The sequence below is a fragment of the Vitis vinifera genome, chromosome 9, assembly GCF_030704535.1.
Source record: "Vitis vinifera cultivar Pinot Noir 40024 chromosome 9, ASM3070453v1".
In the NCBI taxonomy this organism is placed as follows: Eukaryota; Viridiplantae; Streptophyta; class Magnoliopsida; order Vitales; family Vitaceae; genus Vitis; species Vitis vinifera.
Genome location: NC_081813.1, coordinates 7,877,579 through 7,949,667, shown reverse-complemented (window position 1 = coordinate 7,949,667; position 72,089 = coordinate 7,877,579). Strand labels below are relative to the sequence as shown.

General features: G+C 32.6%; 1 protein-coding gene and 1 pseudogene across 1 annotated transcript; both read right to left on the bottom strand.

The window, feature by feature from the left end:
- Positions 1-35,101: 35,101 nt before the first annotated feature.
- On the bottom strand, positions 35,102-38,044 carry LOC100242509 (uncharacterized; annotated as a pseudogene).
- A 1,599-nt stretch (positions 38,045-39,643) lies between these two features.
- Positions 39,644-48,550, bottom strand: LOC132254307 (cuscuta receptor 1-like). Its single transcript, XM_059739625.1, has 5 exons — positions 48,316-48,550; positions 46,206-46,352; positions 45,137-45,283; positions 43,126-43,272; positions 39,644-41,910 (listed from the first exon to the last, which is right to left on the bottom strand). The coding sequence occupies exons 1-5, from the start codon at positions 48,377-48,379 to the stop codon at positions 39,701-39,703; spliced, it is 2,715 nt and encodes a 904-aa protein (XP_059595608.1). The 5' UTR covers positions 48,380-48,550; the 3' UTR covers positions 39,644-39,700.
- Positions 48,551-72,089: the final 23,539 nt, after the last annotated feature.

Below are 72,089 nucleotides of genomic sequence, written 5' to 3'. Positions count from 1 at the left end.
GAGAAATATCTCATTTTGTTTAAGAGGTTTTCATTGAGGAGATCATTTTAGAGATCTTAGAGAGAAAGCCTAAAGTGGCACACCATTCCTAATCTCTCATTCAAGGAATTGATTTTTGAATCTTGGTTTGAAGGCCTTCATCCTTTTAGTAAGCTTGAAGTGATACATTGGAGTAATCGAGGGTTGCTACGTCATGGACGTGAATCAAGTTGTCAGTACCGGAGAGTAAGTCTTTAAGGTAAAGCTACCAAATAAATTTGTGTAACTTGATTTCGTATAGTGAATTTAGATTAATAGGTCTTAGACTCCATGGCTTTTTATCTCCATGGTTAGTGTGGGGGGTTTTCCATGTAAAAATCTTTATGTCTCATTATTTATATCTTTTTATTATTTGATATATTGTTTGAATTGCCAAAAGGAAAGAATTGATAGTCCCTAACAACTCGCAGGGTAAAAGAATTGGGTATAACTTATAAATCATTATTGAAAAAATTTAAAATCACCTATTCACTCCCCTTCTAGGTGTTCTATTTGGTTTTGCAAGAAGAAATTAGGATAAAAATTACTTTATATTTTGTAATTTAGTTTATATTGTGTTTTTAATTCAAAAATTTGTTTTTGTTAAATTTTAATATTGTGTTTATCTCTAAAATTGTTATTTGATTCTAAAAATGATTTTTGAAATGTTTTTAAAACTAAGAAACTTTCTATAATTAAATAAATAAATACTAGGTTTTAGACGTATAAATAAATAAGTTTTATTTATCAAAAGGTGTGAAATTTCATGAACCCTAAGAGAACATGGTCGTTCATAAAAGACTTGAACCTCCATCTCTCAAATCTTTCAAGATTTGTCTTGAAAGCACATTTGGGTTAAACAAAAGTCAATGGTTTCATCATGAAACTTTGATAAGGGCTCCAAAGGATCCACTAAGGAACACATGAGACCGATGATTTTTCCACATTATACCCTGTGATATGGAATCAATTTTATTTATCCATTAATGAAATGTTTACTCTCACCAAGGAATTCATGTAAAGGAATAAACCAAAAGTACGCAATAAAGAATTTAATTTGGGGATTGAGGGACTACCTATTCAACCCCTTTCTTTCAATAATAACAATAATAATAAAGGATTTATATGTATAATTGGTAATCCAAAAAAATAAAAGCTTAAATCTAATTAAAATTTTAAAATATACCAATAAGTTAATAATATTTTTATTTTTTTATGTTTATAAGAAAAGAAAAATGCTAAAAATTATTTATTAGTTAAGCATATAGAAGAATCTAGCATTAATGAAATTTTGAAGGATAAAAATGTAAATCTAATATTATAAAATTTTAAAAACTACTTAACCTATTTTGCTATAAGTGATAAGCCAAGGTTAGTTTATTTAATAGAGTAAATGATTTTTTAAGAAAAAAAATAATAAGTGGTAGGAAATTTGTGCTACCAAATACACTTATTATACTTAAGGGAGTAGTTGTCTTTTAATTTTTTTAATTTTTATTTTTTATCAAATACCCTTTTAGGATTCATCCTTTGATTCTTCAAAACCATCAAAATTATGATGGTTGATTACAGTCAGTTTGATTTTGCAAGTTTTGCAATTTTGTACATGTTTTTTTCAAAAAAAAATTGGTTGATTAGAAGACATTTATGTTCACACATTCTCACATTACCTAAAAATGAACGATGAGAAGAGTAGCGCTAGAGATTCCAATTTCCATATTGAAAAAGATTGAATAGTAGTTATCAATGACTTGACTTTTAATAGCAAATTGATATAGTAGCTATCAATGACTGCACTTCATCACAAAAAATTAATGGTGGGAATTATTAGAGAGACCACTAGACCCACAAGGACTAGGAAGTTTCAACAATTCAAATGGAAATGGACTATGTTGAGGCCTCGCGTCCCTGGTGATCCACGTAGTTGCCAAATAGATGGACGCACAATCTCAACCAATATAGATTCCTAGTTTAGTCATTCCTGCAAAAGGCGTCCGGACACACCCTCCGATGGTTTTGTCAACCATGGTTAGAGAGATAAATCAGTTGGCCTTTTACTAGGTATAGCAAGCTTACCTTCCTCTTTGTGTGAAGGTCCATATATATAGTACCAGAAGCTCTATCTCCCTCTTTAATGATAGGGAGATATTTTGGCTTGTCATGATGACTCTAGGTGGTGACAGGGCCATCATCACCATACGAGCGGCTGACAGAGATCGTGGGAGGCGTCGCAACTGTCAGAGATCGTAGGAAGTGACTTGCCATCATTCCTGTCTTTTCACTCTGCAGGTGGCGGAACGTGAGCCGTGGCAGGCTGTCGGAATGACGTAGTAAGACTTGCTTACTTTAGTCAACGATCTGGACAAACATATTCGGATAGGATATGTCGGTCGTCCGGATGCGATATGGCGGTCGTCCGGATGTGAGGTTTGCAAGTGTCGTGTGCTTCTCCCTGAGGGAGTCCGGATAGGGGAAGCGCGCCACGTGTCTCCTTGGGGGAAATCCGGATGGAGCTAATTCGGATAGAAATGTGTGTCACATGTCATCAGGGGGAGAGGTCCCTACAATGCCCCCCTTTTAACCTGCCCATTTTGCCAGGGCAAAATGGGTGGGTTAAAAAATGATTGTTTTTTGAAACTGAGGTTGACTTTTTTCGCTTTATTGGGCCACGTGGCGAGCGGGGGCGAAAAAGGAAGAAGATCATTTATGATGAGCCGCCGATTCTGGGATTTCCCAGGCAGCGTGTCCTTTCAATGATGGTGCGGCTAAGCATTTGGGATACCGAGGAGCTGTCTCTCTATAAATAGCAAACTGTGCCTTTCTCTTGCATTTTTCCTTCTGCGCTTTTTCTGGTAGTGCTTTCTCTTCTACCTTCCGCGTATTTTCACTTTCTAGTGAAGCTCTAGGGTTTTCTGCCGGTAATACTCGTATCGTGACGGTGACTGCACTGCGGATTTCATCCCATTTTTCCAGTTTTACACTCGGTACGTTTTCTATTTTTTTTTTCTCCTTGTTGTGTTTGTTTTGTTGGTTGTTTCTGGCTTGCTGGGCAAGTTGCTTTGCGACTAGGAATCGGTATTGGTTTCTAGGGCTTTTTTCGGGGGGTTTTGATCGTGTTTTGGGTGTGTTTAGGGTTTCTGTTGCACCCTTGTGCCTTTTGTGGGTCACCGATTCTTCTTTGGGGTAGAGTTAAGGTTGTGGGGTCGGATTGCTGTGTTTGACTGTTGGCATTCCTCCATGCAGATTCCATTTCAGCCCCAGCCTACAAAATGTCTGCGAACAAGGAAGCTACTTCATCCAGCTCACCCGGAGATGCTCATGCTGAGAAATCCGTGGATAAGTTGAATGTGAGGGAGTTTCGCGAACGCTTCTGCATCCCAAATGGCGTGTCCGTTGAACTTATGGACGGAGAGGCCATGTCGACTGAGAAAACTGAGGAGAACACTATCTGCTTTACCAAGAAGCAACTCAATGTTGGGCTCCGGTTCCCTCTCCCATCACTTTTCAAAGAATTTCTCCACTTCACCCAGATCCCCCCGGCCTACATCCATCCCAACATGGTCCGGGTGCTGATGGGATGCAGCATTCTGAGCATGTTGTTCAACCTGGACCTCTCGCTGCTGGAGGTTCTTTTCATCTACTCCCTTAAGAAGGAGAAAAATGACATTTTTAGCATGGTTTCCCACCTGCCTTCTCTCCAACTAGTGACTAAGCTTTCGGATTCGACGAAGGGAGGAGCCAAGGGACATGTGTTGGTCCGGGGTATCTGGGCTGGGCTACTGGAGCATCCGGAGAGGCCATTCTCCCCAAACCTTTCGTTGGTGCTTCCGGGTAAGACAGCTTGCGGGGTTTGTTCGGCATTCGTCTTGTTGCTTTTCTTGCTTTGGGGTTATCAGATGGCTTAATATCTTTGGTTGCTGATAATGCAGGTCCGGACAAGAGGGGTCGCGTAGTCGAGTGGGTAGAAAAAACGTCTTTCGTTCGACTGAACAAGTTATTTGAGATTACTGCCGCTGAGAGGCATCATGAGACGCTGCTTACTACGCGAAACTTGCTAGCCGTTGTCCAAGAGCCCCAGGCGTATGTCATCAATATTCTCCCCAGGAAGTTGCCAAAGAAGGTAATGCCTGGGGAGCATTTTGTTCTAAAAGACCTTCCTTTCTACAAGGAGGTGCGCAAGGCAGATGCCCAGGCACGCCGAGCACGTCTCGACGAACGGGAGGGAATGAGGCAAGAGGGAACTTTGCGGAGGGCCCCCGATATAAAACGCTTCGCGCCCTCTCTTCCTGCTGGCGCCCCGGCGAAGAAAAAGAAGAAGAAGGCTCTCAATAAGGGGAAATAAATAAAACTTCCAACTCCACCAAAGGAAGTGGTAATACCACCTCCAACTTTCGTAAAGGAAATAATAATAAGAGAGCCAGACCACCCCCCCCCCCCCCCCCTCTCCCCCCTTCCCCCGTCTTGCCTTCTGTTTCAAGAGGCTCCGGACGTCTCGCGGGTCTAAACCATTCGGGGCCTTCAGTGCCAGCGGCTGGACGGCTGGCTCTTCTGGCTGAGGAAGCGACTTCAGTAAATCAGCTCGGCTCTCCCCATTCGGACGCGGATGCAGCCGAGGCCTCTTGTACTGAAGCATTGCCTCCTACGGCACCCCCAACGGAAGAAACGAGGGCAGAAAGTCAGGGTGTGCCTCCTTGCGAGCCAAGCTCCCTTGCCTTTATACCGGTGAAGGGGCCAACTGCAAGGAGGTCTCGTCCGGCCCGTGACTTAAAGTCTAGCCTCATCAGGCGGCTTCAAGATCGTTTTTTGGAAACCATCGAAGTCAGCTGCTCGTCCGTCCAGGAGGATCATCCGGAGGGGAGTGAGACAGAGATGGCAGAAGAGAATCCAACCGCCCCGGTGCTGGTCCCAGATGGGGGTTCACTCGGAGAGACCCAGCCGGTCGAGAATGATGAGGCCCCGGACTCGGGAAAGGAGTCACTCCCTAATGCCTCGTCAGGAGGAAGTCCCGTTGATGATGCAGCTTGCATCTCCGCTAGTCCTTTCAGCTATGCGCAGTTGGGAGAGATGCTGAAACGGATTCCATCCAGCTCAGATGTTGCTGTGCCTTCAGCAAAAATGTTTGAAGCAGCGGAAATGGTATAGTTTACTTCTTGATTTTTCTTGCCATTCTGATGTGTTTGTCACATGGGTTGTAATTTTTGCACTTCTTGTTTGTGGGTTTTTCTGCAGCTGGTGAGCGGTATCCGCGGCATGGCTCAACAACGTGATCTTTTTTCTGACCTACTACGAACTGCTGATTATATGAAGGCCTTCGTCTCTCAACGCATAAACAGTGAAGAGGAACTGCGCTTGAGATTAGAGCAGGCCGAAGCCAGTTTATCCGCTGCTCGAGATGACAACGAGGCTCTCCGGGTAGAGCTAGCTGAGGCAAAGAGTCGGGAGGAATCTACAGACGCCCGTCTACATGAGGCGGAGGACGAAATGGCCCAACTGCGGGAGAAGTGAGGCAACTCCAAACAGAGGTGTCAATTGAGAAAAAGCAGAGAGAGGATTTGCAGTTGCGTTTATTAGCGCAAAAAGAAGAGTTGGAGGCTGAGTTTGCTGCGGAAAGGGAGGAACTTGAAGCAGACTACCAGAAGTAGGTAGACGAAATGTACTTCTTCGGCTACCGTTGCTGTATGAAGAAACTTGGTATCAAACGGGACGTCCCTTCGATTCCCCCGGGTGAGGAGGAGAAGCTGCGTGGCAAGCCTTCCCAATGAGAGCTTTTCTTTTTGTAATTTTTACTGCTATCTTCTCTCTGTATTTTGTAGTCCGGAGAACTTTTGTATACAATTTTTCACAAGTATTAATAAAACATACTTATTCATATTTGTACCTCTATTTTTCTTTCATTGGTAATACTACTTTAGATTAGATACATTCCATGGTCGGAGCAATGGGGTTCCATCTAGCTTCTGCAGATGATAGGCTCCACTTTCACTTGTCTTAGATACTATATAGGGGTTTTCCCAATTGGCTTGAAATTTTCCCGCTCCTATCTCAGCAGTATTTTCGAAAACCTTTCTAAGGACCAGCGTATCATTTTTAAAGCTTCTGGGCCTTGCTTTGCGATTGTAGTGAGCGGATGCCCTTTGTTGATAATCTGCCATCCGAATGGATGCAGTTTCCCTTACTTCGTTTGCCCAGTCCAAGTTTCTTCTTAACTCCACATTTGCATCATCCTGCTTTCCTGCCTCGGTCCGGGATAGTGGGTAGCCCTATTTCAATAGAAATGATTGCGTCCATACCGTATGCGAGGGCGAAGGGAGTGTTTCCTGTCGGACATCTGGGTATGGTTCGATAAGCCCACAAGACGCCGGGTAGCTCTTCCACCCACTTTCCTTTGGCTTGCTCGAGCCTTTTCTTTAAGGTAGTGATTAGAGTCTTGTTTGTGGCCTCTGCTTGCCCATTACTTTGAGGATAACGCGGTGTGGAGTATGAATTCCGGATGTTTAGTTTCGAACAGAAATTCTGGAAAGCGATGCTATCAAACTATGGACCGTTGTCGGCTATAATGGTTTGGGGGATTCCGAAGCGGCAGATGATGTTCTTCCACATGAACTTGGTGACATCTTTGTCTTTGATGCTAGCGTATGCCTCAGCTTCCACCCATTTACTGAAGTAATTCGTGGCGACGAGCAGGAATTTCTTTTGAGCGGGTGGGGGTGGTAGGGGTCCTACTATGTCCATGCCCCACTGCGTGAAGGGCCAGGGGCCTGATATTGGCTTCAATGTCTCCGACGGCACATGTGGTATGGGGGCATGCCTTTGGCATTTGTCACATTTTTTGACATAGGCTGCCGCATCCTTCTTCATCGTGGGCCAGTAATATCCTTGCGAATGGGCCCTGTGTGCCAGAAATCGACCTCCAGAATAATTCCACATACTCCCTCGTGCAATTCAGCTAATACATACAGGGCCTCTGAGTGGTTTAGGCACCGAAGATAGGAACCTGTGAAGGATCGCTTGTACAAGTACCCCCCAATTAGGGTGAAACGGGCGGCTTGCACCCGGAGCTTGTGTACCTGCTTGGGCTCTTCAGGCAGAGTGCCTGTCTAGAGGTACCTTATAATGTCTTCCGTCCACTCTTGGTCGTCTGCTTGATTTGCCTCAATGGTATTGCAAGTGGAGGTTTCCGCGACGGAATGGTTGACTTACACATGTATAGGCAACAATATGGCTTCTTTGATGGGGAGGGAGGCAACTATGCCTGCTAAGGCGTCGGCACGTCCATTTTTAGATCGTTTGATTTTTTCGATCGTCCATTCGGTGAACCGTTGTAAGGTGTCCCTTACTTTAGTCAGATATCACGTCATGCGCGCATCCTTAGCTTCGTATTCCTTCTTAACGTGTCTTACCATGAGTTGGGAGTCACTATAGACCCGGAGCTTGGAGACGGATGAGCCAGGGCGAGGTCCAATCCGGATAGGATGGCCTCATATTCCGCTTCATTGTTAGAGGCGGGGAACCCCATCCAGATGGCTTGCTCCAGATGTTCTCCTGTTGGTGATTGCAGCAGGAGCCCTACTCCGGATCCTGATGATCGTGAGGCTCCATCGACCCGCAAAGTCCACCACTCTTTTTCACTTGGTTCCTTGCGCTGGATAGGCCTTCGGGAGTATTCCAACACGAAGTCAGCCATAACTTGGCCTTTCATGGACAGCCTGGGTTGGAACTCGATTCCATATTCGCTTAACTCTATGGCCCATTGAAGCATTCTTCCGGTTAAGTCTGGCTTGTGCAGAATGTTGCGAAGGGGCTGGTCAGTTAGCATGACCACCGGGTGGGCTTGGAAGTAGGGGCAGAGCTTCTGGGCAGCACTTCGAAGAGCTAAGGCCATTAGCTCCATCTTTGAATACCTGGTTTCTACGTCTGCCAATGCTCTGCTGACGTAGTAGATAGGTTTCTGCTCCTTGGGTAAGGGGCAGCGGAATAGAACATCACTAATTGCCCACTCCGATACAGCCAGATACATATACAGTTTTTCTTCAAGGAGGGGACTGCTCAGGATGGGCGATTGCATGAGGCAATGTTTAATTTTTTCAAAAGCGCTTTGACAGTTGTTCGTCCATCCGTTTGCTCCTTCTTTTCGTATTGCCAAGAAGAAGGGTCGCAGTTCATTAGTGAAGCGGGCTATAAAACGCCCTAGCGCGACGAGCTTGCCTGTGAGGCGTTGTAATTCCTTTTTGCTCCTAGGGGGTGGTGTTTCCATGACTGCCTTGACTTGGTCCGGGCTGACCTCTATCCCCATTTGGCTAACCATAAATCCCAAGAATTTGTCACCACTTATGCCAAAGGCACATTTAGAGGGATTCAACTTCATGCCATACTTCCTCAAGAGGTGGAAGACTTCTTGCAAGTGGAGGACATGTTCCTCTCGGGTTTTACTTTTAACCACGATATCGTCAATATATACCTCTATTGTGCGGCCGACCAGAGGTTTGAAGATCTTCGTCATCAGTCTCTAGTAAGTGGCACCAGCGTTTTTGAGTCTGAATGGCATGACTTTGTAGCAATAGAGACCATGTGGTGTTATGAAGGCTGTCTTTTCTTCATCAGCCGGGGACATGGGGATTTGGTGGTATCCAGAGAAGGCGTCCAAGAAGGAGAGCATCCCTTACCCAGCAGTGGAGTCCACAATTTGATCCATCCGTGGCAAAGGGAAACTGTCTTTTGGGCATGCATTATTGAGGTTGGTATAGTCGACTCACACCCGCCATTTGCCTTCTTTTTTGGGTACCACCACTACATTTGCCAACCAGTCCGGGTAATGCACTTCTCTGATGAATCCGACTTCTAGCAACTTGTCAATCTCATTCCGGATAATTTTTTGTCTGTCCGGGTGAAAACGTCTAACCCTCTGCCGGATGGGTCTGGCTGTTGGCAAGACGTTAAGCCTATGAGAGGTAATGGAGGGATGAATTCCCTTCATATCAGAATGTGTCCATGCGAAGACGTCATGGTTTTGTCTGAGGGCGTTCTGCATGTTCCGGGTCTCTTCTAACTGATATTCGTAAGGTGAGTACCTTCTTCCGAAATTTGGATTGCTTGCAAGGGATCCGCTGCCGGGGGATCTTTGTCCCCCGGACTCAATAATTGCTATTGGTCACGTGCATGGCTGGACTCAGGGAGGGATGCATCCTCCTGGTTGGTCCCTGCTTCTCGTGCTATCTGGTAGCATTGGCGAGCGGCTAACTGGCTGCCGTATAGGTCAATTTGCCCATCCTTGGTAAGGAAGCTTACCATTTGATGATATGTAGAGGGGATGACTTTCATGTAGTGCAGCCATGTGCGCCCCAAGATGACATTGAAGGGTGATAAATCTTGTACCACCGAAAATTGTACGTTGAGAGTGACTGGGCCAGCTTGGACCGACAGTACAATGTCTCCCAATGAAGTAGTTGACGCCCCGTTGAATCCGGACAAGATTCGCCCAGGGTTTTCGAGGCCTGTGAGATTGTGCCCCATGTGGCTAATGACCGATGCTTGCACAAGATCGGCCGAGCTACCTGGGTCAACCAGGATGCGTCTCACGTCGAAGTCTCCTATCTTTAAGGACAGGATGAGGGCGTCGCGGTGCGGCTTCAATATCCGGGTGGGGTCTACTGGTGGGAAAATGATTATCCCATCTATGGGGCGAGGGCCCCCCCAGTTATCCCAGGCCGGATGGAGTTGACACGTTCGCGCACCGATGCTGCCCGCAACAACTTTTGTTTCTTTCGTTTGGAGTCGTACTCCTCGTCAGATGGGCCTCTGTTAATATAGTTTATAACGGCTTTGGGGACGGCTAGGGCCCTAGGGGCTCCAGAGTTGTGATTTCGGGAAGCATCTCTACCTCCGGTATCTGAGTGGAGGTATTGCTTTAAATGTCCCGCCCTTATGAGCCTTTCGACCAAATAATGAAGGCACCTGCATGTCTCCGTTGTGTGACCATGCTCTTTATGGAAGGCACATTTTTTACTATGATCCCTTTTGGATGGGTCCGTTCCGATGGGTCTAGGCCACCTGAAGTCGGACATGTCTTAGATCATAGGGAGAAGCTTCTCATAGGATATGGAAAGGGGTGTGAGGGGCGGCCTTTCCGGGCGACTTGGCCCTTCCTGCCTTTGATGGGACTGTCTTGGCCTGTCCGGAAGTTTGGCACTTCTTTCCGTGCCACTTCTAGATGCCTGTCCGGCAACCAAGACTTGCTGGGTGGCTGCTCGCACGTCATCTTCGAGCATTGAGTATTTGCTCGCACGCTGGAACAAGTCGTCCATCGTCGTAGGAGGCTTTTTAGCGAGTGATTCAAAAAATGGGGTGCCTGGACAAATACTTCGCTTGAAGATCTGCAGGACAGCATCCATGCTGTAAGCCTTTACCTGTAGTACGGCATGACCAAACCACTTCACGAACTCCCTTAAGGATTCGTTATCCTGCATTTTTATGTTTTGCAGAGTGCTGATGTTCTGCTTATGTCGAGCAGAGCATAAGTATTGTCCCACGAAGGCCTCTGATAGGTCTCTGAAATTATCAACATAGTTGGGAGGTAGGCGGTGAAACCATGAGAGGGCCTGCCCTTGTAGGTTGGCGGGGAATACTTTGCATAGCTGCGCGTCATTGCCTATATCGAGAGTCATGAGCTGTCGATAATGCATGATATGGTCGAAGGGGTCGCTGGACCCATCGTATGTGGAGAATTTGGGCACGAGGAATCCCCTTGGGGGCTCGTAATGAATGATATGAGAGCAAAAAGGCGTGGAGAGCATGTCGTCCAGCCTTTTGCTAATGGAGCCAATGGGTGGCTCATTTGGGAGGTTTCTCCCAGCTTGTCGTACCGCTAGGTGCGGGTGAACGTTCTGCACCATAGGGGTGACCATAGGGTCACGGTGCGGGAGAACGCTCTGCACCATGGGGGTGACCATAGGGTCAAGGTGCACTGCCCAGGTTATGGCTACTGGCGGCTTTGGCCTCCCAGGCTCCTGTGGGCCTAGTCTCGCACGCATTGAGTTTGACAATTGGGATTTTTTGTCGCGTTGTCTTTTTGCTGAAAAATGAGTAGAGTCTGAGCTTTCCTCATGGGGAGCTCGGTGCATGGGCGTGTGTGGCTCATGTGGCCTAACGTTGCATGTTTCAAGTATTGCTCCTGCTGCCCCAGGGTATATTGACTCTGGGTCAGGCCTTGAGTTTGCTACCTGGCCTTTTGAATGCTGACGACGGGGAGGCCCCGTCGATGAAGCTTGGATGCGTAGTACCGCGTTTTCTTCTCTTAGTCATTCTGTCTCCTGGAGGAGAGCTTGCAGTTGTCACGAGCTTGCCAACTGTCTTCTTTCAATGGCTCGGCGCCATTCAGAATTATCTTCCTTTTCCCTAGCGGACGAGCGGCTTTGGGAAGGTGTGGCTATCTTTGTCGGTGACTGAATCAGTGATTTTCCCACAGACGGCGCCAATGTTGAGGCCTCGCGTCCCTGGTGATCCACGTAGTTGCCAAATGGATGGACGCACGATCTCAACCAATATAGATTCCTGGTTCAATCGTTCCTGCAAAAGGCGTCCGGACAGGGTGTCCGGACACACCCTCCGATGGTTTTGTCAGCCATGGTTAAAGAGATAAATCAGTTGGCCTTTTACTAGGTATAGCAAGCTTACCTTCCTCTTTGTGTGAAGGTCCATATATATAGTACCAGAAGCTCTGTCTCCCTCTTTAATGATAGAGAGATATTTTGGCTTGTCATGATGACTCTAGGTGGTGACAGGGCCATCATCACCCTACGGGCGGCTGACAGAGATCGTGAGAGGCGCCACAGCTGTCAGAGATCGTAGGAAGTGACTTGCCATCATTCCTGTCTTTTCACTTTGCAGGTGGTGGAACGTGGGCCATGGCAGGCTGTCGGAATGACGTAGTAAGACTTGCTTACTTTAGTCAACGATCCGGACAAACATATCCGGATAGGATATGTCGATCGTCCGGATGCGATATGGCGGTCGTCCGGATGTGATGTTTGCGAGTGTCGTGTGCTTCTCCCTGAGGGAGTCCGGATAGGGGAAGCGCGCCACGTGTCTCCTTGGAGGAAATCCGGATGGAGCTAATCCGGATAGAAATGCGTGCCACGTGTCATCAGGGGGAGGGGTCCCTACAGACTCCACCTACAAAAATCAACTAACAAGTCAAAGAAGGCATGTAGCTTTATAAGACATCAATGAATCACTATTCTAGTTTATTATATTTAATTATGTGGTGAAAAGTATTAGCATTAGTAGGTTTTTCACAATTTTCATTTACCAATAAAAATATTCAAAGTTGAAACCAATATTTGAAAAATGCGAGCTTTTTTATCATTTTTGCTTAAATCTGTTAATGTTATATGACTATTCTAATTCATCATATAACCATCAAAGAAAATAAAATTAAAAAAAAAATGGTCAAATCAATCTAAATGTTGAGGAATATCAATAGGTACAAAAACTAGATTAGTTGTTATCCCTCAACGATAAAAATATCGATAATCACGGATATATTGGTGTTTCGATTTTACAGATATATATAATATATCGAAGATATATTAGTGGATATGTCTAATTTTAAAATATTTTGATATTATTGTTTGAATGAAAATAATTAATCATAGAAAATATATTGGAGTAAAGCTAAAATGGTGCATAGAGATGGTAGGAAAATTAACTTTTGGGTTTATATGTTGCCTCTTATTTCATTTGTAAACAAAAAAAAGTTAAATTACATTAATTAGGATGCCAAAGTTCATGATTTTATAAATGAGAATACTAGTGAGTGGAATCTCTCGAAATGGTAATTTAACTATCATCAAATTAGCAACATGGGCACTAGGGCCTTCTACGCACCTTACAGTCAAATTTCCATTGGATTTAGATTTTAAAAATTTTTTAAATTAATTGTTAAATTTTTTTTTTACCATTTAACAAAAGAATTGTCATTATCATGTGGAACATTTGGAGTGATAGAGGAATAGGAGAGGATAGAAGAAGGCTTTAAATTAATTAGTTAGTTCTTCACCTACAACAACCTATCATGCGTGTTAGGCTGAGGCAGCCCATAAATCCAAACTCGAACCGGTTCACCGGCCGGTCCATCTTTCCATTTTCATGAGACTGGAGCTTTCTAGAGAATGCACTCCATGAATATCCATTTATGTAGTAAGTAGTACATGCTTCTCCAAATGCAAGAATACTTAATGCAACAACAAATTATTATTTTTTATTTTTATTTTTAAAAATAATTATATTTGATTTCCATTGAAAAAAATAATTTATCATTTAATAAAGGTTTTTTCTCTGTCGCCCATTTTTTCTATGGTATCATGGCCATATACAAAACCTTCTTTCAATACTCAGTATCCTTCCATACTCCAAGTCTAAAGGCTAAATCTAAAGGTTATATTTGGTTATTGGAAAGTAATAAGAAAAGAAAAAAAGATGCTAAAAAAAAGGATTTTTACATGTGTTGGATCCCGTCTAAAAAATATAAAAGAAAAATTAAATATAATTAAAATTAGTTATGCATTTTAAAATTATTTAATCTTTATATAATGAAAAAAAATAAGTAAAATAAGTTTGAAATAGCATATAAAAATAATTTATTAACTTTAAAACTATTTTTTATTTTCCTTCATTTTTTCTTTTTTACTACCTTTTTTTTATTTTCTTTCCCTCAAATTTTTGGGAACCAAACATAGTCAAAGGAGAAACATCAATCCTTTTTGTATATAAATCTTCTAAAGTGGCAACACATATTCTCTTAAACACGAAAATTTTGGAGCTCTTCTATAATAGCAAGATATATATTTTATATTTTTATACTTTAATTTTTTGAATAAACAATAAATTTTAGCATAAAAACCAAAAATATTTTTTGTAATGAATTGAAAAAGAAAAAATTTATTCCCTTCTCACTTTTAAATCTGAATTCATAAAAATTGATGATGGAAATTAATAGAGAGCTATGGGACCCTTAGACCCATGATGACTTGGAAGTTTCAACAATTCAAGCTTACTCCACCTACAAACCTAATATACTATTCTAGTATAATTATATTTATATACGTTTTCCCAATTTGCATTCACTAGTAAAAAAAATCAAAGTTGAACTTGGAAAATGGGTTCAATTTATTTTAGACTTGGGTTGTGATTCATGAACGTAACTATCAATGACTTGACTTTTAAGGCCAAATTAATATATGGTTTAGGAATGGCTTGACTTTATTGCAGAAAATTGATGGTGAAAATTAATAGAGAGCTATGGGACCACTAGACCCACGACGACTTGGAAGTTTCACAAATTCAAGCAGACTCCACCTATAAACCTAATCTACTATTCTAGTTTAATTGTATTTATATACATTTTTCCAATTAAAAAAAATTCAAAGTTGAACTTGGAAAATGGGTTCAATTTATTTTTGACTTAGGTTGGGATTCATGAACGTAGCTATCAATGACTGGACTTTTAAGGCCAAATTAATATAGGGGTTAGGAATGACTTGACTTTATTGCAGAAAATTGATGGTGGAAATTAATAGAGAGCTATAAGACCACCAGACCCACGACGACTTGGAAGTTTCACAAATTCAACCAGACTCCACCTACAAACCTAATCTACTATTCTAGTTTAATTGTATTTATATACATTTTTCCAATTAAAAAAAATTCAAAGTTGAACTTAGAAAATGGATTCAATTTATTTTTGACTTGGGTTGGGATTCATGAACGTAGCTATCAATGACTGGACTTTGAAGGCCAAATTAATATAGGGGTTAGGAATGACTTGACTTTATTGCAGAAAATTGATGGTGGAAATTAATAGAGAGCTATAGGACCACTAGACCCACGACGACTTGGAAGTTTCACAAATTCAAGTAGACTCCACCTACAAACCTAATCTACTATTCTAGTTTAATTGTATTTATATACATTTTTCCAATTAAAAAAAATTCAAAGTTGAACTTAGAAAATGAGTTCAATTTATTTCTGACTTGGGTTGGGATTCATGAATGTAGCTATCAATGACTGGACTTTGAAGGCCAAATTAATATAGGGGTTAGGAATGACTTGACTTTATTGCAGAAAATTGATGGTGGGAATTAATAGAGAGCTATGGGACCACTAGACCCACGACGACTTGGAAGTTTCACAAATTCAAGCAGACTCCACCTACAAACCTAATCTACTATTCTAGTTTAATTGTATTTATATACATTTTTCCAATTAAAAAAAATTTCAAAGTTGAACTTAGAAAATGGGTTCAATTTATTTTTGACTTGGGTTGGGATTTAGCTATCAATTACTGGACTTTTAAGGCCAAATTAATATAGGGGTTAGGAATGACTTAACTAAGTTGGCCTTAAAAGTCAAGTCATTGATCATTGTTTCATTCATGAATCACAACCCAAATCGAAAATAAATTGAACCCATTTTTCAAGTTCAACTTTGAATTTTTTACTAGTGAATGCAAATTGGGAAAACATATATAAATATAATTAAACTAAAATAGTATATTAGGTTTATAGGTGGAGTCTGCTTGAATTGTTGAAACTTCCAAGTCATCGTGGGACCACACAAACCTAACCTACTATTCTAGTTTAATTATATTTATATACATTTTCCCAATTTGCATTCACTAGTAAAAAATTCAAAATTTAACTTAGAAAATGGGTTCAATTTATTTTCGACTTGGGTTGTGATTCATGAATAAAATTCTTTTCTTAGAGCCTTCTAAATATTAAAGTGGAAGCAATATTTGGAAGATCGGTACTTCTTTCTTTCTTCTTAGTTTTTTTTTCTTAAAATTTTTAATCATGTTATATAAGCATTCTAATTCATCAAAGAAAATAAAATTAAAGAGATTTTGATCAAGTTACTCTAGATATTCAAGATTACTTACTAGTGTAAAAAACCTAGACAACACCAGTTGAAGTCCCTCAACGTGTGCGCCAAATAATATTTGCACCTCAAGCAATATTATTTAAAACTTTGTATATGCTTTCAAATGTTTATGAAATTCATCGTTGTTCTTTCTTTATAAATCTTTGATATGGATTGCAATCTAAACATTAGAACTTGTAGAGATGATGATAAAAAAAAGTGTTTTCATGTACTTACTTTGCCTTATTCCTTATAAGACAAGTTTAGGATTAAAAATAAATGGATTAGGGATGAGTTTAAGATTTTTATTTTATATTTTAAAATTTCGGATTGGAATCGAAGGGGATTATTTCTTTGTCCCACTCTACCTTACCCGATTATATATATAAAAAATAAAAGATTATATTTATTTTTAACATATATAAAATAAGAAATTTATTTTTCTTAAAAAAAATTGTGAGAATTTCTCATACATGTTCCACAATGTTAATTTTTTTTATTTTGTTGGGTAGGGATGAAAATAGATATAAATAAATATAATTTAATTTCTTTTTAAGAAATTGAAAAAAAATGGGATTGTCCTAGTTTTTAAATTTTTTATTTATTTTAATTTTGAGTTTATGGAGTATAACATTCAATTAATACAAGATAAAAATAATTATATTTGATTTCCATTGAAGAGAATAATTTATCATCTAGTAAAGGTTTCACCCTCTCTCCATTTTTTTCAATGGTATCATGGGCATGGGCATGGGCATATATAGAACCCTTATTCAATACTCTTATTTTTCCATGCCCCAAATCTAAAAGCTATGTTTGAGTCCCGAAGAGTAATAAGGAAAGAAAAAAATAACCAAAAAAAATGTTTTTTTTTTCATATTTGGTTTTGCTTTGAAAAATAATAAAAATCAAACCAAATATAATTAAAATTAGTTAATCTTTATTTAATAGAATAAAATAAGTAAAATAAATTTGAAAAAACCAATGAAAATAATTTATTAATTTTAAATCTATTTTTCATTTTCCTTCACTTTTTATTTTGTTATACTTTTCTTCTCTATTTTTCTTCCTTCACATTTTCCTTCAAATTTACCGGGAACTAAACATATCCAAAGGTATGCATATAAATCTTTTAAAGTGGCAACACATTCTCTTAAACAATAAAATTTTGGAGCTCTTCTATGATAGCTAGATATACTAGAATTTTTTAATAAACAATAAATTTTAGCATAAAAACCAAAAATATTTTTTGTAATGTATTGAATAGGAATTAAAAGAGAAAAAATTTATTACCTTCTCACTTTTAAATCTTATTTCATAAACATTTATTCATTTTTTTTATATATATTGGGTTTTACTTTTACTAATATTGATCTTTTTTTTTCATATCTCATTTTTAAAAAAATAAACATAAAAAAGAAATTTATGTAAAGAAAAATGTTATGATAAACTCAATTTCAGAAAAATAATTAAAAATTTTCTTTTGCAATTACTTTTTTAATTTTAGAAAATTGACATATTTTATATTGTTGCATTCAGAATATTAATAAAAGTAAATAAATTCATATAATTGAAAATAAATAATATGGATCCCTAATTGGCTGTCTAACTTCCCATCACAAATTTAAAAATATTCCAACCACATTTAAAATAGATCAATCTTCTTTTAATTCCAAATTCTTTATCATATCATATATATTGCAATTATTTATGCATTATTGAAATTATATATGCAACAATTTAAAGATTATTTTTCAAGGACCTTGACCTTCATTTTAGTCAATGCTTTTATTTATTTTTCTATTTAGTATAGTTTTTTTCTCTGTATCAGCAATTTATTTCTTCAAAATGATGATACCAAGAGAAGGCCTTGGCTCAGGCCCACGGGCAACTCAAAGCCCAGCCTTTAAAATCTGGCCCAGGCCTCCAACTCGGGCCAATATGGTGTCTAGTCTACTTATTATAATAGATTCCATTAGTTTGACGGAGTTTAAATTTTTTATATTATATACAATTTATATTACTTGCATAATTATTCCATTAATGATCTTATATTATATTTAATATAAGCATGTATAATTTAATGACATATAAGTTGTAATAAATTATATTGACTATGTAAAAATATAAAATCGGTGTCATAGATAAGAAAAAAGATTTAATTGATCATGTCTTCCTAATAATATTAATTTTTTATTCTGTTAGCTATATTTAAATGTGATCTACCCAAATACTTTTTTGCAAATTTGTTAAGATTCTATTGATGCTACCAACCCTTGAAATTCTTTATTTTAAAATAAATATGAATCCGAATTCTACCATATCAAACTCAAGAAATGGCTTCTATAGTATTACACAAAACCAATTTAAGAGGATAAATTTTATTTTTTTTGAATTGCTTTTCTAATTATTTATTCTTTTTTTTCCCTATTAAGCTCCAAATTATTTTAACATTAAAAAATTCTAAAAAAATTTGAATCTGTCGTTATGTAAAGTAAACACCATTCATAAAAATTTAAGAGGGTAATGTGTTTAATATTTTGAATATATTATACGACTATAAATATACATATATGATTTAATAATGTGTAGTATATTATTATTATTATTAAACAAAGAGGGTTTGTGTCTCACACAATTAAGAAAATTATTCAATTCATCATATCATGTTCATGCATGTTACAAGAACTTCCCGGCTGAGGTATGCTTGATTTTAAAATATATGTGACATGCAATTGAAGCTAATAAAAAATCAAAACGTGACTTCCTATTTGATATATCAATTAATACTATAAGGAATAGACTAACAAATTGAAATATTATTTTGGAATTCCCATTTGTTATACCGAAGATGACAAATTATACTTACTAAAATTGTTTTTTTAATCATCTATTCTTTTCTTTCCTTTTTTCCTCTAATGTGAACTCCAAATTATAATAATTCTAAAAATTCCTAAAAAACTTGAATTTGTCTTTATGAAAAATAAATATCATGCTTAATAAATAAGTAACCTTCAAAGCAATGTGTTTAGGATATTGTATTAAACAACACATAAAAGAAATGATAATTAAGAATTGAAACAAAAGCTGAGAAAATTTAAGCAAAGATAAGGGTGCAAGTTTTAACTCATATCAATCATGCACTAGTAGAGGAGAAAAAAAAGTGGTTGTTGCCTTCACCGCATTTCTTTCCATGTCATGGAAGCCAATAGTAGTTAATTATGTAAATATTATTGAAAACAAAAATCTCTAATTATTCAAAATATGTTAATAACTTGGAAAGAGTATAGGAAACAAAATAATAGCAAAAGTATATATATTTCTCGATAAAATTGAACCATCTTTGACACCAATAAGGGTTAATGTAAAGAATGGTTGAAATTCCTAATGATATCATGATATATGATATAGTAAAACTTGCAAAGAAAACCACAAGATCGATATTATACCATTTTGCATCACTTTTTTCCGAAGACTCTAATGGTGGGTAAGGTGGCTTAACATTTATGCTACATTTTCTCTTTAATGGTGGTCCACAAAGGAAAGGATTATCTTCATAGTTACTTTCATCAAATATTGCAAATTATGCATTCATATCTGAAACTCTTCCAAAGATGCTACTATGAGTCACATTGAACACCACTAAAAAAGTTAGTCTAACCAATTTTGGAGGAATTTCTCCACTTAGTTTATTATTAAGAAGATCTAAGCTCTCTGTTTGAGAAAGATTGCAAAAACTGTTTGAAATGGAGCCCTTTAGTTGATTGCGAGACAAGTTCAATGCATGAATCAAACTTAACATTCCAAGTTCATGAGAGATTTCACCTGTTAAGTTGTTACATGAGAAGTCTAATCCAGACATGAAATTAAGGATGCCACCTTTATAGGAGTCATGTTTGTTCTTGGTGACAAACTCAACTTCATATTTTTCCTCATATTGGCCCCTAAATTTGCCATTTAGTAACCCACATATACACAATGAGAATCCCATTCATACATGGAAAAAAAAATGAGAATCCTCATCTTTTTCCTCAAAATTATGAATTTTAACCTCCATCAAAAGAAAGATGAATCTAAATAATGTTAGCAGTAAACATTTTTATTTTTAAATAATTTAAGTGATTAAATGAAATGAACTGGAGAGAATTTTTTTTTTCCCTTTCCTTGTGTTGTCATTTGAAAAATCTTTATTCAAATTTTGTATCAAATGAAGAAATCTATATAATTTATAAAATTGAGGATTTTTTATGAGAAGGTAGAGTCATTTGAGTCTACAAGTTTACCTACACTTAGAATATTTTTACTTTCTTCTATATTGATCACTTTAGGTCTAAATCTCTCAACAAGGAATTTTAATATTTTTGTGACCACTTTAGAGTAAAGAATTCTTTCCCCTACACTGAAATGAAAATTAATAATATTAATGAGTTCAATATAAAATTTCAAAGAAGGTTTCATCATCTTTCATCTCTATGTTTTCAAATTTTGTAATTTAAATTTGCAATTTTGACAACTTCACAATGGAAGTACCTTTATGCGTTACTATATAGGAATGTCCCAAGCCTCTTTTAACATATTTACATGTTACAATCCAGTAAAATTCATCACAACAAATCCCATTGAAAATACAGGTTGCTTTGGATTTGAAGGAATAGGATAGAATAGGATATGTATATGCGGACCCGACTCTTTTTGTTTCATCACTTTTTGCCACGTGTAGTAGTTTTTTGTAGGAGGATATTCACGAGTTGTTTGGTCTATTTTTTCGAATCTGTTTATTTGCATACATGCTCTCTTTGATCTTATCTTGGTTTCCTTGACTCCCCCTATAAGTAGCTGATGCACGGCTTCATCCTTGAACTTGATATTTATAACAATCATGCTTGTCTACTTTGTTAATTCCACCTATTATTAGCCCAAAGATGTCACCTGAAATGAGGCTCTGTACATTCATGTTTTGCTTGATTTCCTATTTGCTCTTCCCTAAATTTTTACTTTGGCTCCTATCCTTGCTTTTAATTCCTCTATTTCTAGTAAGTTTGGGGTGCTGAGCATCTAAGCTAGGTTGATCATCTTGATAGGGATGTTTTCTAGGAGAGCCCCATAAGAGCAACATTTATACAGACTGGTATTTCTGGATTCCTGTAAGCCATGTGGATCACATTGAAAAGCCTAGGGATGTAATGGAAGAGTACAGATGAGGATGAGGATTTTGTTGAGGGTACTCGGGCTCAGAACAATATAGATAACAACACTTCTTTGCTAATACCAGTCCCCTCACCTCTGTGTGGTGTTTTTATTGGAGAAGATACAATTGTGTATTGTAGTGCCAGTGCATTCAAAGCAATCCCAATCCGACCTTCAAATACAAAGGCCTATGAAAGGGTTGATGCTGATGGTTCTGGATACTTATTTGGGTCTCAGCAAGGGCAAGGTTGTTGGCTTGTCATCAGATATGAGATGCTGGCACTTTGGGAACATAGGTTGGATGTTCAACTAAGACTATTAGTAGAGAAGGAGAAGGATGTTACAAAAAAGTTGAACTCACTTGAGGAGAGAGAAATATCTAAACATAGAATCAATCTCTATAAAGATGCTTATGGGGATGACCAACATGTCAGCATTGATGTTATCTCATCAAATTTTGAGGGGCAGTTTATTGTCAATAGGCAAAGGAGTTTATGGACAAAATGCAAATAGAACCTGATTCAGTGATCTGGCGTGCTTTGCTTAGAGGTTGTAGGAAACATGATGAAACCAAGTTGGCCAAGTTAGCTGTAGTGAAACTAAGGGAGCTTCAAAGCAGAAATTTGTTAGGAGATATTCAACGTAAGCTAGAGATGAATAATCATATATCCTTGAAGAAGCTACTCATTTCCTCTCCACATGCATGAAATAATAGCTCCTCATTAGTATGACCACCCTTCAGTTGCTATATAGCCACCCACTCCACTAATTGGTTCACCCAAAGAAAACCCATATAGCAATTATGGTCCAAACCCATCCTCGGCCACTGATCTTCTCGAAGAAACAATGACCAGTTCCCTTGCCTCTTCTCACAAGGTGTTAAACAAGATCGTCTTCCAGAAAGAGCTAGTGGAATGTCAGGTCAATCCTCCTACAGGATCCGAGCATAAGTCATCGATAATCTACAGAGATGGGTGATTGAAGTCAATAGAGCTCCAGGAACTCAGTACGCCAACGAATTGTACCAACTTCAGGTGGATTTTCCTAAGAAATACCCTGTTGAAGCATTGCAACATACTCTCCATGTTATCTAGTTCGACTGTGAAAAAACTGGCCCTACAGGAATGAACCTTGATTTCCCGAGGAGCCGGGCACACTAAGCAGTCTCTGTTGTTTAGAATTTTCTTACAAAAAGATGCAAAAAAACTCACTTCAATACATGTTCAATTATGTTGCAAACACAAGGTGCCAGTTATGGGAAGAGGCCTATGAATATTTTGTGCATCAGTTAAGCTCCAACCCAAGCAAAGGGGTTCACGCAATTCTCAGTCATGAGCCCTAGTTACCAAGGCAATGGTCTCTCATTTGGAGGTATTGGTTCACTAGATGATATTATCGAATCATTTCGATTACATGTTGTAGGCGGTGGTAAGGATTTGTATGGCACAACTAAGCATAAAAGGGTTCAACCCTTGCTAAGGTTGGTTGTATACGGACAAGAATGGCAAAGCTACCTACTGTCAATTTTCTTCATATGGGAAGTCTCTATGATATAATAAATGTGAACTGACATCATATTAACCATTGTTCAAGATTTAGCTATCCATATATACACATATGATTTCTATTCGTTCCAGAGTATGGGCCACCTTATGTGTAGAGCCTAGTGCCATCACGAGCCTTAGATGATGGGCCTAAGACTCGTAAGGCCCAATAGCCAAAGGGTATGGTCCCTAAGGTAGGAGAGTATAAATCCAAATAATAGTGTTTGTTATTTAAGGATAACAACGTTTTCAAAATAAAAATAGAACTTGTTCTCTCTGGCTTCCCATCGTCATAGAGAATTCTAAGAAAATGTGGTACCCCCCATAGCCTTAGAAGATTTATACCTCTTCAACACAAACAAAATGGATTCGGGTATGTTCCATAAAATGAAGGCATATTTTGAATGAATTGATATATATATATATATATAAATATATCCTGCATGTGTTCGATGATAATGGAGAATGAACGTCCCACAAAATGGTATCAGAGCCTGGTTGCATTTCCCATTTTCACCAAAACACTTTTTTTTTAAAACACAAACAAAAGATCCAAGAGGAAGGAAACAACATAAAATAAATCTGGGCCAATTCCAGGCGTCATTCAGGCGCCGTTAGGACACCGTTCAGGCATTCAAAATGGACGTAGTGTAGGCGTCATTCCTGTGCCATTTTCAAGCATACAAAATGCACCATTTCAAGCATCGTTTGCAGCGTCGTTCCAGGCACGCTTCAGGCGCTGTTCAAGTGCCATTTTTGGGGATGCAAGTCACGGTGGTTGGTGCCATTTAAGGTGAGTGAGACACCATCATGGCATCGTTCTAGACAGCGGTGCAATTCCAGACGCCGGTAGACGTCATTTCAACGTTGTTTCAGGCGTTCAAAAGAGCACAATTTTTAGGCGTTGTAGGCATTATTTCCAGACGTCGTTCAAGCGTCATTTGCCAGTGAGAATCGCTGATTTGAGCGTTGTTGCAAGAGTTCCAAATGTCATCCAAGTGCCATTTTGGTGCCGCGGGTAGGGTTGCTTCCCAGTGACGTCGTTTCAGCGTTGTTTCGATGGTGGCGCCATCGTTTGGCGATGGAAAATCACCATTCTGGTGATGGCGACAACGTTTCACTGCTAGCGGCATTGCTTGTCATGGTGTCACGCCACAGGTTAGGCTGCTTCCCAGCGATGCCGTTACAACGTCATTCTGGTAGTGACACCGTCGTTTGGCGATGGGAAATCACCGTTCCGGTGATGGTGGCGGCGTTTCACTGTCGGTGTCGTTCGAGGACAGCTCTGGCACCGTTGATGATGCCATTACAAGGGATGGTCGCTTTGGGCTGCAATGGACAAAATTTTTTTAAAACAAATATATATATATATTCGTTGGGCCATGAGAGAATGCATGGTCAGTAGCCCAAAAGAAATTAAAAAAAAAAAAAAAAAAAACAAAAACCAAACTAAAGGGGCGGGTTGGCTTAAACCCTTTACCATGGCCTATTTTTTGCTTAAACCATTAGACTAATGCTTGTATATATGCTTCAATTGATATATATACACATGTAGATGGTTTTTTATGCTTCAATTAATATATATATATATATATATATATATATATATATATATTATGCATAAATAAATAAATAATTTTAATTGAATTTATTATTTCTTGTTATGTTTGTGTTTAATATTTTAAAATAAATGAATTATGTATGTTAGTTGCCAAAGTAACTTATATTATATAATTTATTTATTTTATAATATCTAAACATGTTATTATTATTATTTAAAATAATCGGCCCAAAGGAAGATTATTTTAATATAATAATAAATAAAGTAGTCATAAATATGTGACATATAAAGTTTATCTTGCATTCGACATATTAGTCTAAAGACAAACATATTGTTTTTGGTTTTATTGTCAATATTTATGAATTAATTTTGTATAAGGATACCAATTACAAGTTAATATTTATTGTCCAAAGACAAAATATTAATATTTGTGCTAAGTATCTTGTATGATGTTATTTTTCATGTATGTATGATGTTTATGTGATTGATTGTGAGCTTTATTATTATGAATTTAACATATTCTATATCTACAAATGTTAATAACATTCCTGCGCTTAATGACACAAACTTCAAGAAATGGAAGGAGCACGTTATAATTGTGCTCGGGTGCATGGATTTAGACTATGCATTAAGAGAGGATCGCCCTCCAGATCTTACTAGTGCCAGCACTACTGAGCAAAGGTCTACTATGGAAAAATGGGAGCGATCCAATCGCATGAGTCTAATGATAACGAAGTACTCAATTCCAAAAGCTATAAGGAGTCCAATACCTGAGAAAACTCAAGCCAAGGCATTCTTAGACCAGATAGCAAACCGATTCGCTTCAAATGAAAAGGTTGAGACAAGCACTATTCTTAGTAAGCTTGTCTCTATGCGATACAAAGGGAAAGAGAATATAAGGGAGTATATTATGGAAATGTCTAATCTTGTGACTAGACTAAAGGCACTAAAGTTAGAGTTTTCGGAAGACATACTTGTGCACTTGGTCTTAATCTCTCTGCCTACACAATTCAGTCCATTCAAAATTAGTTACAACACAAAAGGAAAAATGGACTTTGAATGAGCTTATTGCTCAATGTGCACAAGAGGATGAGAGATTGAAACAAGAAAAGATAGAAAGTTCTCACTTGGCTTCCACATCTCAGGGATTTGGTACCAAAAAGAAAAGAAAGAAGGACAATAAAGAAAAACAAAATGCAATTTTTAGGACATCAATGCAAAAGGTGCAGAAGAAACAAGATAAGGAGATGACTTGTTTCTTTTGCAAGAAGGTTGGTCATATGAAGAAGACATGTACCAAATACGCCGCTTGGCGTGAAAAGAAAGGTACACTTCTCAACTTTGTTTGTTCATAAATTAATTTAGTCGTAGTGCCTACTGACACTTGGTGGATAGATACGGGTGCAACTACTCACATAAGTGTCACGATGTAGGGTTGCCTAAGGAGTCGAATGCCAACTGATGGTGAAAAATACATCTATGTGGGAAATGGCAACAAGGTTGCAGTCAAGACTATTGGTCTTTTTAGATTACAGTTAGACTCTGGATGTACTTTGGATTTGGAAGAGACTTTTGTAGTATCGTCGTTTAGACGGAATTTAATTTCTGTTTTATGTCTAGACAAATTTGGATATTATTGTTCATTTAGAAATGGAATGGTTAGTCTTTATCTAAATTCAAATGTTATTGGTACAGGTAGTCTAATAGACAAATTATACAAATTAAATATAAAGACCACTAATGGAAATGAAACCTTGAATTCAAGTAATTATGACATTAAACGGAAATTAACAAATGAGAATTCATCGATGTTATGGCACAGGCGTTTGGGTCATATTTCAAATCAACGTATTCAAAGGCTTGTGTCAGAATGAATTCTTGATCCACTTAATTTCATAGACTTTCGAGTCTGTATAGAGTGTATTAAGGGTAAACAAACAAATATGAGAAAAAAATGATGCTAACAAGTGCAGTGACGTCTTTGAATTGATACATACGGACATTTGTGGTCCATTTCCTACCCCTTCTTGGAATGGACAACAATATTTTATCACTTTCATTGACGATTACTCGCGCTATGGCTATCTTTATTTGATTCATGAGAAGTCTCAATCATTAGATGTGTTCAAGAATTTCAAAGCTAAAGTTGAGAACCAACTAAGCAAGAAAATAAAGGTCGTCAGATCTGACCGTGGAGGTGAATATTATGGCAGATATGACGGATCCAATGAACAACGTCTAGGGTCGTTCGCCAAATATTTGATGGAGTGTGGTATCGTTCCTCAATACACTATGCTGGGGACTCCAAGCCAAAATGGTGTAGCAGATAGGCGAAACCGTACTCTTAAGGATATGGTAAGAAGTATGATCAGTCATTCCACCTTACCAGAATCACTTTGGGGCGAAGCCATCAAAACAACAATTTATATTTTGAATAGAGTCTCAAGCAAAGCAGTAGCCAAAACCTCATATGAGTTATGAACTAGCAAGAAACCTAGTATTAGGCACTTGCATGTCTGGGGTTGTCCAACTAAAGCTAGGCCTTAAAAACCAAATGAAAAGAAATTGGACTCCAGAACAGTGAGCTGCTACTTTGTAGGATATTCTAAAAGGTTGAGAGGTTTCAAGTTTTATGACCCCTCAACTAGATCCTTTTTTGAAACGGGCAAAGCTAAATTTATTGAGGATGTTGAGTTAAATGGGAGAGAACCGTTAAGAAATGTGGTATTTGAAGAGTAATCTGTTAGTGTTCCTATTATTACAACTGGACATGGTCATATTATGTTTGATGACACTATCCAGAATGTGCAGTCAATAACAGAGATTCAAAACACACCTGAGATTCCTCCTGCTCAAGTTATGGAACCGATTCAAGTTTATGAAGAGGTAACTCAACAGCCTCAAGAACCTCAAATACAAGTGCCACTAAGGAGATCCACTAGAGAAATGAGAAGTACAATTTCAGATGATTATGTTGTACATCTCCAGGAACAAGAGTTTGACATGGGTTTGGAAGACGATCCAATTTCAGTTAGTCAATTCAAACAAAGTTCTGACTCTGAAAAGTGGATAGAAGTCATAAAGGATGAGATGAAATCAATGAAAGACAATGGTGTTTGGGACCTAGTAAAGTTGCCTGAAAGTGTAAAACCGATTGGTTGTAAATGGATTTTTAAGACCAAGTGGGATTCAAAAGGCAACATTGTTAGGTATAAGGCACGTCTAGTCGCAAAAGGTTTCACTCAAAAGGAAGGCATTGATTATAAGGAGACCTTTTCACCGGTTTCGTCAAATGACTCCTTTAGAATCATCATGGCACTTGTGGCTCATTATGATTTAGAGCTGCATCAAATGGACGTTAAAACTACGTTTCTTAATAGTAACATTGATGAAACAATATTCATGATGCAACCGGAGAACTTTGAGTCTAATGATTCAAAGCAACTTGTATGCAGATTAAAAAGGTCCATATATGGTTTAAAGCAAGCATCTTGACAATGGTACCAAAAGTTTGATCAGGTGATTACTTCATTTGGTTTTAAGGAAAACACCATTGATCAATGCATATATCTCAAGTTTAGTGAGAGCAAATTCATTATCTTGGTGCTATATGTTGATGATATTCTACTTGCAAGTAGTGATGTGGGACTTTTGCATGAAACAAAGCGATTTTTGTCTAGTAAATTTGACATGAAGGATCTAGGTAATGCATCTTTTTTGCTGGGTATACAGATCTATAAGGATCGTTCAAGAGGTATACTTGGGTTATCACAAAAGGCCTACATCGATAAGGTGTTAAGTAGATTTGGCATGAGCAATTGTACACCAGGAGACATGCCTGTAGCAAAAGGCGATAAATTTAGTTTGCACCAATGTCCGAAAAATGAACTTAAAAAGAAGGATATGAAGAGGTTTCCCTATGCCTCAACAATAGGAAGTCTCATGTATGCACAAGTTTGTACGCATCCAGATATTACGTACATTATTGGAATGTTAGGCAAATATTTGAGTAACCCAGGTATGGATCACTGGAAAAAGGCAAAATAGGTTATGCAGTATTTACAAAGAACTAAAGATTATATGCTCACATACCGTAGATCCAGTCATTTAGAGATCATGGGATATTCGGACTCCGATTTCGTGGGATGTCTTGACAGCAAGAGATCCACTTCAAGCTACATCTTCATGTTGGTTGGATGAACAGTTTCATGGAAAAGTGTTAAACAAATACTTATTGCTTCTTTCACCATGGAGGCAGAATTCATAGCCTACTACAAAGCATCAAACCATGGGATATGGCTACGGAATTTTGTCACTCAGTTGCGAATCGTTGATGAGATTGAGAAACCATTAAGAATAAATTGTGATAATAAAGCCACAGAATTGTAATTCTAAGAACAACCGAAGTTCGTCAAAGTCCAAACACATTAACATCAAGTTCTTGGTTGTGAAAGAAAGAGTTTAGAGTCTTCAAGTATCGATTGAACATACAAGCACAAACTTCATGATTGCGGATCCGCTCACTAAGGGTTTGCCACCCAAAGTATATCATGATCATGTCACACATATGGGTGTTGTACATATTGATGATGTTCCAGTATAGTGGGAGTTTGTATTTAGATTTTGTGTTTGTTTTCTTGATATGATGTTATATTGTGTTATCTGTACAAACCTTGATTTTAAAGACTATTGTATTTGAATTCTCTGAATTGAAATGATGACTTTTAAAAGCAGTTTAGCATCAAGTGTTGAAAGTGGAATTTGACTATTTTTTAGTCATAAAGTAGGACCAATTGGAAATAGACATAATAAAGATCACATTTTATGTAATTTCCATGCTACACATCCATACTTGATCTATGTTGCTAATTTTGTTAATGTTGTGATCATTGATGGGTCTAGTTATAATTATGATTAATGAAGGCCACTTTGATCCTATGTTAGCATAACTAGTAGACCGGATTGTTTAAGGATATTAAGATAGGATAGCAAAGATGAGCTCAATAAAGTACTATCATGAACATTGTTTTGTAATATATGTGGTCCAAGTGGGAGATTGATAGAATAAATGTGGACCGACATCATATTAACCATTGTTCAGGATTTAGCTATCCATATATATACATATGATTTCTATTCGTTCCAGAGTATGGGTCACCTTATGTGTAGAGCCCAGTGCCATCATGGGCCTTAGATGATGGGCCTAAGACTCGTGAGGCCCAATAGCCAAACAGTATGGTCCCTAAGGCAAGAGGGTATAAATCCAAAGAATAGTGTTTGTTCTTTAATGATAACAACGTTTTCAAAATAAAAACAAAACCCGTTCTCTTCGGCTTCCCATCGTCAGAGAGAATTCTGAGAAAAGGTGGTGCCCTCCACAGCCTTAGAAGATCTATACCTCTTCAACACAAACAAAATGGATTCGGTTATGTTCCATAAAATAAAGGCATATTTTGAATGAATTGATATATATATATCCTGCATGTGTTTGGTGATAATGGAGAATGAACGTCCCACACTCTAATCAGTGCCTAGTGCCAGACATGACAAGAGAGTTTTTCTTTGGAACATGGATAGCCTGCAAAGAGAGAGCACCATGAAAGAACGCTAGTTTGTAGTAACGGATATCCTTTTTAGGCCAAATTCAACTCAGCTGGTAACAGTTTCATATGATTAGTCTTTGCGATTGTGGGATTCAGCCAAACCAACCAACCGTTTGATTACTTTTATTGTGCACATTTCATATGTTATATCCATGGATCTCCACTAGCCAATCATTTGAGAAAACTGATGGATTTGGAATGAGAGCTCTAGAATTTGACAAAACAGTTGATCAGAAAGAAGGCCATACTACTGCTCGGCATTTTCAGGCAATGCATCTAACTCACGATATGTCTCAGTTTTTGTTCATCTCAAGGACCCAAGACAATGGTTCACACTTGGAAGACGCTTTATGTAGATGTTTCAGGCGGGGAGCTATGGATAAATATTTTGCATAAGTCTCCTAAACATGGCCTTGCAAGCTTGCATCCAAATCCTAGGCAGATTATCTTCCTTTAATAGAGAGAGTCGAAAAGGGATCCAGAACAGACCTTGACTTGGATTCAAAAGCGCTTCTCCCAAGGTCAAAACTTCTCTAGAGTACATTTACCTTTTCGTTGCTATGAAACTGAAAGCCTTCTATGATTCATCTCCATTTCTCACAACCCAACTATGACTACGTTTAGCCAAGATGACGATTTCGCCTTCAGGAGGAGTTCTCTAAAGCCGATGTTGTGCTCAATTATTCAGATAGTTGCGGTGGGTTTCTTTGCTAGTGATCCAATTTGAAAACCTCCATCTCCGTTGGTGCTTCCCATGCAAAATGGTAATTCCCATTGACAAAAGGGAAGTAAATGATATGCTATTGGATATTGTGAAATTGGTGAAGGGGCCCATCCAATCATGATATGTCTTGGTTCAGGGCATGATAATGGGGAATTCTAAAGAAGAAATTTTCCAAATCAAAGGAATGCACAAAGGGTGAAGCTGTGCATGTCTCGGGAGGCCCTCAAAACCTAATTTTATGATCTCCAAGCTGCTTGGGATGAGTACAGATTCTCGTGTAACGTTGGGGATATGAACCATGGTTTAATATAGTGGTTTATGGATATGGCAAGTTATCAGATGTATCCCATACATTACCCATGCTGTAAGGCACCTTTCAGAGAGTGATGCCGCTCAACTTTCTGGATTATCTCAAGCATGACGATAACCTCAAAAATCTTCCCAGAGAGATGAGTGAATTGGCAGTAGGTAGAAAAATGGGAAATATGGGGTTGGTGGTGTTTGCAATGGTAGAAATGATGCAAATTTCAAATGTCTGATCACTTGTCATTTTAATATATTTTATAATTTTCATCAAATGGTAAGAAAAAGATCAAATCCTTATTTTTATTTTTATTTTAATTAAAATTACTAATTCCATTATAGGTATTAAGGCACATATTTGGAAATTTAATTGGAGAAATTTTATTTGAATTGAAGATAATTAATTTATTTCAATTTTTGTGGAGGTGAATTTTGAACTAATATAGTAAATCATTTCTAATCTAAATTTTATGATTTTAGTGAAAACTTTTTGCTTTTTTTAATAAGATATCTACACAAATCTGTGGAGTTTAAATTCATTGAAAAATTGGATGATTTACAAGACAAAAACAATAGTTACATGTATTTGAATTCCTATTTTAATTTAAAAAAATTATGAATTTATTATAATTTCATTTATTACAAAAATTAGGTGATGTATTTCTTCTCTCTTGTTCGTTTTTAATCTTTTTACTCTTTGATTTAATGTATATTTTTGTAAACATTTAACAACAACAGGTTAGTATGGATGGTGGCTAAGGGTTTGGTAAATTGCTATGCTTGACTATCTATATATTTTTTTTGTATTATTTTATTTATTTATTTTCTATTGATGGTATAGATTTGTTTCATAAATCAACCATGATTTAAGGATGTGTAAAATTAGGTCATGGATATGATTACAATGAATTCAAATATGTTAAAATTCATATTATTTTTTAATTGTGTTATCAATTGGTGATATCAAATTGGTAATATCTTTGTCATTATCCATCAAAAAAAAATTTCTGGGACCAAACATAGCCATAATGTTTTTAGAATCAAACCTATCATTGAATAAAAAAATTTACTAATTCATGGTTCAATGGTTGGACCAGTGATTGAATTATAGTTGAACCAGTAATATCATAAATATATAATTTATATAGTATTAAAATAAAAATAATTATACAATTTTAAATATATTAATATTTTAACATTTTATTAAATAAAAGATATGTAATGTTTAAGTGTGAAGGTATTTGTTAAAATTTAATTAATTTTACCTATATATTAAAATTTATGTAACCTATTATTTTATCATTTTAAAAAATATTACATTATTTTTACTTATATTATTTACACTTCTATTAATATAAAAATTTTGAAAAGGATCATGTCTGTTATTATTTTGGTTTGCAATATTAAATACAAGGCATAAAGTAGTTGAGTGGAGTTAAAACCCTCTGAGGCTTAGGTCCAAATGTCAAATCCTCATCTCTCCTATTCCCACGTCAAAATCAGATGAGGATAAAATGAAGTTTATAATGGCCATTCATCCAGAGCAAGTTACAAAATAAAATTTGTCGTGTCACATGAGCTCTACACAAACAAAAGATATATAATTGCTTTCAAACTAAATAAAGGAAATAAATGATTTTAGTAATTAATATATATTACAAAAATAAATAGAAATAGTGAATTTGATAATTAAAAGGTAATTATCAATTTTCATTAAAAATAACTTAGAATATTATCTAATTATGTTCTTCCAAATTTTATAAATGTTAATTTCATAAAAGAGTAATATTTCAAGGTTTAAAACTCCAAACATGTATACAAAATCTCAATGTCTCTTCAAACCTATAAATATAGTATACTTAAGGCTATGTTTGGTTCCCGGAAAGTACAAAGGAAAGAAAAAAAATGCTAAGGAAAATGATTTTCTCATGTTTGGTTGTCTTATAAAAAATATCAAAGAAAATTAAATATAATTAAAACTAATTAAAAACTTTTATATTTTTAAATTATTTAATCTTTATATTGATGAGTTAAAATAAATAAAATGAGTTTGAAGTAACAAAAAAAATAATTTATCAACTTTTAATCTATTTTTTTATTTTCCTTCACTTTTTCTTTCCTTCTACTTTTCCTTTGTATTTTCTTTCCCTCGCATTTTCCCTCAAATTTTCTGGGAACCAAACATAGCCTAAAAGTTTTTATAAAATACAAAACAAAATCGGACATACCACTCAAGCTTCAAGAACTCTTCAAGCTTAGCCTTTGATCTTCAGGCCCAAATTTGAAGATTCTTCAGTCTCAAATTTCAAAATTCTTTAAACCAAAATTCAAATGCTTAAAGATTCTTCTATTCAAATTTTGAAGGTTTCAACATTATTTAAGATCAAATTGAAGATTCTTCAAATACAAGTTTGAATGTTCCAAGTTTATTAAAAACACATGTGAAGTCGATCAAAAATTATCTCAAGCATTTTCAATCTAAAATTAAGCATTCAAACCCCTCATACCAATGTTATTTCCTTTTGTATACAAGACTTCGGGGACTAGATAGAGGTTTTACCAAAATCTATGAATGAAATTTTTTCAATTTGACCCTAAATTTTCTTGAAGGGAAAATTATGTATATGAAATTCTATATGTCTGATGGGACAATCTCTATATCTCATTTCTTTTTTACTTAGAATCCAACAAGCATTTTAATCTCATAATTTCTTCTTTACTTGTATAAATACTTTATACAACTACAATTTATCACTTTAATGATCTTATATTATATTTGAAAATATAGTTGTGTAATATTATTGTATTGCGTATGTTGTAATTATTTATGCATTGTTGAAATTATATATGCAACAAACTTTTTGGTTTTTTAATAAGATATCTACACAAATCTCTAGAGTTCAAATTCATTTTAATTTAAAAAATTTATGAATTTATTTTAATTTCATTTATTACCAAAATTAGGTGATGTGCTTCTTCTCTCTTGTTCGTTTTTAATCTTTTTTCTCTTTGATTTAATGTACATTTTTGTAAACATTTAACCACAATTGGTTAGTATGGATGGTTGGTAAGGGTTTGGTAAATTGCTATGCTTGACTATCTAGATGGTAAACTATTTCTAATCTCCACATTTGCTAGATTGGCCTCCAAGCTCAATCTCTACGTAGTTATAGACTTTCCATCCACTTTACCTATCTACATTTTCAAAAGCTAAGCCCTAACTAAGGAAGAGAGTAATACCTATGTTTCGGATACACCTAATCCAACCACGTGATCTTAGTGATTAATGATATTTCTTGAGTACTTTTCATAAAAAAAAACATAATATTTTTATAATCAAACCTATCATTGAATTAAAAAATTTATTAATTCATAATTGAATAATCGGAGTGATGGTTGAATCACAGTTGAACCAATAATATTATAAATATACAATTTATATGTTATTAAAATAAAAAATAATTATATAATTTTAAATATATAAAGAAAATAAAAATTATTACTATTTTATTTTTCATTTTTAATATTATATTTAGATATATTAATATTTTAAAATTTTATTAAATAAAAAATATGTAATGTCTAAATGTGAAGATATTTGTTAAAATTTAATTAATTTTACCTATATATTAAAATTTATATAACCTATTATTTTATAATTTTAAAAAATATTACATTATAAATTTTTTGAAAAGAATCATGTCTATTATTATTTTGGTTTGCAATATTAAATACAAGACATAAAGTAGCTGAGTGGAGTTAAAACCCATTGAGCCTTAGGTCCAAATGTCAAATCCTCATCTCTCCCATTCCCACATCAAAATCACATGAGGATAAAATGAAGTTTATAATGGCCATTCACCCAGAGCAAGTTACAATGGGTGAGATCCAGTAGATAGCCCGCATGGAAGTTAGGTTGTTGGGCTTGATGCCCAATTTGCCACAAAATTAAGGGATCCAAACTTGAGCCGATAGACCAGTTCACCGAGTTAGTGGTCAAACCGAGTCATGCCACAAAAAAAAATCACTTTGTTGGAGAATTTTTTTTTTTTTTATATAAAAAAAAAAGGGATTTTTGCAGTTTGTTTAAAAAGAAAAAAAGAAAAAAGAAAAAAGAAAAAATTGTTCGCGATAAATTTTTTAGCAATTTAATAAAAATTGCAATAACACAAACTGGCCAAGAGGTGTGTGCACGTGTCAGAAGCTGATCCTCCACCTGGAGATTCTTGGCAACCAAACTTGGAGTTCATGTCCCAAAACCCTCAAGTTCGTTTGACCTGTGAACAAGCTTTGGAACTCCAAGAGGGCATTGTGGCATTCGATCCAGGGAATTGTCATGCCAATGTATTGTCAGTTGTTGAACAGCTAAGAAACACCCTTTCCTGCATTTGCATTTCACTCTGTTCTTAGTATTGCGCAGGAGGGATGTGCAATCAACAGCTAGGCTTGGAGACCCTTGCCCTAGAGTGCTAAAAAGCTTCATGGACAAATTCAGTGAAGAACCTCTCCATTCATCCACCCATGCTGGTTTCAAATTGATAGGCATTCCTCATTTGCTGTTCTGGATCTTCAAATTTTCATGCTCAAACTACAATCAACTCAAGCAGCACACCTTCAATCTATGCACGTTTTTCATTCGCCTTCAATCTATGCACAAACTTATCCACTGTATTTACAAATTATTTAATACAATCAAATAACCACTGTTACTGACACATGGAGTTTTGTGCATAAATTTACTAGTTTGGGTAGTGATAACAGGGCTGACAGAAGCAAGGTTCATGATCCGAAAACAATAAAGAAAGTATGATATACAAGCAACTTGTCAAGAGATCTATCAAAAAGCAAGACAGACCCAATTAAAAGCTGTGTCAAGAGAGAACAAACACCTAAAAAATATTTTGGGATGATACAAGAAAAACAAATGTCGTAATTAGAAAACCATTGCTATTTCAGAGGAAAATATTAAATTCCTGAGTGTTTCCAATTATGGAAAATGTAAAACATATTTTCCTTGGAATTTCCATATACCTGACCAGATCGAGAAACAGGATTTCCAAGAAGTAAAACGATCCAGAAAAAAAAAAAGAATTTATGGTAATTTGGTTTTTCCTTGGCTTGCCAGAATCCACCTCAGTTCTGAACTTGGATGAGATTAATCAAATTGATTCAACTCCAAAACTACAGAAAAATCTTCTACAGAGAAAGTGGTACCTTGCACTGTAAGGCGCCTTGCAAGTAAACCTGAAAGATTTACTTGTACCACTGTTCCACCCTGAAAACCAATAATAAAAAGCCTTCCATCAACATTTAAACCATTGATGTCTCCCCAAAAGTAGGCCCCTCCAATATTATCCAGTATAACATCAACACCTGTCATTCAACATTTTTGGGGTTAGATCTTCACAATCGGAATCAAGTGGAAGATGACTATTTATCTTTTCAAACATTCCAGACTAGTGGATTTGGTGCACTAAAAAATAAAAAGCAATTCCACCTTCAATTGAAATTATCGTTAAGATACAATAGAATGTACCTTTCCCTCCTGTTTCCTCCTTCACCCATGCAACAAAGTTTTCAGTCTTGTAATTGATGCACACATCTGCTCAATGATCCTTACAAACAGCTAATTTTTCCTCGTTCCTGGGTGGAAAAAATGGTTGAAAACATGTGAAGAAAAGGAATTGGTGCCATGAGATAAGCATTCTGTGGGATGAGGTAGAACAGTGATGGCAAACCTGCTGTAACAAATACCCTTGCTCCTCAATATTTCACTATTTGAATAGATGGTACCAATTCCAATTGAACCCCCATGAACCTGAAATATTATCAGTCCTCATTTCACTATTCAACCATGCATAAAAATTCCATCTGGATAAAGGGGGAAAAAAATTTACCATTTGGATTGTGCATCAATCGCCCATTTGATGATAGGATCAACCACAAGTAACTCTTTGTGCTACTCATCTTACTTCAACATAAAATTTCTTCTTTTGGGGTAATTAATAGCAGCCATCCAACATAATTTTCCAGAGAAGGGTTGAGAAATTACCATGACAAACCGTGCAATAAAAAACAACATAGCCTTGGATGCAATGAAATTGTGGGATACAATGTATCTAAATAAGAATATGATGATGTAATAGAACCATGGCTCTTCTACCTCCCTAATCCAATATTGATGCACACACATTAAACAGCAACAGGGAAAATTTGTGCTGGTAAATATATCAGGCATCAGAAAATAAAAAAGACAAAAAATTCACCAGGAATGTTTCTCCTGCAGACAGTCGGCTCATCATTAAAACAGTTGACCAAACAGTACATGCAACCTCAGCAGCATCCTTCAGAGAAACACCAGATAGGACAGGGAGAACTTGCCCAGCTGGAACAGCCACTTTTTCAGCATGCCCTCCACCAGAAAGAAGAGCACACACCTGTATACCATGAAATGTCATACAGATTCACCATGTACCATGTATATTATGAACTTGTACTCAGGAGGAAGCAAAATCACATAAAGGATAGCCGAGAAAAATACAGGAACAGAAACGGAATCAAAATATTAGGCAATTGAAATACCTGATCGCCAACCTTCCATCGAACGACGACCTTTCCAACAGCTTCGATGATTCCAGCGGGGTAGGGACTGCCGCCTTTGAGGGAGGGTGCAAGCCCTTCCTCTGAAGCGTATCCGCTCGATTAATGGCAGCGGCGTCCACTCTAATTAGAACTTCATCATCTCCAATTTCAGGGTTTTCGACTTCTTGCACTTGGAGAACTTGGGGATCGCCGGAAGTGGCGATCACTACGGCTTTCATGGCCGCAGGCCTGACTGTTGAAGCTACTTTTGGGATATGAATGAGAGGAAGATGAGGCAGTTAGGGTTCGGCTTCGAGGTGAAAATTAATTCTGAAGAATTAATTCGATCACTTGAATCTTCCGATTCTGGAGGGTTTTCGGAAAGAGAAGGGGTTAGGGTCACGGGATTTGGGTTTCCGGGATAAGAGGAAGACGAGGCAGAGGCTAGGGTTTTTCGTATAGCTATGTTTGAGAAGAAAGTGAGGCAGTCGTTAGGGTTTGGGTTGGAGGTGAAAATTAATTTGGAGGATTAATTTTGATTTGGGTTCAGTGTCTCAGATTGTGAAGACTCAAGAAAGAGATCACACACTTTCGTTTTTTTCCTTTTTTATTCTTTTTTTTAAAAATTTATTTTTAGCCATGTCGGATGCTTAAGTGGTAGATTGGAGAGCATACTGGGTATAAAAAAAACCCAATCAGCACATAAAAACCTAATAATTTTTTTTTTTTAGATTAGCATATTTACCTGGAATTTGGAAAAATTAGGTTATTATATTCTTATCATTTTGAAATGGGCAGCCCATGACAAAATTTAAATATTTTTAAATATAAATATTTTTCAATATATATAAAAAAACTTATTGACAATATTATTACGATGTTTTTTATATTTTTAATAATACGATTAAATATAATTCCAAAAAGAAAATAATTAAAACTAATTTTATTCAAACTAAAGTTTAAAGGAACAGATAAGCTAAGGGGAAATGATGTAACCATTCATCATTTAAAAGAAAATTGTATTTTTCTAAAACTTTGATTTTTTATTTTCAAAGAACAAATAAGCCAACTACCATCTTTTTCTTTTCTTTTTTTTTTTTTTTTTTTTTTTTAACTTACTTTGATAAGACAAATGAGTTCATCATTACTATTATTATTTTTTAAAGAAAATAACTTTGACACGTGATATTATCATACCACATGAATTTTCTTTTATCCTTTTCCCCTCCTCTATAATATCCTCATCTTTTTTAGCTTTTTTTTTTTTTTAAATATGTCAGTTTGATGAAATCTTTATAATTTAATTTTTTAATATTTTATTTTTATATTTATTAATTTTAATTATTTATGAACATTTTAAACATAAAATAATAATATAAATAAATAATTAATAATAAATTTAATATAAAAATAAATAGGTAATGAACAAATTTAGAGATTTAGGATATAAAATAATAATATGTTCAATTTTTTATATATTGGTTTCCTAAGGAATTAAAGAAATTCATGATTTTTTTTTTTATAATATTTCATGCTTTATTATTAAGAATATAAACTAAAATAAGAAACTCGTGATGTTTTAATCTCCCTTAATTTCATAAAATAGTTCAAAATATGATGCAAATAAAAATAAGTAAATTCATGTAAATTAAAATGAATAATATTGCACCCTAATTAGATGGCTTATTTCCCATTACAGTTTTAGAAATATTTCACATGTTATTATGTTTGTCATCCCTCCCTTTTTTAAAACAAATAATTGTGTAATATATTTATCAATTATTACTATCAAAGAAAAAGTGTTAGTGCCCTACAAAAGAAAAGAAAACATTACTTTGTGATTGATATTTCAATCATTGCTATAATAAATAAATAAACATTTCTAACAAATTGAAAGATTATTTTTGAATTCCCATACTACGCCAAATAATTCTAAGATAATAATTTAATACTTCCTTGAATTGTTTTTCCAATTATTTATTATTTTCTTTCTTCTTTATTTTTTAAAATCTGACTATGAAATTATTTTAATGCTAAAAGTTCCTAAAAATTTGAATTTGCTTTTATAAGAGTAACGTAATATGGTTAAATCTTGAATTAAGCAATACATAATAAATAACGGAACTTGAAAATAAAATCAAAAGATGTTAGAATTTGAGCAAAGTATGTAAGTTTCAGCTCATAGCATTATACATCCCATTTCTTTCTATCCCAGGGAAACAAATAGTAGTTAATTATGCAAATATCATCCAATTAAAAGTATCTAATTATACAAATATGCTGATAACTTGGAAAGACTATCAAAAACAAAATAATAGCAGGAATATATACATTCCTCGATAAAATTGAACCATCTATGACGCCAATAAGGATTGATGTAAAGGATGATAGCAAATCCTAACAAGATCATGATATATGAAGTAGTAAAACTTGCAAAGAAAACAACATGATTGACATCATACCATTTTGCCTCACTTTCAAAAGACTGTGATGGTGTGCATGGTGACTCAATACTTGTGTTGCATTTCCTCTTTAATAGTTCCCCACAAAGGAAAGGATTACCTTCATAGCTCCTTTCATCAAATGTCCCAAATTGTGCTTTGGTATCTGGAACTCTACCAGAGAAGTTGTTGTAAGCCACACTAAACACCTCTAAAAAATTGAGTTCAACTAGCTCTAGAGGAATTTCTCCACCCAGTTTATTATAAGAAAGGTCTAAGCTCTCTATTTGAGAAAGATTAGAGAAACTCTTTGGAATGGAGCCATTCAATTGATTGTGAGACAAGTTCAATGCACGAATCCAACTTAGCATTCCAAGTTCATGAGGTATTTCGCCTGTCAAGTTGTTACATGATAAGTCCAATCCAGACATGAATTCAAGGATGCCACCTTTGTAGAAGTCACTCCTGTTCTTGGTGACAAACTCAACTTCATCTTTTTCATTATATACTAAAGTTGGGGAACCGTAATATTTCACCAAGTAACCTGCATATACAAGATGAGAAACCATTCCAAACCCAAATTCAATGAACTGTCCAAACACGTTGTCCTCCTTTTTCATTTCCCCAAATCGGATATGGCCAAAGCATTTGGGAATTGGCCCTGAAAAAGAGTTGTTTGAAAGATCCATCAAGCTTATTTCAGTCAAATGACAAAGATGATTTGGAATAAAACCACTTAAAAGGTTTCCTCCTAGCAAAAGAATCCTTAGCTTCAAAAGTGCAGAGATTGAGTTGGGAATACTTCCAAATAACCTGTTTTCTCTAATATCCAAAGTCAATAGATTTGAGGAATTGAGAAAATCTCTGGGTATTAATCCTGTAAACATGTTCCCTTGCAAATGTAGATGCTCTAAATACTCCATGCTCTTCAAAGAAGGAAGAGATCCTGAAAAAGCATTTTGAGAAACGTCAAGAAACTCCATCCGTTGCAATTGAGAAATCTCAAGTGGTAATTTGCCTTTAAAATTATTGTTGCCCAACACCAGTGTAGTCAAATCGGTCATGTTACCTATCTGGCTTGGAATTTCACCTGACATGTAGTTGTTGCTCACATCCAACACCTCCAACCAAGAGCTTCTGGAGATTACATTTGACAGAGTTCCTGTGAACTGATTATTGCCCAAATACAAACACAATAACCCAGTCAAGTTAAAGTCCCTTGAAAATATTTCACCATGAAATTTATTATTTGATAATTTCAGAATCCCCAAATCTTTTGTTGCAAGCAATTGCTTTGGTACTTCTCCAGAGAAATTATTGGTAGACAAATCCAAAATCCATAAGGCTCTTAGTTCAGCTATTGAGGATGGGAGAATACCTTCAAAACCATTGTTGGATAAATTTAGAAACATAATATTTGGAATCATATGGGCCACATTTTCTTGAAGTTGTCCATCCAACTGATTGTGTGAGATATCCAATGAATTGATACGAGTATTAGGTCCCAAGGGAAGTAGTTGACCCATTAAAGAGTTATTCCTCAAGACTAGAGATTCTAGTCTCGTATTGTTTTCAAGCAACCAATAGGGGAAACTTCCTGTCAAGTTATTATGTGAGATATCAACCCCCACTAACCTGAATTGGTATTGAAGAAAACCAGGAAGGTCACCGGTGAGCTTACAGCTGGATAGAGAGAGAATCTTCAACTGAAACAGGGGAACCCAACCAACTGGATATTCAGTTTCTACCTCAAATTTGTTGTTATCCCTTCCAAGTATGACCACTTGAAGCTTGGAATGATTAGCAAAAGAGCTGAAAGAGAATGAACCCTCAAACTGATTGGAACTGAGATCTATGTACTCTAGGGATGTGAGATTACGTAACAGAGGGGAAGAAAAATTTCCGGAAAAGAGGTTGGAAGAGAGATCCAATAACCTCAGAGATGTGAAATTATTCAAACATGGAGGAAGGATCCCTTGGAATAAGTTGTAAGAAAGATCTAACTCTTGAAGCTTATTCAATTGGCAGAAACCTACAAAAGAGAATAAGACATGTAACTAATCATCTCCTTAACATGTCTTTGACTCCAAACTTACAGCCAACTATTACTCACCATTACATTAACGAGGTCTTCATGAATTAAGAGCTTTAGATGAATTAAATTAATGTTTTTCATTAAATATTAAAAATTACAAGACATCAATTAATTACCATAAAAAACAACATATTAAAAAAATTGTTGAATATGATCTTCTTGGACATCAACAATGATGGTAATATTTATGATCTTAAATAATAATCTTTAAATCTAAAAATTATTCTTCATTGAATAAGTTTATTCCAAATTGTTGAATTTTTCAAATCTACAAAAAGAAATATGAATATAAATGATGTTAAGAGATTTTTTACATGATTAAGTATTATAATCTAGAGACAAAAATGTTTTTTCCTTTCCTTGATTTTTCATTGAAAGAATTTTTATTCAAATTTTGTATCAAATGAAGCAATTTGATTATACTTACTTTCAAAAATTCAATTTCCTTAATTTTTTGTTATTCGTGATTCATTGTTTCTCCTTAAATTTATCTTAACTCCTAATTAAAAATTAATTTTCTTTTAAAGTGTGATTCATGTCTGAAAAGGAGCAAGAAAAAAAAATAATTTTCCTATATTTGCATAAAATACTAAAAAGTAAGAAAACATTCTAAAAAAATAAAAATAAAAACTGAAAATTTTCTTCCCCATTTATCTTAGGTTGTGTTTACTACCAAGGAAGTTTGAGGGAAAAGAAATAGAGTAGGGAAAAAAAGAGAGAGAGAATGAAAAAAATAAAAAGGAATTATAAAATGATTTTCTTGTTTGGTTGTCCATAGCAAAATTAAAGGAAAGAGAAATAATTTTTTTAAAAATACACTTTTTTTAAACTTTCTTTTACCTTTTTCTTCCTTAGCATTTTTTTATGGGAAAAAAATAATTTCCTAATTCCTTGCTTTTCCCTCATTTTGTTTTCCTTACTTTTTCCACAATTACTTACAATTAGTTGTTATTCACCGTTAATGAGGTCTTTATGAATTATAAACATTGGTAACTCTAAATGTTGTAAAGATTCATTAAGAACAAACACATGCTTATATAATTTATAAGGCAAGATACTTATTTCTAGCTTACATTAACTACAACTTTTTTTTTTTTTACAATATTTATCTTCTCTAATCTATATGAAACAAACAAATCATAACATATGTACCTTGATTTTGTAAAGAACCATTGAGGTGATTTCCGGCCAACGATAAAGACTTGAGACAAGACATCAATCTTATAGATGATGGAATAATCCCACTTAAGGAATTATAACTCAAATCTAGTATCTCCAAATTGCTTAAGCTTGCAAAATCTGTCAAAAGAAAATTAAAATAACTAGTATAAGAAAAGACATTGTTCTTAAATACAAATACAATAAAACGTTTGTTACTTTGAAAAAAAATTACCAATACCTATCATTTTATTTTTTTTATACCAAACTAAAGAAATGCATTGTTTTTATAAATTAGAATACTTGTATATTGTCCTATAAAATATCTAAATTCCCAACAAATATTTTTATCTACTCTGTGGGAGCTATACCTATTCTTGGTAACAAACTCAACTTCATCTACTTCATCAAGGAGTTCAGTAGAGAAAAATAAATATTTTATTAAGTAACCCGTATATATAGAAGGATTGCTTTCTGAATACGAATCTAACATCGGTATATACACATTGTGCTTAGTTTTGAAATCTCCAAATCCGATATGACCAAAGCATCCGGGAATTAACCCAGAAAAATTGTTGTTTGAAAGATCCATGAAGCTTGTTTTAGTCAAATGACAAAGCCGATATGGAATGAAACCACTTAAAAGGTTTCCTCTTAGCTCTAAAAGTCTAGAGATTGAATTGGGAATACTTCCAAATAACCTGTTGTCTCTGATATCCAAAGTCAATAGATATGAGGAATTGAGAAAATCTCTGGGTATCAATCCTATAAACATGTTCCCTTGCAAATGTAGATGCTCTAAATACTCCAGGCTCTTCAAAGAAGGAAGAGATCCTGAAAGAGCGTTTTGAAAAATGTCAAGAAATATCATCCCCGACAATTGAGAAATCTCAGGTGGTAATTTGCCTTTAAAACTATCTCCCATCCAACACCCATAACCTAGAGATTCTGGAGAAATATCCCCTAAACTGATTATTGTCCAAATGTAAAAACCCTAACTGAGTCAAGTTAAAGTCCCTTGAAAATATTTCACCATGAAATTTATTATTTGATAATTTCAGAAGCCACAAATATTTTGCCGCAAGCAATTGTTTTGGTACTTCCCCTAAGAAACTATTAGCAGACAAATCTAACGACTGTAAGGAACTCATTTAAGCTATTGAGGATGGGAGAATACCTTCAAAACCATTGTTGGATAAATTTAAAAACTCAATATTTGGAATCATATTGGCCACATTTTGTTGAAGTTCCCCAACAAGTCGGTTGTTTGAGATATCCAATAAAGTGATACGACTAGAGATCCTAGTCTTGTATTGTTTTCAAGCAGCCAAATGGGGAAACTTCCAGTCAAGTTATTATGGGAGAGATCAACCACAGTTAATCTTAATTGGTGTCGAAGGAAACCAGGAAGGTCACCGATGAGCTTACAGTTGGATAGCACAAGAGCTTTCAACTGAAACAGGGGAACCCAACCAGCTGGATATTCAGTTTCTACCTCAAATTTGTTGTTATTCCTTCCAAGTTTGACCACTTGAAGGTTGGAGTGATTAGCAAAAGAGCTGAAAGAGAATGAACCCTCAAAATGATTGTAACTGAGATCGATGTACTCCAGGGATGTGAGATTAGGTAACAGAGGGGAAGAAAGATTTCCGGAGAATAGGTTGGAAGAGAGATCCAATAACCTCAAAGATGTCAAATTATTCAAACATGGAGGAAGGATTCCTTGGAATAAGTTGTAAGAAAGATCTAATTCTTGAAGCTTATTCAATTGGCAAAAGCCTACAAAAGAGAATAAGACATGTAACCAATCATCTCCTCGTCTTGTCAATGCCCCCAAACTTACAACTAGCTGTTACTTACAGTTGATGAGGTCTTTATGAATTAAGAATAAAGTTTTTTATTAAATACCAAAAATTAATAGACATGCATGACTTCATTGGCATAAAGAACAAACAAGATATTAAAAAAGAAAACATAAAAACTTGTAATCACAATATATATATACCTTGATTTGGTAAGGAACCATTGAGGTAATTTCCAGCCAGGGATAAAGACTTGAGAGAAGACATCAATCTTATAGATGATGGAACGCTCCCACTAAATGAATTATTACTCAAATCCAATAGCTCCAAATTGCTTAAGCTTGCAAAATCTATCAAAAGAAAATCAAAATAACTAGTGTAATAAAAGTTATTGTTCTTAAATGAAAATAAATTAAAATGATTTAAACAAACTACCTTAAAAAATGATCAAAGCCTATCATTTTACCTTTTTTCATACCATACTAGAAAAATTCATTTGTCTTATAAAAGTATCTAAATTTCCAACTACCATTTTTTTAAATCATTTATCATATTCAACAATGACTATAATATTTATGATCTTCTTAAATAATAATATTTTATTCTAAAAATTATTCTTCCTTGAATCAGTTTTCTCCAAATTATTGGGTTTTTCAAATCCATAAAAAGAAAGATGAAAATTTTCCTATATTTGCATAAAATACTAAAAAGTAAGAAAACATTCTAAAAAAATAAAAAATAAAAAAAACTAAAAATTTTCTTCCTCATTTACCTTAGGTTGTGTTTACTATCAAGAAAGTTTGAGGGAAAAGAAATAGAGTAGGGAAAAAGAGAGAGAGAGAGAGAGAATGAAAAAAAAAAGGAATTATAAAATTATTTTCTTGTTTGGTTGTCCATAGCAAAATTAAAGGAAAGAGAAATAAATTTTTGAAAAATACACTTTTTTTAAACTTTCTTTTACCTTTTTCTTCCTTAGCATTTTTTTATGGGAACAAAATAATTTCCTAATTCCTTGCTTTTCCCTCATTTTGTTTTCCTTACTTTTTCCACAATTACTTACAATTAGTTGTTACTCACTGTTAATGAGGTCTTTATGAATTATAAACATTGGTAACTCTAAATGTTGTAAAGATTCATTCAGAACAAACACATGCTTATATAATTTATAAGGCAAAATACTTATTTCTAGCTTACATTAACAACAACTTTTTTTTTTTAACAATATTCATCTTCTCTAATCTATATGAAACAAACAAATCATAACATATGTACCTTGATTTTGTAAAGAACCATTGAAGTGATTTCTGGCCAAGGATAAAGACTTGAGATGAGGCATCAATCTTATAGATAATGGAATAATCCCACTTAAGGAATTATAACTCAAATCTAGCATCTCCAAATTGCTTAAGCTTGCAAAATCTGTCAAAAGAAAATTAAAATAACTAGTATAAGAAAAAAAATTGTTCTTAAATACAAATAAAATAAAACGTTTGTTACTTTAAAAAAAATTACCAATACATATCATTTCATTTTTTTTATACCAAACTAAAGAAATGCATTATTTTTATAAATTAGAATACTTGTCTACTTTTCTATAAAAATATCTAAATTCCCAACAAATATATTTATCTACTCTGTGGGAGCTATACCTATTCTTGGTAACAAACTCAACTTCATCTACTTCATTAGGGAGTTCACTAGAGAAAAATAAAATTTTATTAAGTAACCCGCATATATAGAAGGATTGCTTTCTGAATACGAATCCAACATCGGTATATACACATTGTGCTCAGTTTTGAAATCTCCAAATCTGATATGACCAAAGCATCCAGGAATTGACCTAGAAAAATTGTTGTTTGAAAGATCCATGAAGCTTATTTTAGTCAAATGACAGAGCTGATATGGAATGAAACCACTTAAAAGGTTTCCTCTTAGCTCTAAAAGTCTAGAGATTGAATTGGGAATACTTCCAAATAACCTGTTGTCTCTGATATCCAAAGTCAATAGATATGAGGAATTGAGAAAATCTCTAGGTATCAATCCTATAAACATGTTCCCTTGCAAATGTAGATGCTCTAAATACTCCAGGCTCTTCAAAGAAAGAAAAGATCCTGAAAGAGCGTTTTAAGAAAGGTCAAGAAATATCATCCCCAACAATTGAGAAATCTCAGGTGGTAATTTGCCTTTAAAACTATTGTTGCCCAACACTAGGGTAGTCAAATCGGTCATGTTACCTATCCAACACCCATAACCTAGAGATTCTGGAGATTACATTTGACAGTGTTCCCTTGAACTGATTATTGTCCAAATGTAAAAACCCTAACTGAGTCAAGTTAAACTCCCTTGAAAATATTTCACCATGAAATTTATTATTTGATAATTTCAGAAGCCACAAATATTTTGCCACAAGCAATTGTTTTGGTACTTCCCCTGAGAAACTATTAGCAGACAAATCCAATGACTGTAAGGAACTCATTTCGGCTATTGAGGATAGGAGAATATCTTCAAAACCATTGTTGGATAAATTTAGAAACTCAATATTTGGAATCATATTGGCCACATTTTGTTGAAGTTCCCCATCAAGTCGGTTGTCTGAGATATCCAATAAAGTGATACGACTATTAGGTCTCAGGGGAAGTAGTTGACCCATTAAAGAGTTATTCCTCAGAACTAGAGATCCTAGTCTTGTATTGTTTTCAAGCAGCCAAATGGAGAAACTTCCAGTCAAGTTATTATGGGAGAGATCAACCACGGTTAATCTTAATTGGTGTCGAAGGAAACTAGGAAGGTCACCGATGAGCTTACAGTTGGATAGCACAAGAGCTTTCAACTGAAACAGGGGAACCCAACCAACTGGATATTCAGTTTCTACCTCAAATTTGTTGTTATTCCTTCCAAGTTTGACCACTTGAAGGTTGGAGTGATTAGCAAAAGAGCTGAAAGAGAATGAACCCTCAAAATGATTGTAACTGAGATCGATGTACTCCAGGGATGTGAGATTAGGTAACAGAGGGGAAGAAAGATTTCCGGAGAATAGGTTGGAAGAGAGATCCAATAACCTCAAAGATGTCAAATTATTCAAACATGGAGGAAGGATTCCTTGGAACAAGTTGTAAGAAAGATCTAATTCTTGAAGCTTATTCAATTGGCAAAAGCCTACAAAAGAGAATAAGACATGTAACCAATCATCTCCTCGTCTTGTCAATGCCCCCAAACTTACAACTAGCTGTTACTTACCGTTGATGAGGTCTTTATGAATTAAGAATAAAGTTTTTTATTAAATACCAAAAATTAATAGACATGCATGACTTCATTGGCATAAAGAACAAACAAGATATTAAAAAAGAAAACAGAAAAACCTGTAATCACAATATATATATACCTTGATTTGGTAAGGAACCATTGAGGTAATTTCCAGCCAGGGATAAAGACTTGAGAGAAGACATCAATCTTATAGATGATGGAACGCTCCCACTAAATGAATTATTACTCAAATCCAATAGCTCCAAATTGCTTAAGCTTGCAAAATCTATCAAAAGAAAATCAAAATAACTAGTGTAATAAAAGTTATTGTTCTTAAATGAAAATAAATTAAAATGATTTAAACAAACTACCTTAAAAAATGATCAAAGCCTATCATTTTACCTTTTTTCATACCATACTAGAAAAATTCATTTGTCTTATAAAAGTATCTAAATTTCCAACTACCATTTTTTTTAAATCATTTATCATATTCAACAATGACTATAATATTTATGATCTTCTTAAATAATAATATTTTATTCTAAAAATTATTCTTCCTTGAATCAGTTTTCTCCAAATTATTGGGTTTTTCAAATCCATAAAAAGAAAGATGAACATAAACGATGTTAGGATATTTTTTAAGTGATTTAGTATTATAGTCTAGAGAGAAAGTTGTTTTTTTTTTCCTTTCCTTGAATTTTCATTGAAAGAATTTTTATTCAAATTTTGTATCAAACAAACCAATCTCATTATACCTACTCTCAAAAATTAAATTTCCTTAATTTTTTGTTACCAGTTGCATTGTTTCTTCGTAAATCTATGTAACTCTTAATTAGAGTTTAAAGTATGCTTGATTCTTGAAAAGCAACAAGGAAAAGAAAAAATAAAGAAAAATAGTTTTCTTATATTTGGATAACATACAAAAAATGTAAGAAAAATACTAAATAAATAAATGATAAAATATTTTCTTCCCTATTTATCTTAGGTAATGTTTACTACCTAGAGAGTTTGAGGGAAAGGAAATAGAGTAGGGGAAAAAATGAATGATAAAAAAAGGTCCAAAAAGGATTTCAAAATCATTTTCTTGTTTGGTTGTCCATTTGCATATGTAAACAATTCAAACTTTTAACCTTCATAGAACGATTGAACCTTTAGTAAAAATAATTTGTGTTCAATATAGACTATAGAAAATTATCATAATTAACTTGCTTTTGAACTTCCTCATGTTGAAAACTACATGCACTTCTAAATAGTTTATTTATATTTTTATATTATATTTCAATAAGGGAGCTACAAGATTCTTAATCACATAGGTACAAGAAATAGAGAAAATGTTGATTATCTTATAACTGATATTGATATTTTATTACAAGATTTTCACCTCCTATCATCCACTATTCTTCTCTACATATCCATTATAAAGGAAGTCTTATTCATATTCTTAATCATTTATTAGTTTCTTACAAACCAGAACCTGCCATTGTATGTTATGTAGGAAGGTATTTTCTTTTACCTTCAAAAAGTAATTGCAAAGGTTGAGTAATGCAAACTCTCTACAACTTTCATCATCTCTTGATCTGAGAAACATTCTTAATTTAACAATTAATTTGTAATTTGGACACACTTCTATTTTTTTAAACAAAAACTTTTATACAAAATATATGAATTATTATATTGAAAATACAAATTCTTAAAAATACTTCTCGAAAATTTTCAAATTTGAAGAATTTTTTTGTTTAAGTCTTTAATTTTTATACATATAAGATTTCTTATATTTCATTAAAGAGTTTTTTTTTTTCAAAATAAAAATATAGAAGAAAGGAAGTGTATTCAAACCATATCTAAACTATCACTTGTTAGTTTAACAAAAATTGATACTTAATTTCTTTTGCATTATCACTAAGGAAAAACTTTCTTCTCATGTAAGTACTGTAGTTCAAAGTGGTAACATAAATTTAGCTATACAAGTAGAAAGCACTAGTAGATGTGTTCAAGTTGCAGATCATTAATCATTACAATAGCACCCAAGCTACTAAACTAAATTACATAGTTTTTTTTAATCTCCATATGAATTATTTCTAACCCAACTAGTCTTAATCATAATATAAATGGTTAATTAGCTTTCTAGCAACCTTTTCCATAATTCCAAAAGTTTGAGTTTTGCCCTATTAGCTCTATGAAATATAATTCATTCCCCCGATGCATATAGAAGTGATGCAAAATGGGTATTTGTTGCCAATTTCTAACAATTAATAATGGTAGCAATCAAATAAAATCAAAAGCAATCACTTCAAATCATCAAGTCTTTTCATTAGAATAGTTTATTTTTCTTTCTAGTGAATCAGATAAAAGACTTCTATGACTATTTTAAAATATTTATGAAACTACATCAATATCATGTATGAAAGTATTCATTGATAATCAAATTAATTGATTTATAGAAAAAAAAATTCAATTACTTATAAAAATATTAGTTATATCAAATATGGTACACATGCTTGATACATCTAATTGGAACCTAAAATTTGAAATGATGACCAATACTACTTTATATCAAATTTTATGACATTACTAAAGAAAAATAACTAATGAGAAGAATTTGTTGGTTAATTTGATAATTAAGAGTAATATAATGTTACAAATAAAATGGTCCATAGAGCTTGAAGGAGCTTTTGTGATATTTGTGAATTTAAACATGAAAATTCGTGCTTTGTGCCTTTTTAATATGAATCCTAACTAAATAAGGAAAATTATCTTTTGAACTTAAAATTTTGTATGCAGTTATAATAGGTTTAATTGACCAAAGTTTGTCCATGCCAGTAGGTTGTGGATGGATGGAAATGCATAGATGCTCATAAGTTGGGCTTTACTCAATCTAGTGTCAAACCAGTTGGACTACATCTTAAAATAATAAGGCATGGGCCCTACCTAAGGCCGGGTTATTTACACTCCAACAAATAGATGGGTTTTTATTAGTTGGATCTAACATTTAGTCTTAGGTCAACCCAATTACATTTAATAGGGATTGGTCCTTATTAGGGTCAAAATTTATGATATTTCATTAATCGAACACTATCAATCAGAAATATTGGAAACCAAGATAAAAACAACCACTAGAATCCCACTAACTGGATTAAGTATTAAATGATTGTATAAATAATAAAGGTGTGTGTATATGTTAGGGTAATGTGTTTTCGGTCAATAGGCTATTTAAGAAGGTATTTCTTTTTTCAATTTCAGCAAGAATATTTTCCTTCACCTTGTAAAGTCATTGCAAAGCTTGAATAACACAAACTTCTCTACAATTTCCATTATTATTTATTAGAAATGAGTTTAAATAATTTAAAATAAGTGAAATAAGTTTAAAGTAGCATATACAAATAATTTATTAAATTTAAATTTATTTTTATTTTACTTCACTTTTTCTTTCCTTCTAATTTTCTTTTCTATTTTCTATTCCTCATATTTTCTGCAAACAAACATAACTTAAAGGGTTCGTGAAAAGTATTAAGAAAAGAAAAAAAATTAAAGAAAATGATTTTATTATGTTTGGTTGTATTGTAAAAACTATAAAATAAAATAAAAAATAATTAGAAACTTATGCATTTTCAAATCTTTCATCTTTACATTGAAGAATTAAAATAAGTGAAACAAGTTAAAGTAACATATAAAAATAATGTATTTACTTTAATCAATTTTATATTTTTCTTTACTTTTTTTCTTTTCTTTTACTTTTCGTCTCTACTTTTTTCTCCTTTCATTTTCCCTCAATTTTTTTGGGAACCAAACATAGCATAAAGATATCACATACCTTTCATTTTCCTTGTGTGTGTGTGTGTGTGTGTTGTAAGACAATTTTAAAATACTTATGAAACTATATTAATCTTATACATGTAAGTATTTATTGATAATCAAGTTAATTAATTCATATAAAAAAATTCAATTACTTATGAAAATATTAGTTATATTAAACATCTTGTGCATGCTTGATGCGTTTTAATTAAAACTTATAAATTGAAAGGATGATTTAGACTACTTTATATCAAATTTAATGATATTACAAAGAAAAGTAACTAATGAGAAGAAATTGTTTGTTAATCTTACCTTTAATTTAATAACAAAATATCATAAGTTTTTTTAGCAAGTTAATGAAGTACCTTGCAATAGTTGAAAGCTTTCCAAATCATTATAGCTTAGATCCAACACTTCCAAATTTCTCAAACTAGCTAATTCTGCAACAAACATGAATCAAAAGAGAGATTAACTAAGGAACATTAAAAGTTAGAAATATATTTTACTTAATTTCAAAGAAACAATGTGGACATATAACATGCCTCGAATGGAAAAAGATTCATTCAGTCCCATGCTGCAAATAGCCAATGTCTTGAGTGATGTTATTGTGTCCAAAGATTTTAAGACACTTTTTTCAAACTCATTACCACTTATGTCTAAGATCTCCAATTTCTTTAAACTTGATAACCCTTTAAATCCTATAAAATAGAGTAATATAACTTTAATTAGAAGCATGTAATTACAAGTTGAGATCTTCATATTTAAATATGTAAGCTTACATGTCTTTAATATAAGAATATGTATCCAAATCTCTAATTAAATATGGTGATTTTTGTGTTTAAATGTTAGAAATAAAAAAGTCCATAGAGCTTCAAAGAGCTTTTGTGATCTTTGTGAATTTTAAACATGAAAATTTTCATGTTTTGTGCCCCTATAATTTGAATCCTAACTAAATAAAGGAAATTATTTTTTGAATTAAAGTTTTTATATTCATTTTAACATTGTATGGAGAATCCATCTAATAGGTTTAATTGATTAAATTTTGTCCTTGAAAATGTCATATTAATGGGTTGTGGATGGGTGGAATTTGGAAATGCGTAGATGGTCATGGGTTAGGATTTTTTTTGTTTATTATTAAACCAACCCGACATCAGCTTAAAACAATAAGGCTTGGACCTTACCCAAGGCTAGGGTTTTTTTTTTTTTTTTTTTTTTTTTTTTTTTTTTTTGTAAATGTGAAACTTTGAAGATGGTGATTCCTTATTTGACAGCAATAGTCAAATTTTGTGATCACCTTTCTTTAACCAATCTTTATCAATTTAGAATATAGAAATCAAGCTTTTTAGGAATGGAAGATAAGGAAAGACAATTCAACAAAAAGGATAAGGATATGGGAGACTAAGTGTTCCTGTTAATTAATAATTGTGAAATTGCTCACTCTTAGTTGAATCCCACTTATTGGGTTGAGTGTGAAATGATGGCATAAATAACAAGTATGCTTATATATATAAGGCTAATGTAATCTATAGTTTTCTAAAATAATAATTTTTTTATTGTTCTGTTTAAATGTTAATTTACATTATAAATTTTAATAATTAGTAATTGTTCTTATATTAAATTCAATAGTTACTAGTGACCATTTGGTCTCCACCTGAACACTTTTAAGAACATATGCTAGTAGTTCCTTTAGAATGTTTGGAGTATAAGTGAAATGAAATTTTAAAGGTGAGAGGTAACATACCTTCATTCTCAATAAACCCATCAAATGAGTTTGCAGACAAGTTTAGATGGTGAAGTTCTTCAAAAGGAAGGAATAGGGAGACATTTAGTAACCAGAATTTGACATTTTCATATTGGTACCAATTGTCTTCCAAGAAACTTTGTTGTTGCGTAATATCATTGAGGAAAAGCTTCTTAACTCGACCTGTGGTGGGATTGCAAATAACCCGCTCCCAATTACAACATTCACTAGTGTTGTTATCTATCCATGAAGGGAGAAGAAAATCTGCATGCTCATTATTCAATTTAAGAAAAGCCTTGAATTCAAGCAAACCCATCTTCTCTTCTTCGATGCAACCTTTGCATCCACATATTTGAACCAAGAATAGTATAAAAACCCACATCAAATATTTAGATGACACACTCTCCATTGAAAGTTCAAACATGAAGTACAAAAGAAAGACAATATTAAGTTGCTCTTGATATGCAAATAGATGAAGAATATTTAATATAGTTGGTCCATCGTTCTTACCTACAAATTATCTTGACTAATAGTTTGACAGGGCCCACCATGCATGCTAAAGTCTATATTAATTCTATTAAAAAAGGCTATTTATGAGGAAAGAAATTGTGATAGATACAAATTATAGGGAAGACTTGGTCCACTTTAATATGTGCCACATGTTTAAAAGATGAAGTCTTTCAAACTAAAATTTCCTTGTGAGAGATTCAATGAAGTCATGATGTACATGTTAGTATCAAATCTAAGAGTCTTCATTTACCAATTAAACAATGGTAAAGTTCACCTAACTTTATATTCAACTAACTTCAATGGTAAACCTTTTAAGAAAATGATCAACTTTCAATACCACAACTACAAATATACTAGTTATAAATATTTGTAAAAGGGCTAATTTTAGTCCACACTCCCTAAGATTTAGTACAAATACATTAAATCATCATTGGTTTTAAATTTCATTAGTTGGAACTTCCATGAACGTATTCCATCTATATAAATTGTTTTTAGAGAATTGTTGAACATATATATCTAAAATATTTTTACCTACAATTCTTCTAAAAAATAAAATTTAAAAAAAAAACTACATCTATAAGAGTGCTACAAATTGGAAACCATTGGTGGTTAAGTATATTTACTGAGTGAAATTAACTTATTTGTAAAATGGTTGGTAATATGCTAAAGTCTATATTCTATTCAAAAAGGTTATTCATTAGGAAAGAAATTGTGATAGATACAAATTATAGGGAAGACTTGGTCTCACTTTAATATGTGCCACATGTTTAAAGGATAAAATCTTTCAAACTAAAATTTTCTTGTGAGAATATTCAATGAAGTCATGATGTTCATGTTAATATCAAATATAAGAGTCTTCATTTACCAATTTAACGGTGGCAAAATTAAACTAACTTAATTCAATTGTTTAATTTGTTGATTTTATTTCTATTTATTTTACAAAATAAAAATATTGAAGTGAAAAATAAACAAGAAAATTTTTTTAATGGATGTAAAAATTTATTTAAATAGAAAAAAAATAATTAATTAATTTCATATCAAATACTCTCTTGATTTTGAATGTCTTTTTTAAGTATGTTAACTTCTTTTAATATTAAAAGATTTTACAAATATCAATTATTAATTCAAATAAAATACCAAATTAAATAAAAAAATTAAATTTTTTTCAATTGCATATATTTTATAATTTTCTTTTAACAAATAAGTTCTTATTTATTGAAATGATAATTTAGTAAAAAATAAAACTCCATTAATAATTTTGCATCTATAATAATATATTTTACAAAATTTTATCATATAATAAATATATTATTTATATTTTGTAGTAAACAAAAAAAAATTTCACCTAATATTGTCACCTAGTTACAACTTCATACAATATGAAGAAACTATACTTTCAAGCGAAGAGTATATATATTAAATTAATGATATTTTATTTAGGTGAAACAAAAAGTTCAAAACTTTGGCGATATTTCCAATATCTTAGAGGCCTTTAAGAAAATGATCAACTTCCAACACCATAACTACAAATATACTAGCTACAAATATTTGTAAAAGGGCTAGTTTTAGTACACCTCCCCTAAGATTTAGTGCAAATACATTAAATCGTCATTGGTTTTAAATTTCATTAGTTGGAACTTCCATGAATGTATTCCATCTATATAAATTGTTTTTAGAGAATTATTGAACACATATTCCTAGAACATTTTTACCTACAATTCTTCTAAAAGAAATAAAATTTAAAAACAAATTACATCTATAAGTGTGTTAATCAATTAAATTTGAAACCATTGGTAGTTAAGTATATTTACCGGGTGAAATAAACTTATTTGTAAAATGATTGGTAATATGAAATACCAATGAATAGGGAATTGTAGGACCACTAGACATAAAGGATTTGAAAGTTTCAATAATAAAAGAAAATTCTTTGAATAATAATAATAATAAAAAACTATCTTATAAAAAAAGACATGAAGATTTTTACAATCAATCAATATCCTATACAGTTGTCGTAATGGAGAAGGCTAGATAGAAATAATTACAAAATGACTTGACTTTGAGAAAGTGATATAAAGCTTATGAGTAGCTAATGACTTGTGAGACCATGCACACATACACACACAGAATATATATATATATATATATATATTAATTTTTAATTTTATTTAATTATATATATATATAGATGTATTTTTATTTTTATTTTTACTTTTTTTTAGCAAAGTTATTCTAATACTATTTTAAAAAATTTATCAAGTTGTGTCAATACCATACATGTAGTTAGTTATCCATTAATAATCAAGTGAATTTATAAAAAAAAATTGTATTCAATTACTTAAGAAAATATTAGTTATATCAAATATGTTGCATATGTTTGGTGCATCTAATTTGAACTTGAAAATTTGTAAGATGATTTAGCCTACTTCTCTTCTTTGATGCAACCTTTGCATCCACATGTCTAAACCAAAACTAGTATGAAAACCCAAGTCAAATTTTTAGATGAAGAACTCTCCATTGAAAGTCTAGATATGAGGTACATAAGAAAGACACTACTAAATTACTCTTGATATGCAAATATATGAAGAGTATTTAAATGTAGTTGGTACATCGTTGTTGCCCATGAGTTGTCTTGACTAGTAGTTTGATTGGCCCCACCATGCATGTTGAAGTCTATATTATATTCAAAAAAGGCTATTTATGAGGAAAGAAACTATGATAGGTACAAATTATAGAGAAGACTTAGTTTTACTTTAATATGTGCCACACGTTTAATGAATGAAGTCTTTCAAACTAAAATTTTCTTGTAAGATTCACTGAAGTCATGATGTTCATATTAATATCAAATCTAAGATCTTTATTTACCCATTTAACGATTCAAAAATTAAACTAACTTAATTCAATTGTTTAATTTATTGATTTTATTTCCATTTATTTTTCTGTTTTTTTTTTTAATATCATTAAAAGTCCTAGATCAAAATCACAAGGATAAAGTAACTTTTTTTTTATATATTTCTTTTAATGCTCTTAAATTAATAACTAGAATGTGCTAAGTGACTTTTAAGTTTCAAACTGATGTTAAAATGATAAGGTTTTCATGGTGCATTCTACGACACAAGAGAGGTATCATACCATTGTCTTATATAGAGTAGAATATGAGAAAGCTTATATTGATTTTTGAAATCTAGTCATTGAATTTGATCTTTAAACATTATGTAGTCTAGATGAATTGAGCTAAGGTACCTCTATGGTACCTTCTTGGATGACTTTGCTCCTCATCATGTCTCTCAAGATGTTAATGGAAAGTTTGTATATCTATTGTTACATAAAGTCTAGTCCATTGTACCCAAAACTCCAAGAGAACTATTGTTTCAAAAATATTGTCTTTTTATATTATTGTTACCTAAATTACAATTTTAGAAGTATTTCTACTTTAATTGGTCTATTTTAAGTATGCAGCATTTGCTAATAGTCCTACAGTGTAAACTTTAATTTTATTGCAATATTTCTTTTTTAGGAGTGTTCAAATCTTTTTTTTTTTTAACATGTAGGAAAAAATCTTTTCAAATTTCTATTACAAAATAAAAATATTGAAGTAAAAAATAAACAACAAAAATTTTGTAATGGACGTGAAAATTTATTAAAATAGAGAAAATAAGGAAATTAATCCGATATCAAACACTCCCGATCTTGAATATCTTTCTTAAGTATGCTAACTTTTTTTAATATTCAAAAATCTTACAAATATCAATTATTAATCCAAATAAAATTCTAAATTAAATAAAAAAACTAAATGTTTTTCAATTTCATATAGTTTATAATTGTCTTTTTACAAATAAGTTTTATATATTGAAATGACAATTTAGTAAAAAAAAACAAAACCCAATTAATAATTTTACATCTATAAAAATATATTACATAAAATTTTATCATACAATAATAAATTATTTATATTTTGTAATAAACGAAAGAAAAACTTCACCTAATATTGCCACCTAAGGGCTTATACAATATGGAGAGACTTTACTTTTAAGTCAAGAATATATATGTTAAATTAATAATATTTTTTATTAGGTGTAATAAAAAAAAAGTCTAAAACTATGGCAATATTTTCAATATCCTAGAGGCCTTCAAGAAAATGATCAATTTCCAAGACTACAACTACAAACATATTAGCTACAAGTGCTTGTAAAAGACTTAATTTCAATCATACCCCATAAGGTTTAATGTAAATACACTAAACAACCATTGATTTTAAATTTCATTAGTTAGGACTTCTATAGATGTATTTTGTCTATATAAACTTTTAGATAAGAAAATTTATTTTTTAGAGAATTGTAGAACACATATACCTAAGATATTTTTACCTAAATAAAAAATAAAATTTAAACACAAATTACATCTATAGGGGTGTGGCTAAGTATATCTACCCTAAGTGAAATTAACTCACTTGTAAAATGATTGGTAATATACATAAAAGATTTGAAAGTTTCAATGATAGAAGCAAATTTTTGGAATAAAAAAAATAAAAATAATAAAAACAACTATCTTATCAAAAAAGACATGTAGATTCTTCCAATCAACGACTATCATATAAAAGTTGTCATAATGGAGAAGACTAGATAGAAATAATTGTAAATGACTTGACTTTGAGAAAATGATATAAAGTTTATAAGTAACTTTATATTATTTTCTAATATAATTGAGAAAAAACAAAGTTATTCTAATATTATTTTAAAATATTTATCAAACTATGTAAATGTATGTAAGTATTCATCGACAATCAAGTAAATTTATAGAAAAAGAAGTGTTTAGTTACTTAAGAAACTATTAGTTATATCAAATATGTTGCTCATGTTTGATGCATCTAAGTTACAATTTCTAGATGCATGCTTGCTTTAATTGGCCTTTCTAAACATAAACACTCGTTAAAAGTCTGATAATGTAACTCCAATTTTACTACAAGATTTCATTTTTATAGGTATTCAAATTTCTTTTTGTTAACATATGGAAAAACAATTCCTTTTCAATGTTTATTGAAAAATGCAAACATTAAATGAAAAATAAACAATAAAAATTTTGTTAAACATATATACCTAGAGGGTTAATTTCAGTCACCCTTCCTAATGTTTAGTTTAAATACACTAAACCACCATTAGTTTTAAATTTCGTTAGTTAGAACTCCTGTAGATGTATTCTATCTATATAAGTTATTTTTTAGCAAGTAAAATTTATTTTAGAGAATTGTTAAAGACATATACCTAAAATATTTTTACCTAAACTCTTTTAAAAAATAAATTTTGTACACGAATTATATCTGTAGGGGTACTAATTAATGAAATTTGAAATCATTGGTAACTAAGCGAATTTACATCAAATCTCAGAGGATGTGAATGAAATTAACTCATTTGCAAAATGATTGGTAATATGAAAGACCAATGAATAGGGAATTATAAGACCACTAGACATAAAGGATTTGAAAGTTTCAATAACAGAAGCAAGATTCTTTGAATACGAAAAAAAAGAAAAACAATTATACTATCAACAAAGGCATGTAGATTCTTCCAATCAATCACTATCTTATAAAGTTGTCATAATGGAGAAGGCTAAAATAATTGTAAATGACTTGAAAATAATTGTAAATGACTTGACTTTAAGAAGGTGATAAAAAGTTTATGAGTAACTAAGGAATTGAATGGCTACTAAATTCAAATAAACAAACATAGTTTTTTCATAAAAGACATACTAATGAGTATTTTGTGTGTGTGTGTGTGTGTGTGTATTTGATAAATTTGTTAATTGGGAAAAAGAAAAGCCATTCTAATACTATTTTAAAATGTTTATCAAACTATGTCAATACCGTATATGTAGGTACTCATTGATCATCAAGTAAATTTATAGAAAAAAGTGTTCAATTACTTAAGAAAATATAAGTTATATCAAATATGTTGCACATTGTTACGTTGGTAGAAGCTTTGATGCAAGCATCGTTAATCAAGAACACAAAGATAAAAAAAATCAACACAAAAGGTATTCGAGGTTTTAACGTGGTTTAGCAACTTGCCTATATAGATGAGAGAGAATAATTCCACTATACAATAAAGAACATTACAGAGGACAAAACCAGAACATTATAGATGACAGAACCAGAACATTATAGATGTCAGAACTAGATACAACTATTGGGTTCCCAAAACATCCCATGTTTCCCCACTCTTCATATTCACACCCTACCACGAACTCTCTCGCTCCACTGGGTACCTCCGATTCTTCCTCACATCTCTATCCATCTCATATGGTCTTTATAGGCCCATCTTCATCTCATAAATTTTTCCCCTCATGACTTAAAATATTTATAAAAATATTTCCAACAACATTCCTTATTCTATAAGGAAGTCTAATATTACAATAATATGTCAACCTAGAAATATTCTATACAATATTCTTTAAAAAAAAAAAATCTATACTAATTAGGAATTTGGGACACTTCCTAACAATCTCTACCTTGGACCAAATTCCACGGAGTCAATCATTAAACCCTCCATGACACAAACTTTTTGTATCATATCACCACGAGAGAACAATTGACTCCACATTCACTAAAAATTCCTTTTGTTTTCATCTTGTGTGCTTTGTGATCTTTTACTATTCCAAAAATCTTCAACCCAAGCTCTGATACCAGTTTGTTACGTAGATGGAAGCTTTGATGCACACATCATTAATCAAGAAACAAAGATTAAAAAAAATTTAAAAATAAAACAAATAGTACACGAGGTTTTAATGTGGTTCGACAACCATGCCTACATCCACGGATGAAAGAGAATCATTCCACTATACAATAGAGAACATTATAGAGGACGTAACTAGAACATTATAGATGACAGAACTAGATACAACTAATAGGTTCCCAAAACATCCCATATTTCCCCACTCTTTGTATCCATACCCTACCACGAGCCCTCTCATTCCATTGAGTACCTCTCATTCTTCCTCACATCTTTATCCACCTCATATAGTTTTTATAGGGCCCATCTTCATCTCATACTTTTTTCCCTCATGACCTAGAATATTTATAAAGATATTTTCAACAACCTTCCTTATTCTATAAGGAAGTCTAATATTACAATAATATATCAACCTAGAAATATTCTATACAATATTCTTTACAAAAAAAAAAATCTATACTAATTAGGAATTTGGGACACTTATTAACAATCTCCATTTTGGACCAGATTCCATGAAGTAAATCTTCAAACTTTCCATGACATAAACTTTTTATATCATATCACCACGAGAGAGCAATTGACTCCTTTTTCACTAAAAATTCCTTTTGTTTTCATCTTGTGTGCTCTATGATCTTTTACTCTTCTAGAAATCTTTATCCCAAACTTTGATACAAGTTTGTTACGTTGACAGAAGCTTTGATGCAAACTTCATTAATCAAGAAAATAAAGATAAAAAAAATCAACACAAACGGTACACAAGGTTTTAACGTGGTTCGAAAACCATGCCTACGTCCACAGATAAGAGAGAATCATTCCACTATAAAATAGAGAACAATGCAGATGACAGAACTAGAACTTATAGAGGACATAACTAGATACAAATATTGAGTTCCCAAAACATCCCATGTTTCCTCACTCTTCGTACCTATACCCTACCACGAGCCCTCTCGCTCCATCGGGTACCTCTCGTTCTTCCTCACATCTCTATCCACCTTGTATAGTCTTTATGGGTCCATCTTCATCTCAAAACTTTTTCCCCTTATGAACTAGAATATTTATAGGGATATTTTCAACAACCTTCCTTATTCTATAAAGAAGTCTAATATTACAATAATATATCAACCTAGAAATATTTAATACAATATTCTTAAAAAAAAAAGAATATATACTAATTAGTAATTTGCAACACTTCCTAACACACATGTTTGATGCATGTAATTGGAACTAGAAAATTATTAGATGACTTAGACTTCAAACCAAATTTTATGATATAATCGAGGAGAGCAACTATTTGAGTACAACATCTAAATTATAATTTTAGATGCATGTTTACTTTAATTAGCCTTTCTTCAACATAAAACACTCACTAAAAGTCCCATAATGTAACTTTTAATTTACTACAATATTTCAAAATTTTCATCAACAATATTAGTAGAATTTGAAGTCTCTTGGGATTTAAAAATTTTCATTTCTTCTAGGTACTTCATCAATTCTTTACAATATCTCCTGATATGTTTTTTTTTTTCACAGTAATAATACTTCATATTCCTCTATAAGTGTGAATGGAATGATCATCCTCCTATCAGATACTTTTCTTTCGATTTACTCCTATGATGATATGGTTTAGAATTCATCATAACAGTTTGTCCAATATGAGATGAACTACTTGATTGCTTAATATTTTTGGTCTCTAAAAGAGCAATTGACACCCCTAAAAGAATATTTTTTTCATTCAAAACAATGTATTTCATTTTTAAGACTTAAACAAATAGTACTTACAACTCTTGCTTGTAATTCTTTCATTTCTTTATTTGTCATGCTCTCTAGTTTTTTTTGCCTTGTAATGCTTTGAGAAGTCTTTGTTGTATCAAAACATCTTTAATAATACTCTATCAAATATTAAAATTATTATTTCCATCAAAGGACTCAATTTCATATTTTATGTTCGACTCCATCCTTAAAATAATTTTTCCCACAATCTTCTCACCATGACTCTTAAAAATTGCAACACCTAAACTTAATAGAAAAAATAAAGCAAATGAAGTAGATAAAATATTTACTTGGTTTGGTGTAATCGCTTCAAAAAAGGGGATCAAATTTATTAATAAAATTCAAGAATACACAATGTAAACTTGATCAATTGATTTTTTTGTTGTTTATTGGATAAAAAATTTATAACCTAATTCAACTATGCTAAGGTAACTCTTGCCCGATCAAAAAGGTTTTTTAGCAAAAGCTACAGTAGTATAGTGGTCTTAGGTGTCTTCTATTGGGATGGATTATTCTCGATAATTAAGGTTTAAATGAGAGGAAAAGAAATGATTATGGTCAAGTGAAATTGATTTGACAATTCACGAAAAATCAAAATAACAATGATTTCTAATCGAAAAGAATAATATAATGTAGAATATAAGAAAACTGATAAGGAAAAGGAATTCTCAGAGTTAATATTTTTTAGAAAACAATTTCCATGGTGAATAAATGTTGAGATTTATTTTTCATCAAGTTAGATTGAAAACCTAAATTCTTATCTAAACCGATTTTAGATTTCCCTTTAAGTCTAAACCTAATTTCTCTTCAAATTAGGTTATTTAATCCAAGATATGAATTTAAATTATATATTCAATTCATCTTAAATCATCTTCCAATGATTCATACAATGCAACTATTCAGTCTCATTAAATCTAACTTTAAGAATTTAATTAATCTGCCTAGTTTGCAATGTAATTGTCATTCAGGACAATTTGAAGAGAAAAATCCTCGAATTTCAATTAATCAATCAATTGAATCAAATTACATTTGCAATTAAAACTCATTTCTATAATTCACCATAGATCTTGCCTCTAGATCCTCATTCCTCTGAGAAAAACGAGATTTAGTCACTCATACTTGGAAATTTGGTCTCACTAGGCATGTTTGGCTAATGAGAAAATGAGGGAAAATTAAAGAAAATATAGAATTCTATTTAGAGAAAGAGTTTCTAGAAAAATCTAAAATCAAAAGTATCACAAAGCTCTTTACATGGGAAATTCAAGTTTCTATTTATAGACCAAGGTCAAGTGGACACTTGGCAACCTCTCATTGGTCTTCTAAAACCTTCCAAATTCACAAATCTGGAGTTTAGCATCAAAATCATGATTTCACATGAGCTTCAGCCATTTTGCATGAAAAGATCGATTTCGCATGGTGGTGCGAAATTAGTGGAGCAACAACAACATTAGAGAGCTTTCTGGACCATTTCGCATGATTGTGCAAAATTTTCGCATGTTCATGCGAAATTTTCTCATGTTCATGCTAAATCAACTTAAGCATCCTCCTTATACTATAGTCAATTTTCCTTCTCTAATCCATTTGGCATAGTCATGTAATTTTTGAATGATCATACAAATCTGCAACATTTGGTTTTTAAGTTCCTCTTTGTCATTTCTTCCATTTTCTTCTTTTGACTCCACCTTAACTACCTCCAAATTAGCAGCAAATCCCGATCAAACTAATTATATTGCTTCTTTCATTATGCATTTGGATCATCATCAATATTATTTTCCTTCTTCAAATCAATTCATCTCTTTCATCACCAATTTATTAAAATCATAACTTGAAATGACTCCAAAACTTTATAAAACTTATTAGTAACTCTTGCAAGGGCAACAACATGTTAATTGAGCATTTTTAGGCATAATTAATACTCAAAAGATGTGAAACCCATGAGAATTACTATCTAAAATATGTTCTTTTTGAGTAGTAATCAAAACTCTCTCGACCTTTCTCTATCTAAAACCCAATGCACTCTTTGCCTATCTCTCTTCACTTTTTCTTACTTTTTCTTTCTTTTTTTAAATGTTATATAAAACTGCAAATTTATAGAGCCTTATGGATTAATCTTAAATTAATAGTTTCCTAATCCTAGTCAAACTTAAAAAGATAATTTACCAAATATAATTAAACTCTATAAATAATGGTTTTCCTATAATTTTAAAAATAATAACAAATTGAGTCAAATACCAGTAAATTAAAATAAACAAATATATATAAGTTAATTTAGTAAATTTGTTAATTAGGAAAGAGCAAAGCTATTCTAATACTATTTTAAAATATTTATCGAATTATATCAATACCTTACATAAAAGTATTCATTGATAATCAAGTAAATTTATAGAAAAAAGTGTCCAATTACTTAAGAAAATATTAGTCATATCAAGTATGTTGCACATACTTGATGCATATCATTGGAACTTGAAAATCTACAAGATGACTTAAAGTAATTCGAACCAAATTTTATGATATAGTCAAAGAGAACTATTGTTTCAATATGACATCTAAATTACAATTGTAGATGCATGCTTACTTTAATTGGCACTTCTTTAGTATAAAACATTCGCTTAAAGTTTCACAATGTAATTTTGATTTTACTACAATATTTTATTTTTAAAGACATTGAAATATTTTTTTAACATACAAGAAAAAAATTTGTTTTAATATCTATTACAAAATGCAAACATTGAATGAAAAATAAACAATAAAAAAATTTTAATGGATATAAAAATTTACTAAAACATAAACAATAAAGAAATTAATTCAATCTCAAATATTCTCTTGATCTTGAATATCTTAATTGAGTATGTTAACTTCTATAATATTAAAAAATATTACAAATATTAATTGATACTAAATCAAATAAAAATTAAATATTTTTCAAATGCATATATTTTATAGTTTTCTTTTTACAAATACGTTATTTATTGAAAACAATTATTTAAAAAAATAAAACTCAATTAATATTTTTTTTCATCTATAAAAAATATATTATAATAATCTTTATTATACAATAAATAATATTATTTATATTTCGTAATAAATAAATTAAAAAAAAAAGCCCTCACCTAGTATTGTCACCTAAGGCCTCGTATAATGTGGCCTCTACTTTTCGGTTAAAAAAACATATATGTTCAATTAATGAAATTCTTTAATAAATGGAATGAAAAAAAATTCTATTTTAGAGGTCTTCATGAAAATGATCAACTTTCCACTCTACAATCACCAAATATACTATATACAAGTATTATACTTTGAAAATGTGATATGAAATTACCAATGGATAGGGAATTGTTGGACTACAAAAATTTGAAAGTTTCAACATTAAAATCAAGTGAACAACTTCCCACAATGCAATTGCCAATATATTAACTACAAGTGTTTTTAAATGATTAGACTTTGGAAATGTAATATGAAATTACCAATGGATAGGAAATTGTTGGACTACAATGATTTGAAATTTTCAATAATAAAAGCAAAATTCATTGAGTAAAAAAATCAACTATCCTATGAAATAAGACATGTAGATTCTTTCAATTAATCACTATGTAATAAAGTTGTCATAGTAGAGAAAAGTAGCTAGATAGTAGTTGTAAAACAACTTAACTTTGAGAAGCTGATATAAAGTTATGAGTAATTAAGGAGTTCGGGGACCATTAAATTCAAATAAACAATATACCCACTCCAAGGGCATAACGATCATTTCACACCCTAAGCCTGAACACTCAAAGTGGAAACGACTTGAAACGACTCAAATATTCATCTTGTAACTGGATGATCTCCAATTACTAAATTTCTGTTCAAAGTAGTAAGATAAATAAATTCTATAATTTTCAATTCTCAACTTTAAAACTAACACATCAATCAAAGTTTTATCGTCCAAATAACTCCAAACCCAAATAATTTAAATGGGAATTAAATTTTAACATCTAAACAATGTCCAAAATAAGATTGAAGCAAAACCATAGTAAAGAAAATTCCCCAACCCAGTCATCACTCCTTGCCCAAACTGAGAATACGAAAAAAAATTCTCAATAAAGGGGAATGAGCTCAAAGTCCAATAAGGAATATTAATACAGTTTCATGGATCAAACTTACAAATAAGAGATATAACATATAATCATTTTCATAAAAACTTTTGAATTCAACATGCATTAAACATTTGAACTTTTCAACCAAACATTTTCATATTAATATCACAACAATTTCACATCAAATACATTCAAAATATCTTTACTCTGGTTATTAAATAACAAATGGTACTTAGTTAGGTGGGACTTTACAAATAAATGGCTAGCCTTAAATTTGTTCTTTTTAAGATGGGAAAAGCCAAAGGTTAACAATTATATCTGTTGACTAGGGCTATAAGGTCAACTATTATAACCCGTTGGCTAGGGTTGAAAATCTCAACAATTATAATCATTGATTGGAGAGCCGAAAATGTCAACAATTATAATCGTTGACTGGAGCTGAAAATGTCAACAATTATAACCTATTAACTAAGGTCATATAAACCAGAGTCAAAAACTTTATTTCATTATTTTAAACTTACAAAACAAAACATTATATTTCCAAAGTTTTCATTTATTTATTTATAAACAAAGAAATTGCCCAAACATGTTTCTCATGAAAAAATATATATTTGATCCATGCATAAATAAAAATAAAAATTTTCATAATTTAAAATAACTTATAAAAAGAAATATTTTCATTTACAAAATCAGTATTAATATCCCTTACCTTAAAGAAGCACTTAGAAACCTTAGAGAATTAATCAAAGAATCCATTATTCACTTAACATAACATAAAAAATAAAAAATAAAAAAAAAATAAAAAATCAACTATTACTATTAACTATTTATCTAAAATTGTAGGTTTGAGAATCTTAATCATTTCCTATATTAATAATATTATCACCTATATTATATTCAACTTCCAAAACAATAATAATCTAAATTAGTAAATTTTGAAATTTTTATGAATTCATATTCCTTCCAAATCTTATTCTAATCATCTATTTCTTTTATATACTTAAACTAAATTAAAACTTTTACTAGAAGCAATTATTATTATTTCAAGTCCTAATGTTTCCTAACAATTAATCTCATACCCTACTACTACCTAACAATTACCCCTACGAGCTTTTACAACAACTCCACCGACTCTAAAAGTGCTACCTATTTCTCTCCTACATTACCCAATCTTTTTTTCCCCACAAAAATCAACATCTAAGCATTTATCTCTCTCTCTTTGTCATATCCTATTGCAAGCAACCTTGTATTTTTTTTTTCCACTAAGGAGGCATGTACAACCACAAAACCTTATTCTCTTTTTTTTTCTTTGCTTTCAACTCTCATATTTTTCTACTTCCATACTCATAGGTTTTATTTATTAATTAATATTAATTTTTTTCCACGTCCAAAGCTATAATTTATTTTCTTCTTTTTTTTCTAGATTTTTAATTCAAATATTCAAAAATTTTCAATCTTTAATAATAACTCTACTTATGTTCATAAATTTTCAATCTTTTTTATTTAAAAATTAAATTAACAAACCCTAATGTATATTCAGATTTTTCAAAGAATATCTAAAGTGTTCAAACTAATTAACGAATCTAAAATACTAATTTAAGGGTTAGAATCTTACCTGGAAAACTAATCTTCAACCCTAAACCTCCAAATCTTCAACCCTGCGTTGTCCTATGTTCTCTGATATTTGATTTTTGTGTAATATGGTTTTTTGAATAGAGAAGACAAGAAATATATAATTGATACCTAGGAATTTTAAATACAAAAATACATTTTTACCTTAATTAAATTTATTTAACTTTTTATTTATTTTTTTCTAAATTATTTTTTTACCCCTAAATTAGGTTGGGGCATCACAAAAGGTATACAACAGAAGAACTTTATTCATAAATCATAGTCCAAGGTAAAAAACGAACTACTTTTCAAGTGATGCCTTAACCTTTTTACTATTGCATGAAAATATAAAGGTTTGAAAATAGACAATCCACTTTTCTACTATGTCATTGATTTAACGCCATCAATATCACCATTGGCTTACATATCCCTTATTTGATTCTTACTTACTATGGCTAATGGATGAATTTTTCCTAAATTTACAATATATATATATATATATATATATAAAGATGTTTGGTTAAGTTAATATAAAATGAGTGACAATCCTTTCCCTTAGTTTTATAATAAAGTTGAGAGATAATTGAAGCAAACTAGTTATGCCGATAAAATGACTAGACTTGAGAAGTTGAAGCAAAGATTACAGATTACAAATATTCAAGGAGTTGTGATACCATTAGATTCATAATGAACTTGGAAGCATTACTAAATTAAGAAAATTTCATATATGAAATGAATCACCTATCCCATCCTACAAGATATGTAACCTCACAAAAGAGAAGTCAATTATATTCTAATATGATTTAAATTTAATAATGTAGTTGAAGTGCAAATGGTCCATTACCGAGTCGTCATAAAAAGTTGTTAGTTGTTATGGAACCTTACATAAATTTCCAACATGTTAGAGCTTTCTGATAAGATAGTGCTTGGTGATATGTTGCTAAATATTAGTTTCTATTAGATGTGATCAAAATCTTATATAGTATCTTTTTTTTTCCTTTTTTTTTTTTTTTTTTGGGAATGTGTAAGGCTTTTGATTAGACAATATTGTCTTCTAACACCTTTAACACATAATATTTCACGCTTTATTTTTGTTTCTTTCAAAAAAATTCTAAAAAGGTTCTAAATTGAATACTTCCTTTGAAACTTATAAAATATTTCCATATTAATAAATAATTTGATTTAAGTTAGTCATGACGCTCAAGTGCTAATCTGCATCAAGCACTCCTATAAGCTATATAAAGGTCATCCATCACACAATATTCATTTCAAACTTTCCTATTCCTCTTCGAGCCCTCTGGGTAACTGTCCTTTTGTCTTCTGAGGTCAGTTCGCTTCATATTTTTCATTTCCATTTGTATAGTATTGTTCGACGCATTGAGTTTAACATTTTTAGTGGTTTAGCTTTTCTTTGGATTTTCTTTAGTTTTTCTTTAGCTTTTTTTTTTTCATATTATATACCTTAGATATGGCTAGTCATAGATTTCAGAGGGAGGTGACCTTTCCTAGGTCACTGAAAACCGTCTAGGGCATCCCACTCTAGGGTCTTTTTAACCTAGATGCACTTTCGATTGAGCGCTTTCACTGCCAGGTGGCATGGGACCATTATTACGCTTCTTTCACATATCGGTGTGTCGAGCCTCAACATGCCATTAACCTCTAAGCTTTTCAGGACACTGTCTTCCCTATCATCATTCAAGAGTAGGGTTAGAAGACTCTGTTTTCTCTCTAAGGGACTTTCTATCTCCATCTTGTTCACATGTTCTATGAGAACATGCATTATATTGTGGTTGGAGTCAACTTTCAGGTGACCATGCATGGACATTGAGTCTTGTTGTGATGTTGGCAATTTTTTTGTTTTTTTATGTTTGATCATATAAATCTTTTTAGATAGTGACTTGCTCTCCATTGAAGATTAAGAGTTGTTGTTCGTCCAACCAAGAAGTCACAAGTATATCTAAAAAGGTTTGGTTTGTGGCAAGTTAGGTTCCTTTGAGGTATAAAAGGAATCAATTTTGTTTTGAACTTAAAATGATTTAAAATTAACTTTTGAAATAGAGCAAGATTGCTCAAGTAGCCTGGAATGCTCAAGCGCTTAGGACAACTCAAGCGAGCCTTACCGCTCAAGTGCCCGAAATGCTCAAGTGGGAAGTGTGCTGGCTCGAGCGGTCATGTTGATTCTGTTGAGTTTTTCACACAAATTCAATTAAGAAACCTTCCAAAACCGAAACTCTTCAACTTAGTTGCTTATAAATATCTCATTATAACCCCTTGAGGATTAGAGATTGTGGGAAAATATCTCATTTTGTTTAAGAGGTTTTCATTGAGGAGATCATTTTAGAGTTCTTAGAGAGAAAGCCTAAAGTGGCACACCATCCCTGATATTTCATTCAAGGAATTGATTTTTGAATCTTGGTGTGAAGGCCTTCATCCTTTTAGTAAGCTTGAAGTGATCCATTGGAGTAATCAAGGGTTGCTACGTCGTGGATGTGAATCAAGTTGTCAGTACCGGAGAGTAAGTCTTTAAGGTAAAGCTGTCAAATAAATTTGTGTAACTTGATTTCGTACAGTGAATTTAGATTAATAGGTCTTACACTCCATAGCTTTTTATCTCCATGGTTAGTGTGGGGGGTTTTCCACGTAAAAATATTTATGTCTCATTATTTATATCTTTTTATTATTTGATATATTGTTTGAATTGCCAAAAGGAAAGAATTGATAGTCCCTAACAACTCGTAGGGTAAAAGAATTGGGTATAACTTATAAATCATTATTGAAAAAATTTAAAATCACCCATTCACTCCCCTTCTAAGTGTTCCATTTGGTTTTGAAACAAGAAATTAGGATAAAAATTACTTTATATTTTGTAATTTAGTTTATATTGTGTTTTTAATTCGAAATTTTGTTTTTGTTAAATTTTAATATTGTGTTTATCTCTAAAATTGTTATTTGATTCTAAAAATGATTTTTGAAATGTTTTTAAAACTAAGAAACTTTCTCTAATTAAATAAATAAATACTGGGTTTTAGACGTATAAATAGATAAGTTTTATTTATCAAAAGGTGTGAATTTTCAACATACTACTAGTGGGGTGTTTGATAATTCAACTTAATAACTTAATTTAAGTTGTTAAGTAAATTAAGCATGTTTGATAAAATAACTTAATATTGCAACTTAAAGTTATTTTTAACTTGAAGTCTTAAGTCAAAATAATTAACTTTACTCTTAATCTCAAATCATTTTTGCCTTATTTACCCACACTCATAAGTGTATATTTTAGAATTATAATTCTACATCCATGACTCATTTTTTATAGTAAATATTTTATGGTTATGTATCTACAAAAATATAGATGTTTTATGAATAAATTTATTGTTTAAAATTAATGAAAATAAATATAAGTTAAAATTAATAAGGGTAAATGTGTCATTTTGATGATTTAGAATAAATTTTAAGTCGATTTTTTCAAATAACCCTAGTACTTAAATACAAAATAAGTAATAAATTTTAAATTAATAACTTAAGAACAATTTAACTTAAAGTTAATCATTAAATAATAAGTATTAAGTTTTACCAAACACCCACTAAGTCAATCGACTACCAATTTCTCTCTAATTGAAATATTAGAGGAAATTAAACCTGAGACATTGGAGAAAAACCAAATCAACTAATGAAAGCATAACTTAGAAGGTTT

Excerpts from the sequence above, each read along its gene's own strand:
- LOC132254307 (XM_059739625.1), bottom strand. The coding sequence starts at position 48,379 with ATGTCTTCTCTCAAGTCTTTATCCCTGGCTGGAAATTACCTCAATGGT. Across the intron at positions 46,353-48,315 it reads TGGTTCCTTACCAAATCAAG|ATTTTGCAAGCTTAAGCAAT; the intron begins GTATATATATAT and ends TTCTTTTGACAG. Across the intron at positions 43,273-45,136 it reads TGGTTCCTTACCAAATCAAG|ATTTTGCAAGCTTAAGCAAT; the intron begins GTATATATATAT and ends TTCTTTTGACAG.